The 72,089-nt window shown below is 38.3% G+C and overlaps 1 gene segment (V, D, J or C); it reads left to right on the top strand.

The window, feature by feature from the left end:
- Positions 1-46,828: 46,828 nt before the first annotated feature.
- On the top strand, positions 46,829-47,407 carry LOC143661213 (immunoglobulin kappa variable 3-11-like). The segment is given in 2 exon segments: positions 46,829-46,901; positions 47,085-47,407. Coding segments are annotated over 2 exon segments (384 nt in total).
- The last annotated feature ends 24,682 nt before the right edge of the window (positions 47,408-72,089 follow it).

Genomic DNA, 72,089 nt, shown 5'->3' with positions numbered 1-72,089 from the left:
ATGAGCTAGTTTTCAAGTCCCCAGAATGTGATATACCAGAATTGGAACAGCTTTTAAAAGGGGGGAATTAAATAAGCTACAATTTTACAGTTCTAAACCATAAAAAATCCAAGCTAAGGCCTCCAAGGAAAGATACCTTAGTTCAAGGAATGTTGGTGGAACACCTTTGTCCACTTGGCAGTCACATCACTTGCATCTACTGGGCTCCATTGCTTTTACTGTCTCTTACTGTGGTAAAGGGGAGAGTCCTCACTGTGCTTCTCCAGCGCTGGCTGTCATCTCTTGGTTTCCCTTAGCTTTTCCAGGTGCTGGCTTCTCAACATCTCATAATGGCAACTGTAGGTTCAAAGCATCTCCAAACATTTGTGTCTCTGTTCTCCAAGTGTCAACTTCTGTGTCAGCTCTGGGCTCTGTTGGCTCTGAGGGTTCTGTTCTCCAAAATGTTTCCTCTTTTAAAGGATTCCAGTAAAATAATCAAGACCTACATGAAATGGGTGGAGTCACATCACCATCTAATCAAAAGTTTACTCCCACCATTGGGCATGTCACATCTCCATGGAGATAATCTAATCTGCAATATTGGATCAGATTAACTGAAACAGATGTGCCCACAAGATTGGATAAGGATTAAAACATGTTTTTTCTGGGGTCCATAATACTTTCAAACCTGTACACAGCAGAAGCCAGGACAGTTCCCCAATTGCTCATCACCTTGGCATCCACCAGGTACTGGATTCCCTGAAAGTTTCTTGTCAGTTGATAACAACAGACATCCTTCTAAGCATCATTGGGCTCCAGGCTGAAGATGGGCAGTTTACCTCTGTCAGATGTATTGACTCTTTCCTCCCATTGAGATTCACTGTTGAATACAATCTCCTCTTCTGTGCTGTTTGTCAGTGAGTCTCTTATGAGGTAGCTGTTTCCTGGATTTACCTACCTCCTCTATCTTCCTCAGGAATTGCCTATTGATTTCTTTCCAAGAAGGTTTTCAGGGTCTAGGAATATTTAGGGGATCTGGTCTCTTCATTCCCTTTTTGTGATGGTCACTGTGGGAAAAGGCAGTAAAGATCTCCATTTTAGTTTCCTATTGCTCCTGTAACAATTCCAACAAATGATAGAAATGTCTCATTTACAGTTCTGACAATCATTAGAGCAAAATGTATCTCACTCAGCTAAAATCAGTGTGTTGCATTGTCCCCTTGTGGTAACCTCAGGGGAGAAGCTGTTTCTTGTCCTTTCTAGCTTGTAGAGACCTCCCAGTTCCCTGGCTATTGCTCCCCTTCACTGTTCTTCATAGTAATCAACACTTGATCTCCTGACCTTGCTTCAGTTGTCACATGTTTCTGTGACCACAGTCCTGAGAGGTTCTTTCCTTTTAAGGGCTCACATGTTTTCACAGGGTCTCCCCAATTATCCAGGGTAATTCCCCATTTTAGCATCTGTAATCTTCATGATATTTCCAAAATCCTTTTTGCTATATTAAGTAGCAAGATGCAGTCCCCTCTTTGGAGATTATTAATCTGACTCCTTAATCCTTCTTGTTCCTTACATTGTCAGTTCCATTGTAAGTGCATTCTCTCCAGATAGATGTACATGGCTGAAGCAAACAGATCCCATGTGGCACTGACTGTTTAGAGGTGCAGCAAGATTTATACACTGATGAATCAATATTAAACTTTCCTATTCTAATTCATTCTCAATCTCCTACTCTTCCATTGTTCTCTGTCATTTTCTTATGCATCAAAGGCTTTTAAAGGTATTATCCTCACCACTTCAGGTTAAAAATCCCCACCACAGACAGTACAGACTCTGTACTGTCTCTCACCCACCCTCCCTCCTGGACCCTCTTTCTAGCCAGAACTTTCTGCTCATCATTTTCTGACCATAGTTATTTGTAGTCAGATTCAGTTTCTTTTCTCAATTCTGCCTTTTTTTCTAAAAACAAAAGAGAGCAAAACCAAAATGATGGAAAGTCGTTTCTCACATTATACTCCTTCTGAACACCTTTCTCTAATTCTGTAAACCTAAATATCTGCAAGTGCTGTTTTAGAGATATTATGTACCCCAATAAAGGCCATGTTCCTTTAATTCATTCTTGTGGTGTTAGGTCTATTGTGTGTTGGATATTTTGGTTAGGATTTTTCAGTTGAGATGAGACAGAGCCCATTCAAAGTGAGTCTTATTCCTTCATTGTAGTCCTTTATGAGAGGTTAAAAGATAGGTGTGTTGGTTTGAGTCTGTAGCAGACCCCAGAAAGCCATGTGCTTTAACCCTCATTCAGTATTGTTGGGTGGGGGCTGTTGGACTGTTCACAAAGAGATATGTCTCCAATCATTCAATGTGGCTTGCTTACTGAAGCCCTTTAAAAGGAAACTATATTGGAAAACCCTTTAGACCCAATGCAGCCAGAGATCTTTGGCAATGAAGAAGGAAAATGCACCCATGGCAACTTCATGAAACAAGAAGCCTGGAGAGAAAGCTAGAAGATGTGGCCATGTGTGTCTTTTCAGTCGAGAGAGAAACTATGGCTGTCCTTGATCTTCTTAAACCAAGGTACCTTTCCCCGGATGCCTTAGAGTGGATGCTGCTATAGGCCTGCTTCAATTTGGACATCTTTGCAGCCTTAGAATATGTAAACTTGCACCTTAATGATCAATTCCCCTTTGTAAAAGTTGTTCTGTTTATAGTATATCATATTCCAGTAGTTTGCAATCTAGGCAGCATGTAAATATCGAGCCAGAGGGAGAAATGGGCAGGTATATTTTGGAGACAGCCATTGAAACCAGGGCCAGTAGTAAAGAACAAACAGACATCACCGTATATGGTCTCACATGACAGAGTAATGGGTGCCAGCAGTTTTTCCTCAGAGAGGATTTCTTCCTCTTGATGCCTTAATTTGGACATTTTCATGGCCTCAAACTGTAAGTTTGTAACCTTATCATACCTAAAATGAAACTCAGCCCATTTCTGGTATATGACACTCTGAGTCTTTAGAAAACCAAAATACCATAAATGACTATACATTGATCCTTAAAGTATAAAATTTCCTTTGTATTGTTCTGACCCTTGCTTGTTTTGGGTACTTTGTTATTTTACTGCTCTATGTCAAGTTTTCATATATGTATAATGGCTGAAATATTCTTTTTATAGAAAAAAATCAATTTTATAGAATTTTCATGAGGCACAATATGCCACTACATAAAAACGCTCCAAGCAATTCCTTGCACCTGGACCACATGTGGGCACTGCCATCATTTCCATGCTGCACAAGTGCCTCTTTCTTCTCAGTCTATTTTATCTTCTATTCTTTTCAAAATATAAATATATCTTCCAATCTCAGAATCCTCTTGTTTCTGCCTAACATTTTTGTTGCCGTATGTTGCTTGAAGAGTGGACACTGTGGTGTTTTTAGACTCACCACACCTCACAGTGAATTCAGCCATGGATTTTTAATTTCTGTATCGAATAGCCACACTTCAATCATTAGCCAGATTGCCCATACTTTAACATATAGACAATTATGTTAATGACTATTACCTATAATACATTACAAATACCTCCTTTAATAGTCATTTAAATCAGGTAAAATAATGTTTTATTGTTGTCCCTGATGTTGCTGGGAACTGCTTATGTGCTGTAGAGTTCATTATTAAATACCTGTTCACTGACTGGTGAGACAGTCTATAAAAATAAAATCTTCAGCTTTTCCTGAAATGCAGATACACAAATCCCAATTCTAGGAATTTGAAGCTGTTTGTATTGTACCTCAACAGTCATATTTTCAATGCTTCCCATCGGATTCTAATATGCAGCTCATCTGGGAAACAATGACCATCCTTGCAGAAGATGTGTCCTTGTGTCACTTACACTTTGTGGATGACATTTTTCCTAAACAGGGTAACTTTTGTCTTTATGCCTTTCTGAAACAGTGCTGTCTATGCACTTTTACTGAGATTACTGCCCATTTAAGAATGTTTCAGTTTTTAAAAATTTTTCTCTTAAAGTGTCACTCATTGCTGCATTTGAATAAATTGTGGGGGGGTGCTAAAACATGTCATTTATTAATATTCTACTCTCTGCCTCTGACACAATTATTTCGAGAATTCAAGTGCAGTGAAAAGATCACTTTCTAAAATGTACCTCAATCTGAGAGAGGTGTGAAATAATATTTGTTTTGTTCCTCGCCATTTCCCTTTTCATCTTGGGACAGCCAAATCCTCCTGCTTGAGCATCTGTTCCTGCATCCTCTTGGCACACTGTCCACATGTGCTTTGGTTTTTGCTGTGCACTCCTCGGTGCACAAAGTGCCCAGTTGCACTCAGTGGGTGCAGTGTTAGTGTTGGAAATTATCAGTTATGTATTGGAAAAAATAATTTTTGGAAAAAATTCTCAGGAGTTCTGCTGCACATTTTTAGAAGTAATAGAGGACAGTTTGTTTTTTACTACAGTGGTTTATTTTTTTTCCATTTAGTGTAGGTGTATATTGTGACAATATTTTTTTGCAACTGTTTTTAAATTTTATGGCACCTTTTTAGGGTGCAATACAGTAAACCAATAAAAGTGAGTGCTAAACAAGAAATCACCTACTGAATTTTTGTTTCTCAATGAGTACAAGATGATAAATGAGTGACTTACATAAAACACTTGCTGCTATTTATCATATATATGTCTTGGGGTTGAGCACATGAAACCTAGAAGTCATCCATCCATGAAAAGATGTTTGCATGCATTTAAGGAAAGATTTATTTTACCAACGCTGGGTCCAACCGCAATTTGCCATTTTTATCTGTAGAATAGTTAGATATCACTCTGTAGCATGGTTTTTCCTGAGATAAAATCAGGGTTTTTCTGAATTTATTTTCTATATCTTTGATTCCATGTTTCCTTGGGGAAATAAGAAATGTAAAGTGACACATCTTTTGCTTGGGTTCCTAAGCAGAATAACAATTTTCAGAGAGTATAATAATGCATATATTATATGAATAAACCCATATACTTCAAAAATCATATTTTAGCTCCATAATGATTTGAGATATCTTCATCAAATTTTTAGTATCAAAGAAGAGCTTCTCAACTGGATAGTGTTAGTTGGGTGGGAAAAGAAGAAATTAAGCAAGAACTCCTGCAATGACTTAGCCTTCAAATTCCACAATTGCATTCTGGAATATTTGGGCTGAAAATTCAATTAGATCCTCCTTTACTTTTTTTGAGTGGAACACTGGGCACCACAGGACCGTTGCCCATCTCTGGTGTCATTTAATTCCTTATGTCCATTCTGGTGGCAGTGTGAATGTCCCTGCATTTGATGCTGCAGAGGTTCTAATTCCCAAGGAAATGTCTAGGGTGAGGTGAGTGCTGGGATTTTTTTTACTATTAAAGCACAAATCCTGAAAAATTACCTAACTTTCAGGTAGGAAAGGAGTGTCAGCAGCACAACTGGCTGCTTCTTTTCCTTATCTATTTTAGGAAAGTTTTGCACAAGACACAAAATTATAGGAACTGAATTGCTCTAAAACTCTTTATGCACATTAATCTCTGAGAAAATCTTTATGTCACCCAGGGGCACACTTATCCAGGTTTGAGAGGGCTGCTCTAGTGATGTTTGCTTGAACATAAGGGTCTAATGAAGTGAATCAACTATCAAAGAAGCATATTTTGCAAATATTGTCAGGTCTCACTTGCAAGGGGAGATGCTGAGTGTCTAGTATAAGAGCTATAATGTCCCTTCAGAAGAGGGAAGGATGATCTCACATAGTCAATCATGACAGACTCCCTTGGTCACATCCAATATTCATTCAAATATACTGAGGAATCCTTTCATGGGCTTTTAAAAATAAGTTTTAATTTTGGAATAAATTTTGTTTCTTTTCCTGTAAAGATGCAGAAATAGTACAATGTTCTTGTACACACCCAACCAGTTTCCCCAAAAGGTAACATGTTATATGATCATGCCACATTTATCAAACTAAGAAATTTACATGGGAGAGTCATATTAAACAAAACATAGACTTTAATCATACTAATCATTTCTTTTCTCATGTCCTTTTCTTTTTCTAGGATCTAATCCAGGACACCACATTCAATTTGGTTTTCATGAATTGGGTACAGAAAAATTATGTGATCTTTACAAAAGAATGTCATGGTCACTGCTAATGCAGTGCTCCAATCTTACATGAATAGCATAACATTTTATTCTATCCATGAGTATTTTATGAATTTATCCACCAATCTCATTATTTCAATGTTATTGGTGAGCATATGCCTCTATGTTAACAACTATCGGAATCATCACATTCATCATTTATACAGACGAGTTAGTTGGTCACCTTCATGGGGCTTTGGAGCCAAGTGAGGAAAGGAGATCCCAGAGACCATGAATGGGTAGCTGAGAACCCTGATGCATATTAAAGGTGGTTGCATGTGAATGGGCCATTACACCTCACTCAGTCTGATGACATGTCTGCAACAGGGACCCTTGTACTGAGTGTCCCAAGTAAGAGCTTGTGGCAGTGTGAGTTGCCAAATAAATGTATAAGGGGGTGTCAGGAAGAATTTTATCTCTAATTAAGAGATTGTTCCCATGTTAATATTGGATATATCCAGTAATAAACCAAAGTTTAGAATTATGCATTCTAAAAAAATTGAAGAATAATAGTTTTTTTATTTTTTTTAAGATGAAGACAAAAATACAATCAGTTATATGATGCCCCAGGTGGAAGAAAACATCCACATTGAAACATCTGACATTTATGCACAATTAAGCAGTATGTTTCAGGTCTGCTTGTGGTGTCCCCAGCTCACTCCCATCTCTAAAAGAGAGCCCTGCTGAGGTTTGTTTCCTTCCTCAGAAGATATGGCCAAGAGGACAATCAGGGACAGACCATGACATTATTAAAACTTAATCTTGTTTAATTTTTATAGCAAAATATTTCATCCTGATTGTGTGATGTGGAAAGCCATTAGGAAAATCTTTCTGGATGAAATGGGCAGATAGCACATGCCTTCAGGAAACAGAACTGCTGTCAGGATCTTGATCAGGCACAAAATGGGGTGATTATTTCTTCTCTCTGAATACACAATTCTTCTTATAACATGAGGTACATTAATGAACAAATTTTCTATTATGTAATAACCAACTAGCAATATATTAGCTCACAGTGTTACAGGTCAGGAGGCTGCCTGGATACACTGTGGAAGGTTCTCTGCTCAGGGTCTAACAAGCCTAAAATCAAGGAGGCAGTAGAGCTACAATCTTTCTAGACCTGAGAGCACTGAGGCAGCAAAACCCTTCCTGAACACTGAGGAGGAAGGTCCACACTCTGCCTTTGAGGCAAACTCATGTGCATATTTATGATTTATATTTCTTCCTGGTGAATTGTTCTTTTTATTAATACATAGTTTCCTTTTTTATATCTTATAGTACTTTTGCATTTAATGTCAACTTTTTCTGATATTAGTATAGCTTTCCCAGCTTTTATTTCATTACTGCTTTTGTGGAATATCATTTTCTGTACTTACACTTTTAACTTATTTGTATCCTTTTGTCTAAAAAGATTCACTTTTAAAAAGCCTATAGTTTGGTCTTATATTTTATCCATTATGCAAATATGTGTCTTTTTCTTGAGGAGTTTAATCTGTTAACATTCAACATTATTCCAGTGAGTCATACTTAGTTCAACCCTTTAATTGTTTGGCATTTATTTGTCAGATCTATTGCTTACCTCTCTGTTTATCCATATTTAAGATGAAAAAGTGTTCAGGTTTGAATATGTTATGTACCCCCAGACAGCTACAGTCTTCTAACCCATTATTGTTGGTAGGGTGTCTTGATTAGATTGTTTTCATGGGCATAGGCTCCACCCAATTCATCGTTGTGGTTAATGATGTTTTCTGGCATCCTTTAAGAGAGGATTAAAGGTAGAAACATTTTGGAGAGAGCTCAGATGGAGAAATTTTCAAGTAGGTGCAAGCAAGGAAACACAGAAAGTCAGATAGAGAATACCCAGGAGGAATCATCATGTGCCTTCAAATGTCACAGAGAAATACAGAGGCCATTGGCCTTTCTTCAGAGTCAGGGTGTGGTATCTTTGTCTGGATGCTTTCATTTGGACATTGTTTTGAGTTTAGAAATGTAAGTTTCCACCTTAAGAAATCCTCTTGTTAAGAGCCAATCCATTTCTGGTATATGACATTCGGGAAGATTTAGCAAACTTTGATTTGCATATTTTTTCTTTAACATGGATGGAAAATACTTAGCCATCATATTCCCAATATTCTTCCTGGTCCTTTACCATTCTCTCCACCCTCTGGGACACCTATGATGCAAATATTTGCATGCTTTGTATGGTCAATCATTTCCCTGAGACCCAGTTTAAAAATTTCCATATTTTCCTCAGGTTGTTTTTTTGCATGTTTATGCTGCCTCTTCAAATTGGCTTCTAGAATATTTTTAAATTCATCTATAGTATCTTTCATTTCCAATAATCCTGCTACTTTATGTATTTTTTAATCATTCTTTATGGTCTCATAGTGCCTTGTTATTATCCTTTGCCTTTATAACATTATGACAAGTAGGAATTTTGCATGAACATATTTGATTAGATGGTGTAAATTCTTTATTTCTTTTAACTTTTTAATTTGATAATTTGTGTCGACATATCTTCTTGTTTGTTAATGTACAAACAAAGTTTTGGGCATCTGATTACCTTGATAATTTATCTTGAATGTCACTTTCCCTGTCTTGTTGAAGGTATTGTCTTTGATGGGGTTCATGTTGAAGGTTTACTTTTGTTCTATTTCACAGCCTAACCAGAGCCATGGGCCCATGCAGGGAGTGCAGCCCCGTTCCAAAATGCCCTAGAGATTGTATTTCCTTATAGCAAAAATCCCCGGACGTGCCTGGTTCTAGACTGGTGGGCTGCAGTGGTCTGGGAGAGGCATGCAGCCCCCTTCCCTTCAGCAAAAGAGGGAGGGAGGGAGGGAACAGTCCTGACTCAAATATTGGGTGCTAAATAAAATAAGATGGCAGGGACCTGCAGCCTTATTTACTTCTGTATAGGCATGCCCAGCACTGCAGGACAGTTATCCCATATAGAATAAAAAACACGGTGTCAGAGAGCAGAATATATAACGTACCTCTGCAGGACTGTGAGCAATAAGTGACTAAAGAGCACCAACAGCTTAGGAGCCTGGCAAAGTGCAATCTGAGGGGTTGCTTTCCCAAAAAGATGTGGTATACTGGGGCTGGCTGCCAGCATCCCTTGGCTCTTAACACATCCATCCCAGGGCAATGCACACAGCAGCACCTTTTATCTCTTCTGGATTCTGTTGTCTTCCAATGCCTTGCTGCTCTCTAGTTTTTCCTCTAGATCTGAATTTCATTCTGTTTATAAACAACTCCATTTAATCCTGATAAAAATCCAAATTGATCAGTTTCCCATGCCTTAACTAAAAGTCACGTCTTTAAAAAGGCTGTTAACATGGGTTCACATGAAAGTGTTGAGTCAGATCATGAACAAAGGAAAAGGGTTAGCTCTGTATTTTTTTTGGAGGGATGTTCTTTATTGACAGTGCAAAGTTATCATTTACAGTTTCCTTTCTTTATGAAAATTTTCACATGTTTATCATTCCCTTAAATAATTTTTGGAAATTTGAATAGCTGCAATCTAATGGAACTGATCTGCTGTTGTGACTCTGTAATTAATCATGTTTTTCATGTTTAGGATCTCTTACTTTTGGAGATGTTGAAAAGTCTCTGACATCTTGCTAGTATTGGCAGTTCAAAAATTACTTTTAAGAATACATGAGACTTTTGATTGGAGTGATATTCTCAAGAGAAGTTTGAAATTTATTTCTGCTAAGTGCTTGTGGATGCTAGCAAATAGTCTTCAAACCAAATTCAAGGTCAAAAATTCCAGACCCACCCACTTGGGTGGGTCTAATTCCCAGAATCTGACATGGATAAAGGTTTGTTCCAGATCTCATTAGCTGCTCCCCTGAGCATGGAAGCCCAAGGGAATCCCAGGTGAAGGAAGGACTGGTCTACCTGAGAACTTTCCAACCAGGTGGACGTTACAGCCCACTTCTGCCCCTCTGGCCTTTGCCAGAAGCTATAATGCCAGTTCAAGGCTTTGCAACATATTCCTAAAAAAATCTCCTTCAATATTAATACATTCCTTGTCTGTTGGACATCCCAAATTTCATACTATCTTTTTAAGATAACTGTTTTAAGATGGTATAGATATTAATATAGTAGATGGACTAAAAATAGAGGCTCATAATAGACCATCTTTTTGGATATAGTGTGTTTAATAAAAACTATTGACTTTGCAAATCTATTTTATATTTCAACTTCTGAACATTTATTGGAAATTTTAGACACTGATTTCTGTGTCTTTCATTGTTACAGATTTGTATTAACTGTAATGATGATGTCTTTAGCTCTGTTTTTACCTTTTATGCATCTGCAATACATAGTTCATTCAATTTGCTTCTGTAATTGCTCTCTGCATTGTATAGACCCTCTGCATCCTAGGCAGCTGCCAGGGCTTTACAAATGGGCACTTTTGCTGCAATGTGACCTCAGCAGGGACTAATAGGGCAACAGCTGAGTGATGATGCCACAGACCCAGATCCTCACGTGCTGTTGCTTGGATTCCCAGGTGAGAACATGAGCACTTTCATTCGTCCAGATTATTATCTTTGAGGATTAAGAAAATTAATATTAGATAAAGAGTGAAATAATGAATTATAATGATTTTAAAAATGATGTTGTAAAAACTATTTTTAAATATTTTTCAAAATAAAGCATTTATATAAGATACTTGTCCAAACTGATTTCATTTGTCAACTATGGTCTCATCTTCTGGTCTCCTGGATAAAAGTGCTATATACCCAGAGCATTTCATAGAGCTTCATCCAGAAGATCTACTTTGCCTGGTAGCAACAAAACAAAGACAGGCCCCTAAACTGCCAACTCCTGGGTGTCCACCTGGCTGAATGGGGTTCTGCACACATTCAGTGGCACTAGGTCAACTACACATTTCAGTCTCAGCATCATTAGGCTCAAGGCTGAAGGTGTGGTGAAGGACTTCACTCTCAGTTACAATACAGCTGTCCTCTCACATCACTTCAGCCTTGAGCTCAAATATCTCTAGTTATCACTCGATGTGTCCTCCCCATTCAGGCCTGGATTTTCACAATTTGTCAGATTCCCAAAGAAGATGTTTATCCTGAAAATTAAAGACAAAATGACTTTTGGATCTCCTGTTGTTGAAGAGAGTGTAGGAAACTGCAATAAAGATCTCATGTTTGTTTTCTATGGCAGCTGAAACAAAATATCACAAACTTATGGTTCAAACATTAGAAACTCATCATTTACACTCCTGGAAGTAAGAAGCTCATTAAAGGATCTCAGTGATGAAAAATCAAAATGCTGGCATGACTGCATTCCATACTGGAGATTCTTGTAAAGAATATATTTCTTTGACTTTTGGGGCTCCCACACTGAGACTCCTTTATTCCCACCTCAAATAGAGTAAATTTGAATTTCTATGGTGCCCCTTCCACAGTTTCATCTTCTTCTCATCACAGCCTGTGGGATTGCAATTTTTTGGACTCATGCAGATAGATTTAGTTCATGTAGATAATCTAGGATGCTTTCTTCAATTCAAGGTCTATATCTTAATCACATCTCCAAAGTTCCTTTTACCATGTAAAGTAACATATGCACATGTTCCAGGGATTATGATGTTGACACCTTGAGATAGTTTGGACATATCCCTATCACCTCTGTCCATGTAGCCTCTGTTATATTATCAGGAGATTACTGGATCACCAGAAACTGCCTATTCTATAGAGATAGGTGCTCATGACTGAAAAGTCAAAGCTGCAGCTCTGCCCTCTGCTAAGTAAGTTCAGAGATTTTTCTCCCCTGATGTGTCAACTATCAGCTCCCTGTGCCTTCTTGATGTAAACATTCCCGTGTCAACTCCCCTCAGTGTCCCTCATGTCCTCTGTGATCACTGCCCCTCCCGGCTGTCACCCTCCAGGTCAAACCAAGATATAACTCTGGTCTTCTCAGATCAAAATTCCACTGGAGACCTTGTCTTCCTGTCTCCCACCTTCCCTACAGCAACCTCAGTTCCAGTAGGGCCATTCTGCTCAGGGTATTCTAGTTGTGTTTGTACAGTCCTGTCCCAGGTCTTTCAATTTTTATGTTTTCTTTGGAAAACAAAACATTTTTTGAAAGATAGAAATTTATTACTCTCAGTCATTCTCTTCCTATTAAAGGCCATTACACAATTTTCATACCCTAATTAGAAATGTGTGCAAATTCCCCCATGACTTAGTTTCTTCAGGCATCTTTTTTTTTTTTTTTTTTACATCTCTGATTCTTCCTTGCAATATGTTCTTGAGTAAATGACCTAACTTCTAGTGGAAAGTATTTTGAAATATAATGTGCATATAAAAATTGCACCTAATTTGTAGGATATTTTGAGGCAAAATGATTCATGACACACAAAATGATTTGAGCAGCAACTGATATCTAGAAAATACTTGTGCATAACCTTTAATAGCATCATCGTGTCTCATTAAAAAATGCTTTTGATTCTCCATTATTAAGTTTTGATGATTAAGTTATATTTCTGTTGTTGCTTTAATAAATTACAAGAATACCTGATGACTTAAAATAACAAAAATCAGGTCTCTCACAGGTTTGGAAGCTGAAAAATTGAAATCAGTATACTAGTCTGAAATCAAGGTGTCTCTAAGGCTACACACCTTTGGGATGCTCCTGGGAAGAATATATTCCTCACCTCCATCAGCCAATTGTGGCTGCAGAAACCCTTCTTGCTTTATTTTTTTAATACATTTCTCCAATCTTCAAGTTCAGCATCTTCAAATTTCATATGTTCTGCCCTTCCTTTTCCTTCACTTCTGAGATTTTGTAACACCTATGGATACCAGGATATAGGACCAGGTATTTTCAGGTTATTATTCAATCTCCAGTGTGTACCCTACAGCCCCATACTTATTAATATATTACACATGCAAAATACATTCTCCCCATTCCAACATGCTCAAACATCTCAACCCTTTGAAGCCACAGTGCTATTCCAAAATCTCACCTAAATAGCATGAGCTCAAAATCCTCAAATCATAATCTGAATCACTGATATCAAGTAAGGATGACACTCTGAGTAGGATTCATTTTCTAGCAAAATTCATCTCTATCTGTTGAACAAATTAATAGAAAACAAGTTTATTGATTCCATAATACTGGGGTGGGTGTATGCATAGTTGAAAAGTTTAAGATACCCATTCCAAATGTGTTAATAATAGCTGCATTTAAGGAAATCATGATGGTTGCAATTGCTTTTATTTGGTCTTCTAATCCCAGCTTCTGTCCACATCTTAGTTTATGAGAGTCTTGTATGGGAACAGAGCTCTCACTCTAACCATTGGTTACATATAACTAATATGTTTATAGTTACAAGATACCTATAAAATCCCTTCCTCTTTTCCTGTCCCTGCAACTTTATGTGCTGGATCTCTGACTCCATGCTGTTTAAGGAGGTGAAGGGTGAAGTACTGGATGCATCTGTCCCTCCAGTCTGTTGGTTAAGTGATTCATTGTGCTTTTGTTTTGCTGTCTCCTCCTGCATGCACAAAAATGCCAGATTTGCCTTGGCCTGAACAGGAGAGAACATTGGAAATTACAGGTGAATTAAGCCTAAAATATTTGTAGGTTGAGAGAGTCAGAATGTTGCCCTAGGAAAATAAAGGATAATGTAAAATCTCTCCTAAAGTGGATTTGTCATTTATCAAAATGTGGTGGTAAAATAATTTTCTCACAAAGTGAGAATACCAAAAGTGAAGAAATTTCCTTTTAATTGATTTTATCTGACACATGTTCCTGATTGTGTCCAAACATCCTGCACTCTTCTACTAACTCAAAGAAAAACTGCAGTGGCCAAATTTACAATGATTTATATAAATTATTGTGTTTAACCACACATCTTAATATACACACAAGCACAAACACATGCAAACATACAGTAACTGAATTGGAACTTATACAGTGTTGATAGTAAATGGAAAGACAGTAGTTGAGTCCATACCTTGTCACTCTGGTGTCAATTATAGGTTAATTTCCAGAAATTTGAGCCATTATAGAATTGTATACAGCAAATCAGAGGTCCTAATTGCTAATGAACTTTTGGAAAGATATTCTGTAATTTTTTTCAAGTATTATTGAAAATCACTTGGGAATGTAAATTCCAATTGTTCACAGAAGTAGCAAAGTCTCAATTTTGCTGACCTTCGCTAGGTGCAATTATTCAAAGCAAAATTTTCACCAGATAGATACTAAATGCAAGCAGGAAGACATAAAAGTTTAAATGATGAAAACTAGACCAATGCTTTTATTTCAAATTTATAACTGAATTGTGGAATATTTGGACCAACAATTCAATTGGATTCTCCTGTTTTGTGGAATACAAAAGATTGGACACCACAGGAGTGTTTGCTGTCTTCAGTGTCATTCATTCTTTATGTTGCCACTACTGGGAATGTAAGAATTCATTTAATTTGGGACTACAGAGGTTTGGATCCCAAGGAATTGAATATGATGAGTTGAGTAGTAGCTTTTTTAAAATTATTAAATCAGAAAAGGGTGATGTGATCTTGGATGTGGAAAAAAAGAATCAGCAGCAAAACTTGACTGATCTTACACTAACCCATTTAGGAAAGCCTTTGATCAGAAGACAAAGATGTAGAAAGTAATTGCATTAAAGTTTGTCATGCCCATGAACCTCTGGGAAAACCTTTGCATCCATCCATTGTGACACATACTCTGGCTAGAATAGTTCTGTTCTAAGGGATTGTGTTTCTACAAAATGGTCCCAAAATGAAGAAAATCAGGGGTCAGAGAAGGATATTTTCAAGTAGCATCCAGCTCTCACTTGCAAATAAAATGTTGAACATCAGAGCAAGATTTGTAATGTCCCTGCAGATGACGTCTGGCTTTAGAGAATTGTTAACACTTTACATCACCTTCAGCAGACCTTACTCGGTGGCAGTATAGTCTCACTCAGAATTTCCCAAGCAACAGGCCATGTTATTGTTGTTGTTTTAATTTTTTAAATTTATTTTGGAATAATTTCAGACATGTAGAAAAGTTGCAAAGATAGTACAGAGACTTCCTGTGCAGCCTCACCCACTTCCTCTTGGTGCTAACTTCTTACATAATCGTGGTTCATTTTCAAAACTGAATTGTTTATATTGGTAAAATAATAATAACTTAACTCTAGACTTTATTTGGATTTAACCATATTTTTCTAATGTATTTTTCCTGTTAAAATATCCAAAGCAGCACAATATGTTGCATATGCTTTCCATGAATTTGTTAAAAGAATGCTGAGTGGCTGACACAAGAACATATTTGTCACTGCTAATGCCATGCCCCAATTTGAAATGAATAGCAGAGTATTCTAATCTACACATGAATATTTTATCTGTTTTCAAACAATCTCATTATTTTAATATCAACAATTAGCTTTTCCTTCTTTAGTAACAATTAACTAATCTTCACATGCACTCATTCATCCTACAACATAATTGGGCACTTTCATCAGGCACTGCAGCTACAATGGGAATGAACATTACATTGACTGCAATTTTTTGAGAATGCTGATGCATATTAAAGCTGTCTGTGTGTGAATCAACCCTTATAACTCACTTAGCTTGATGTTACATCTGCAACAGGAACACATGTGCCAAGTTCCTCTAGGTAAGGGCATGGGGTACTGTGAGCAAATATATAGGGTGCAGAGTGGCTCAGTTCTTCAAGCAATGTTCCAAGATCACTCCCCTCTATGACAGATTCCTGCCTGGAATCTTATCAATATGAGAGCATGATGATATAGTCAAAGAAGGGACAGATTCTGACCATCTTTACAGCTAATTCTGTTCTTCCTTTTGTTTTCATAGCCCAATATTCAGTCCTTATCCTGTGGATGTGGTCTAATGACAGGATATCATTCATGGGTAACAGAGGTGTAAAACACACTCATTGTACTGGAGGAGAGAAGAATCAATATCACTCAACAATGAAGTAAATGGGATGACAGTTTCTTCTCTCTGGGTTCAGGAATCTTCTTTAACATGAGATCAATTGATAAACACAATTGATCTTTCCTTCAAGCCTTCCTTGTTCTTGTTACTGAAGTAATCATACTCTACCTCCTTTCTAACTGCCCTTTTCCTTCACTTTTCCCTTTCTTTACTCATTTCTTCAAAGGTAATTCTGTAGTTCTACCTACTTGGTTTGGAAAATTTTTGCTTTGTGGTACTGAGTCTTCCTGTGCCTGAAAGGGCAGAGAGACAGGAGGAGGGAGAAAAGGAACTGCCTAGTAGGAGTCTCTCAGGGGGGAAATGTAAGGGAGAATTCCCAGTTATTGGTATTTAGAATAGTTAGGGTCTGAATGTGCCATGTTTTCTCTCTATTCCCTGCAGTTCAAGTTGTTCTCCTCTGCTCTCCCTGGTGTGAAGGTGGTAAGGAGAAGGGAGTCAGTGTGAAAGGGGCATGAAGGGGTGAGGCTGGCATTTTGGTCAAGGATGGAAAACAGTCTTTGTCAACAATGAGACATTGTTTTCATATGTGACAGCACTAGGTGTCCACCAAGTTTCTTACCCTGGATATTTATTTCTTAACAAATATTGTAATGTAAAAGTGTAAATATTGCTAAATATTTACACTTTAATTAAAGCTGGAATGCTTTACACTGTTGCATTAAACAATTGATTATTCTATTGTAGTGTTATATTTGTGAGTGAATTTGTTATAGTTAAAGGTTTTTTCATTGATTTCTCTTCTCATTTTTCATTTATTAAATAAATTCATATTGAGAATCTGTTATATGCCAAATACACTTCTGAGTATTTGCTTCATAATAATGGTCATAAGCAACTAAAAAAATAACTCTGTCTTTCAGAGTTTAGGTTTGAAGGGGTAGCAGATATTGATGAAAGAAAATCAGGACTTGAAAAATTTGATGTAAGATATGCATGTTTGAGGCCAATAAGGAAGTACCTTCTATGTTTGTGTGTGTGTGTGTGTGCATGTGTGTGTGTGTAGCTTAGTGCAGTGGAAAGGTATTTCTGTGTGTGTGTGTGTGTGTATGTGTGCCTGAGTCTGTGTGTTTTTGCATCCTTAAGGCAGGGTCACATTTTATCCTTTTTCCATGTGAGTATCCCTTTATTTCAGTATGCTTAGATGATTTTTTGTTTGCTTTTTTGTGTGTTTTGGAAAGTGCATGGGCTTGGTATCAAATCCAGGCTGCCACACAGCAAGCAAGATTCTACCATTGAACTCCAATTGCACCCCAGGTTTCATAGGTTTTTTTAATTATTTATTTTGATTTTTTAATTTCATTTTTTATTTATGAAAACATGTAATTCACTTAGATCCAATAACAATGGATACTTAGTGTAACCATAGGCAAATTTAAAGAAAGTGTCATGCTTAAAGTAGTCTTTTAAGCAGCCAGATGGCATGACCATATTTGCCTTTTAAAAGATCCCTCTGGTTTTAATGAAGATAAGTTATATTTTTTTAATGTCAAAATAGATGTAAGAAGTCCAGATAGGAAGTTATTTCAGGAATCCAGGAGAGAGATGTTGATGAGTTCGTCTAAAGCCATGACAGTGGAGACAGGAAGAAGTGAATGCATTGGGGAATATGTAGTTGCAAAATTGACAGGAGCTGGCTATGAATTCTGTGGTAAAGAGTATTGTCAAGAATGACTCCACGGATTCTGGTTTAGACAATAGGATGTGTGTTGCTCCTTCCATTGGGTAGCTTTGGGTGGGGTTAGCTTTGTGGAGGTGTAAAGATCATGAACTAGAAGTGCCATAGAGACACACAGGAATGTTGAATTTAGAACTCAGAAGAGAAATTTGAACTGAGAATACAAATACATTAGAACAAGATATAGCACTTCTATCAACTAACATGATTATTGATAGAATTAAAGTTTTCCTAGATTCAGTTTATTTTATTTTTTAATTTATTTAATAAATGTTAACTGACCAAATACTCTGACCAATACAGTGCCATTTGAGGATATTATTTTTCATGTGTCAATAAATATGTGAATTTATATGTAGGATAAATGTATATTGAATATTTAAAATTTTATTTAAAAATATGTCAGGGAGGGCGGGCCGCGGTGGCTCAGCGGGCAAGAGTGCTTGCCTGCCATGCCGGAGGACCCCGGTTCGATTCCCGGCCCCAGCCCATGTAAAAAACAAACAAAAAAAACAAACAAAATATAATAAAATAAGAAAATGTTTAAAGATGTTTCCCTTTCTTCCTCCCTTCCTTCCTTCCATCCTTCCTTCCTTCTCTGTCTGTCTTTCTTTCCTTCCCTTTCTCCCTCTCTCTTTAAAAAAAAAAAAAAAAAAATATGTCAGGGAGAATTGCATAAAACACACACATCTACACACTTTTGATTAACAATAACTTAGCAGTCACCAATATCTCATCACCTGGCACATTTCTGCCCCACATCCTACAAAAATCCACTCCTCCCTTAACAGCCAAAACCCTTTCTTCTTGCTTTCTCTTAATCTCGTAATCATCAATTCCTTGATTCACATTCTGAAATTCCACATACACATCACAAAACCATATAGTTTGGCTTGTTATGGAATTTTGTATAAATCAAATCATCCTACACACATTTTATTGCTAGCATTTTTCATTCAATATTTATAGAACATCTATTCTGTTGTGTGCATCTGCAATTTATTCACTTTCATTGCTGGATAGAATTTCACTGTGTGAATCCAGCAAAATTTATCAAATCAACACTTTTTTAAACACTTTTCTTCACACACCATACATCCCATGGCCTTGAGGGTCCTTCTGATCAGGCCACTGTGGGCTCAGGCCTGTTGCACGAACTTGTATCCCCACTCCCTCTGCACACCTGCACTCTTCCCCTATCTCTGGTTCTCTGAGGCCTATGCATGTCCAGATGGTTCCTTCCTGTTGCCCAGAGATTACAGACCAGCTCTAGCCTCTACAATCTAGAGAAATTCCCTGTCATTCAGAGAATTGAAAAGACACCTTCTCCAAGAAGGTCTAAAAGCCAGTCTTGGGGAAGGATCCCCACTTCTCTGTGTTCTTCTCAGGGATGTATCCTCCGCTCAGATGCCATGTGGAATTCTCTTACATCTCAAAGTTACTTCTCTGTCATAGTTTAAAAATTCTTTATATTAAGCTTCCCTTTTCCAAACGGTTGACTCTCTTCCAGAATTTACCAGGCTTTGTTTAGGATCCAGTATTTCTAGTATTTTGAATTTTGTGGTGCGTTTATTTTATCTGTGGAACATTCTGTCTGGTAGGAGCTTCCTTTTGCTTTTCTGAAGTGGAACATAGACATGAAATTACTATTTTTAAAATACGTGGATATTTTTAAATCATGTTTTATCATTGATCTCTAGCTCAATAGCCTGCAAGTCAGGGAAAATATTTTGAAATGGTTCAGTGTTTTGAAACGTGTACATGATTGTTTGCTGTCTCTGCCCAGATATTTTTTTTATTTTTATGTTTTAGCATGGACAGGCACTGGGAATCAAACCTGCATCTCTGACATGGCAGGTGAGAACTCTGCCTACTGAACCACTGTGGCCAGCCCTTTGATCATTTTTATGTGGTTCCATGTGTGTCATGAAATGAATGTGTAAATCTGTTCATGTTTTCATAATGTTTCTGCTGTTTTTCAGATTTTCTTATTTTTGTTAAATTTTCCTGGTTGTTTTGCTATGCTGAAATTGGTGATCAGTTAAACCACCTTTACTGTTGTGTATTTATGCTTTTTCTCCATACAATTGTTCACTTTTTGCTCTCTGCCTTTTAAAGTCTGGTTATTAGATGGGTAAAATTCAGTGTTGTTTTATCTTCAGGGTGAATTGAAACTTCTATCATCGTGAACTGAAATGTTTTCCCCAGTAACATTTCTTGTTTTAAATCATATGCATTTTGGCTATTATTATCACTACCCTACATTTTTATTTAATGCTGCAATAATATAAATATACAAACATTTTATATAAATAATTTATATTATATATATCATTGTTTATGTATATTATCTGTATAAATATAAATAATCACTGATATTATATCGAATTATATGCAAATAAATAAATATATGCATACAATTTCCAAATGTTTTGCTTTCAAACTTTCTATAGCTTTATACTTCCTTAATGTGTCTCCTTTTAAAGACTAAGATTCTGGTTATGTGTGGCTCAAAATGGGATGAACTTTGCATGGTAGTTGAAAAAGGAATGATATTTTCTTTTTTAGTGCATTATATATAATGCATTTTAATTATTTTAATGGTTATTCAATAAATTCAATCACACATAATATTCATGACTAAAATTAATTAAAATCTTTGTGGTCGTTTGAAACTGATGTGCACCACATAAAAGTGACTCTATAATCCTGATTCATTACTCTTTGGTGGGGTCTTTAGACTAAGTTGTGTCCATGGAGATGTGACCCAGCCAGTGTGGATGGGGCCTTGTGAACAGGTGGTTTCCTTGAGGAGGTGTCTCCACCCATTACAGGTGGGGCTTTTTATTGGAGACTATAAAGAGAGAACCATTGTCAAAAAAGTTTCAGAGCTGATACAGGTGACAGAGTTGTCAGAGTCAACAGGAGACACAGATATTTCTATATTGCAGAAAGAAAATGCCTCCAGGGAGGCTGTTTGAAATGAGACACTAAAGGATCAGCAGATTCCAGCCACATCTGACAGAGGTGTGCTGGACCCATCCACCTTTCTTTAGTCAATATATCTTTCTCTGGATGCCTTTGTCTGCATATATTTATAGCTATAGAATGTAAATTTACAACATAATGAACTACGTTTTTAAGAGCCATTCCATTTCTGGCATATTGTTTTCTGGCATTATTTAACAATTGAATACAATCTTCAACTGTCCTCATGGCTAAAGCAATAGGATTAGATATTCAGAATTTTACTGAAATTCTGTTTATTTCCCACCAGCCAGTAATGAAGCCTCTCCAATGGTGTTAGCCAATGGGACATCTGATAATTAAGCCAAGGGCCCCTGAATTCATTCCCACCTGGGTTTACAAATCAGTATCAAATCACCCTGCTTCCCAGGCCAATTGATTTGGATGATATATGGAAGTTCTTTGGCTGAGGATGAAGATGCACAAATAACCAGCCAGACTCAAGTGCAGAAAAGAACAGCTGTATTGACTAAAAGAACATGGAGCAGGAAAGCAAAGAATAGAGATGGTTGAGGAAGCCAAGCTTACCTAAACTTGGCCCCTATAAGGGTGGGGGTAGCAGTCATGGAAGGGTCATGGGTTCTCACTTTTATCGTGGCTCAGAGAAGGAAGTGAGGCTTTAACCACAGACACTGGGGATTACAAGTTTCAAACGACACAGAGCAAAAGCAGAAATGTCAGGGCCAGGCCTTTTGGAGAAACTGAATGCAGATTCTGATCATCGAAAGCCTGGGCAGTTACAGGCCTTCTAATACTTATGAGGCTTCAGATGGCAAAGGGCTGTGTAGAAGAGAAGCAGCAGGGGCCATTTAGAGAAGCTGAGGGCAGCTCTTACCACCCAGTCCATATGGAGCTGCAGCCTGAGAACCAGGTTGCAAGGAAGGCAGGACTAGCTGGGATGGTCACTGATAAAGAGTGCTTGTCCCTAGGTAAAGATATGGGCTACCAAATTTAACTTATTTATGCCACTTTAAAGGATCACTGCAATGAAGAGGATCTTTGATTTTGTGTATCATGTGTGTTTTCCTCTTTGTTTTTGAAATTCTGCAGTTTTCTGAGATGTTTCTCACTATGGACTACAATTGACTATTGACTACTTTGGTTTTGGTTTGATGGCACTTGAGCTTGTGAATTGGTTTCTTCCACTAGTTCTGGGTAATTCTCAATCATTATTCATTCAAATATACATCTGCCCATTATCTACCTTCCTCAGATATATATTAGTTCTTCTCTTTGTGCCTCTCCCTGTGTCCTCTATGTGTGTGAGGGTTTTTTTTTTCCATACTTTCCTTTCCACATATTGTATTTTTGGAAAGTTTCTTCTGCTCTGGCTTAAAGTTCTATAAATTTTCTACTTCTCTAAATTGCCTACATTCAGTTCTCATTTTTTTTTCTTTATGCAGGATCTAGAAACTTTGATTTGGTTGTTTCAGAGTATAAGGTCATCATTAAAATTTAGCTTTCTCTCTATATATATATTATCATATTTGTTATTCATTCCTTTAAATAAACTCTGTGATAGTTTCAAAATCTGAAGTATAAAAAGAAACACTGTTATCAATTCACTTCTGATTCATGCTGTACATGTGCCTTCACAATTTCCCACCTGGATGAGTTCTGGGGTCTCAATGCATGGATTGCATGGATCTGGAATGCAGACACATATTTTCAGTGTTCTTAAGGTGTTTTCAGGACAATGCTCCTTTGGTATTAAAATATCTCCAGTGGGCCAAGATGGTAGCTTAGCAATGTGCACATTTTAGTTTGTCCCCCAGAACAACTACTAAATAACTAGAAACAGTACAGAACAGCTTCTGGGACCACATCACTGACCAGACACAGAGCATATCCCAGTTTGGACTAGCTGGACTGGCGGCTGTGAGCCCCCTAGAACTGAGAGTTCCCCAAGCTTCAGTGGCCATAACCTCTCCCCCACAGGCTGCATCCCAGAGGGAAAAGGAAAGAGACTTTACCTGCAGCAGGGTCTGAGCCAAACCAAATGCCAATTATGGAATTAATTCACAAGTTCTGCCTACTAAAAGTAGGCCCCCTGGTCAGGTGAACATGGTCAAATTGGAGGTCACTCATTTTTGCCACTGCACCAAGGGAGCAGGGCTGATGGAAAAAGAAAAAAAGGAAACCGAGGTTTTTGTGGCTGCGTTTCTACAAAGGCTTGACTGCTTTGGGTACAGCAGCAGTGATTCTCTGGCTGCAATTTCCCCAGACATGGGAAGAAATAAGCTCATTTGAGCAATTGTCTGGAGCCTGAGCTTTCCCCATGGGAGGGGTGAAGCCCGACCCTGGTGAAATTCTGCCCTCAAGGAATTCAGACACCAGGGCCTGGTAATTTGAATGCCATTAAAACCAGTCTACAACCTCTCCTCTGTCACCACCACATTCCTAGTAGGGAGATTCTGCCAAAGTTAAAGGTGCTACATAGTCTTATGCTGGTGGGATTTGCAAGCAGATAAGCACCACATACTGGGAAGGATAAGAAAAACAGAGCCCAGAGACTTCACAGGAAAGTCTTTCAAACTTCTGGGTATCACCCTCAGGAAAAACCAATGCAGCTGACACTTTCCTCCTGATAGGAGGCCAATTTGGTCTGGGAAAATCTGGCTGGGGTCTATAATACCTAAGCAGACCCTCCTAAGGGTAGGGGGAAGGCATCATACAAGCAGGGCAAGAAACAAGAACAAAAAAATTGAAAAATTCTCCTGTGTTAAACAAACCCTAAGCTAGAAGTCCAGAAAAAGTTGAACTGAAAGTCAAAGAACAGATAGAAAAAAATTCATCCAGCAAGAAAACCCTAGGTAAAATAAGTGAAAGCAATCTTCAGAATAAATTAATTAAGGTAATAAAATGTCTAGACACAGCAAAAATAACAAATCATACTAGGAAAATGGAAGATATGGCCCAGTCAAAGGAACAAGCCAACAATTCAAATGAGATACAGGAGCTGAAACAATTAATTCAGAATATACGAATAGACATGGAAAACCTCATCAAAAACCAAATCAATGAATTGAGGGAGGATATAGAGAAGGCAAGGAATGAACAAAAAGAAGAAATTGAAAGTCTGAAAAAACAAATCACAGAGCTTAAGGGAATGAAAGAATGGTAGAAGAGATGAAAAAAGGAATGGAAAACTGCAATGGCAGATTTCGAGAGGCAGAACATAGAATTAGTGAACTGGAGGATGGAACATCTGAAATCTGACAAGGAAAAAAAATATATAGGGAAAAAATGGAAAAATATGAGCAGGGACTCCGGGACTTGAAAGACAATATGAAGCGCATGAATATACATGTTGTGGGTATCCCAGAAGGAGAAAAGAAGGAAAAAGGAGGATAAAAGCTAATGGAGGAAATTATCACTGAAAATTTTCCAACTCTAATGAAAGAATTAAAATTACAAATCCAAGAAATGCAGTGTACCCCAAAGAAAATAGATCCAAATAGCTGTATTCGAAGACATTTACTAATCAAAATGACAGAGGTCAAAGAGAAAGAGACAATCTTGAAAGCAGCAAGAGAAAAGCAATCCATCACATACAAAGGAAGCCCAATAAGACTATACATAGATTTCTCACCAGAAACCATGGAGGCAAGAAGACAGTGGGATGATATATTTAAATTATTAAAAGAGAAAAACTGCCAACCAAGAATTCTATAACCAGCAAAATTGTCCTTCAAAAATGAGGGAAATTTTTTTCAGTCAAAAAATCACTGAGAGAATTTGTGGCCAAGAGACCAGCTCTGCAAGAAATACTAAGGGGAGCACTAGAGACAGATACAAAAAGACAGAAGAGAGAGGTGTGGAGAAGAGTGTAGAAAGGAAGACTATGAGTAAAGATAAAAAGAAGGAAAATTAAATATGACATATAAAGTCCAAAAGGCAAAGTGGTAGAAGAATGTACTACCCATGCAGTAATAACACTTAATGTTAATGTATTAAACTCCCCAATCAAAAGACATAGACTGGCAGAATGGATTAAAAAACAGCACCCATTTATATGCTGTCTCTACTCAAAGGACATGAGAGCAAGGACACAAACGGACATTTGCACACCAATGTTTATAGCAACATTATTTACAATTACCAAGAGATGGAAACAGCCAAAATGTCCATCAGCAGATGGGTGGCTAAACAAACTGTGGCATATACATACGCTGGACTATTATGTAGCTGTAAGAAAGAATAAAGTTATGAAGTATTTAACAACATGGATGGACCTAAAGACATTATGCTGAGTGAGATTAGCCAGAAACAAAAGGACAAATATTGTATGGTCTCACTGATATGAACTGACATTAGTGAATAAACTTGGAATATTTCATTGGTAACAGACATTATCAGGAGATATAAATGGGGTAAAATATTGGATAATTGGAGCTGAAGGGATACAGATTGTGCAACAGGACTGAATATAAAAACTCAAAAACGGACAGCACAATGCTGCCTAACTGTAACTCAATTGTATTGGAACATTGGGTGAAGCTGAGTGTGAGAGTGGTGGAGGGAGGAGGGCTGGGGGCATAGATAGGAGGAGAAGGAGGGATGGACAATGGGGATTGAGATGGTGTAGTCTGGGAATGCCTAGAGTGTATAGTGATGGTGACTAAATGTACAAATTTGAAGACTGTTTTTGCATGAGGAGGAACAGGGGAATGTCATTACTGCAGGGTGCTGAAAATAGATAGTAGTTAATATTTTAAAATTTCAACTTGTGTATGAGACTAAAGCAAAGGGTGCTTATTTTGTGCAGAATTTATGTTTTGACTGGTGCATTTCCTGGTATAACTTATGTAGATAGGTGGTTGAACAACATGGGTCTATTGAACCTTGCGTGGGATGTAAAGTTTTGTTGGTTTGTCCAGAGTGGTGACCCAGTGAATCCCAGCGTGATTTGGTCAGTTTGTGAAAACGTGTTTTCAGGGTCCCCTTTGGAGAATGGTGAGAATGGGGGGGGGGAAGTTCAGCCTCCCCAGGTTGGGTTCTTGATGCTCTTGCAAGCAGCATGGATGGCCAGGGTGTGGGTTGAGCCCCCAGTCTTGGGATTTGTTCATGTGGGACTTAGGCCCATGAAGGATAGGTCAAACCTACTTAAAGTTGGGCCTTGTTGTCACCCCCAGGAGAACCTCTTTTATTTCTCGGGTGTGGCCTCTCTCTGCAGCCAAGAAAATGAGCAGGCTCGCTGCCCTCCCCCTGTCCATGTGGGATGTGGCTCCCAGGGGTGTGGACCTTCCTGGCAGCATGAGACAGAAGTCTGAGAATGAGCTGGGACTCAGCATCAAGGGATTGAGAAAAACCCTAGAATGACCTGAGACCCAGCATCAAGGGATTGAGAAAGCCTTCTGGACCAAGAGGGGGAATAGTGAAATGAGAAAAGTGTCAGTGGCTGGGAGATTCCAGGAAGAGTCAGGAGGTTGTCAGGGAGGTTATTATTGTGCATTGAGTAGATATCACCTTGCTGTCCAAGGTGTGGTGGAGAGGCTGGAGGGAATGCCTGAGGATGTGGAGTTGTGTTCCAGTAGCCATGTTTCTGATGATGACTGTATGGTGATGTAGCTTTCACGATGTGACTGTGTGATTGTGAAGGCCTTGTGTCTAATACTTCTATTGTCTGCCTTGTCAGCAGATGAGCAGAACATATGGAATACAGATAAATCATAGGGGAAACAAATGTTAGAATAAATTTAGCTTGAAATGCTGGTGGTCGGTGAGGGGAGGTGAGGAGTATGGTAAGTATAAGTTTTTTTTCTCTGTTTTCATTTTATTTTTCTGTTGCCTCTTTTTTCTTTTTCTGAGTTGATGCGAGTGTTCTAAGGGGTGATCATGATGATGAATATGCAAATATATGATGATATTGTGAATTGCTGATTGCATGTGTAGAACAGAAAGATCATATGTTAAGAATGTTTGTGTTTTATTCTTGTAATTTTTAAAAAAAATAAAAAATCAATAAAAATGTGAATATTGAAAACAAACAAACAAAAAGCATATCTCCATTTACCAGTAATCCAATATCTTTTCAGATCATGAATTTTAATAAGGAGATACACACATTCAATATGAGGCTCTTATTTAGATAGTCCTGTATTGTTGACTGCACCTTGTGTAACAAGAGAATGCTATCCATTTTGAATACATATTTATTTTTAAATTAATTATTGCAAATTCCATTTTTTTAAATTGATTACTACATGTTTCATGGTCAATAAGTCACATTTTCTCTGATGATATTTCTGGCATTAAACATATCATTCTAAAATCCATTGCAATTTCCTTGTATGAACCCTACCTGCTTTACGCAACCCCCTCTGGCACTGTGCAGCTGCTCATATGTTTACAGTCATGCTCTGTGTGTTGGTGATGTGAAAAGAGCTGTAATTGGAAGGATAAAGGAACTGATAATGTAACATACAACCTCTTTCTGATTTTGCTGCTCTGAGACTGTTCTTGAAGGCATAAAAGGAACTCAATCAAACAAGATTTGAATCTTTCTAGATTAGGAAAAACTACTTTAGATGCACACAGAAACAGCTGCAATTTCCCAAACCATTACAGCAAATATTGAATGTAATAAGCCTCTGAGAAAAGCATAACCACAAGGAAACAAAGAATGGACAAGCTGTTTTGAATTTGTTGGCATAATCCATGCACCTGTGTTAGTGATTCATTCTGATTGCAGGTGACCAGGGGAACTTGTGAAGTCAGAATCTCCAGCCTCCCTGGCTGTGTGGCCAGGTCTGAGGTTAAACACCAGTGCCATGTCCAGCCCTAGTATTTTATCCAGTCTCAACCACAAGAAATTCTTAGCCTGCTTCCAGCATATGTCAGTTTGCAGACACTGACACATTCAAGTTCCCAGAATGTGATATACCAGAATTGGAATGGCTTTTAAAAAAGGGAATTTAATAAGTTACAATTTTACAGTTCTAAACCATAAAAAACTCCAAGCTTAGACCTCCAAGAAAAGATATCTTAGTTCAAAGAAGGCTGATGGATCAGGAACACCTCTGTCCACTTGGCAGTCACATGGCTCGCTACTGCTGGGCTCCATTGCTTTTAGTACCTCTTCCTGTGGTGAAGGGGGAGTCCTCACTTTGCTTCTCCAGGACTGGCTGTCATCGTTTGGCTTCCCTTAGCTTTCTCCAGGTGCTGGCTTCTTAATGTCTCATGGTGACATCTGTAGGCTCTAAGCAACTCCAAATATTCATGTCTCTGTTCTCCAAGTGTCAGCTTCTGTGTCAGCTCTGGGTTTTGTTGGCTCTGAGGGTTCTGTTCTCCAAAAGTTTTCCTCTTTTAAAGGATTCCAGTAAAATAATCACAACCCACCTCTAACGGGTGGAGTCACATCACAATCTAAAGAAAAGTTTAACCCACAATTGGGTATGCCACATCTCCATGGCAATAATCTAATCAAATTCCAATCTGCAATATTGAAACAGGATTAACAAAAACAGCTGCACCCATAAGATTGGATCAGGATTAAAACATGGTTTTCTAGGGTTCATAATACTTTCAAACCTGTATGCAGCAGAAGCCAGGACAGTTCCCTAACTGCTCATCTCCTTGGCATCTACTATTTACCTGGAGTCCCAGACAGTTCTTTGTCAGTTGATAACAACAGACCTCCTTCTCAGCATCAGTGGGCTCCAGGCTGAAGATGGGCTGATTACTTCTGTCAGAAGTATTATGGCTTTTCTCCCATTGCAATTCACTGTTTATTACAGCATTCTTCTCTGTGCTGCTGGTCAGTGAGTCTCTTATGAAGTAGGTATTTCCTGGATTTACTGAACTCCTCTATCTTCCTCTGAGATTGCCTAATGATTTCTTTTCAAGAAGATTTTCAGAGTCTAGGAGATAGTTAAGGAATCCAAACTCTTTATTCCCTTTTTGTGATGGTCACTGTGGGAAAATGCAGTAAAGATCTCTGTTTCAGTTTCCTATTGCTCCTATAACAATTCCCACAAATGTTAGAAATGTCTCATTTACAGTTCTGCAAATCATTAGAGAAAAGTGGATCTCCCTCAGCTAAAATCAGTATGTTGTAGTGCACCCTTGTGACAGCTTCAGGGGAGAAGCTGTTTCTTGTCCTTTCTATCTTGTAGAGACCTCCCAATTCCTGGCTGTTGCTCCCCTTCACTGTTCTTTATAGTTATCAACACTTCATCTCCTGACCCTGCTTCTGTTGTCACATGTTTCTCTCACCACAGTCCTGACAGGTTGTTTCCTTTTAAAAACTCATATGTTTTCACAGGGGTTCCCAGATAATCCAGGGTAATTCCCCATCTCAGCACCTGTGTACTTCATGATATTTTGAAAATATTTTTTGCCACATTAGACAGCAGAATGCAGTCCCCTCTGAAGAGATTATTAATCTGACTCCTTAATCCTTCTTGATCCTTACTTTGACAGTTGTATTGTCAGTATGTTCTCTGCAGATGGATGCACATGACTGAAGCAAGCAGAGCCCATGCAGCACTGACTGGTTAGAGGTGCAGTGAGATTTATACACTGATGAATCAATATTAAACTTTCCTATACTAATTCTTTCTCAATCTCCTACTCTTAACAGTTCTCTGTCATTTTCTTTCACATCAAAGCTTTTTCAAGATATAATCCTGACCACTTCAGATTAAAAATCCCCACCATTGACTCTGTCCTGCCTCTCACCCATCCTCCCTCCTGGACCCTCTTTCTAGCCAGAACTTTTGGCTCATCATTTTCTGGCCATAGTTCTTTGTAGTCAGATTCAGTTTCTTTGCTCAATTCTGCCTTTTCTTCTAAAAGCAAAAGAAAGCAAAACCAAAATGATGGGAAGTCATTTCTCTCATTCATCCTCCTTCTAAAGACCTTTCTCTAATTCTGTAAACCTAAGTATCACAGGTGGTGTTTTAGAGATGTTATGTACCACAATAAAGGCTGTGTTCTTTTCATTCATTCTTGTGCGGTTAGACCTATTGTGCTTTGGAGATTTTGGTTAGGATTTTTCAGTTGAGATGAGACACAGCCCATTCAAAGTGGGTCTTATTCCTTCATTGGAGTCCTTTATGAGAGGTTAAAAGGAAGGTGGGCTGTTTGAGTCAGTCATGAACCCCAGAGAAGCCATGTGCTTTAATTCTCATTCAATATTGTTGGATGGCAGTTGTTGGATTGTTCACATAGGTATGTATCTCCACCCACTTGATGTGCCTTGCTTACTGGGGCCCTTTCAGAGAAAACTAATTGAAAAACCTTTTAGAGCTGATGCAGCCAGAGACCTTTGGAGATGAAAAAGGAAAATGCACCCATGGGAGCTTCATGAAACAAGAAGCCTGGAGAGAAAGCTAGCAGATGTGTCCATGTGTGCCTTTCCAGTTGAGAAAGTAACTCGGGAGATCATTGACCTTCTTAAACCAAGGTACCTTTCCCTGGATACCTTAGATTGGACACTTCTATAGGTTTGCTTTAATTTTAACATTTTAACAGCCTTTGAACATGTAAGTGTGCACCTTAAAGATCCACTCCACTTTGAAAAAGTTGTTCTGTTTCTGGTATGTCATATTCCAGTAGCTTGCAATCTAGACAGTAGGTAAAGAAAGGCAACAGAGGGAGAAATTCCAGAATGCACTTTGGAAACAGTTATTGAAGCCAAGGTCAGCAGCGATGGACAAGCAGTCATCACCATATTTGGTCTGATGTGACAGAGTAACTCTGGATGTCAGCAGCCTTTCCTCAGAGAGGATTTCTTCCTCTTGATGCTTTAATTTGGACATTTTCATGGTCATGAAAGTGCAAGTTTGTCACCTAATCATACCTGAAATGAAACTCAACCCATTTCTGGTATATGGCACTCTGGTGTCTTTAGAAAACCAAAATACCATAAATGAGTATACACTGATCCTTAAAGTATGAAATTTATTTTTTACTCTTCTGACCCATGTTTGTTCTGGGAACTTAGTTATTTTACTACTCTATGACTGATTTTCACATATGTATCATGGCTGAAATAATTGCATCTATTTTATAAATATGCCATGAGGCACAATAAGCCAATAAATGTAAATATTTCAAGCAGTTCCTTGCACCTGGACCACACTTGGTCACTGCCATCATTTCCATGCTGCACAAGTGCATCTTTCTTCTCACTCTATCATATTTTCAATTTTTATCAAAATATAAATATATCCTCCAACCTCAGAGTCCTCTGGTTACTGCCTAACATTTTTGTTGCCATATGTTGCTTGAACAGTGGACATGGTAATGTTTTTCCACTCACCGCACCGACAGTGAATTCAGGCATGAATTTTTAATTTCTGTAAATAATAATCAGGCTTCAATAATAAGCTATGTTGTCAATACTTTAATATTTAGATAATTATGATAATGACTAATACCTATGATATGTTTCAAATACATAATTTAACAATCGCTTAAATCAGGTGAAATAATGTTTTATTGTTGTCCCCAATGTTGCTGGGAACTGCTTATGTGCTGTAAAGTTGGTTTTTAGATGCCCATTCACTGACTGGTGAGACAGGCTATAAAAACAAAATCTTAGCTTTTACTGAAATGAAGATACACAAACCTCAATTCTGGGAAGGTGGAACTGTTTATATCATTCCTTAACAGTCATATTTTCAATGTTTTCCACCTGGTTCTAATATGCAGCTCATCTGGGAAACAGTGTCCATCCTTGCAGATGTGTTGATACATCATTTACACTTTGTGGATGAATTTTTTTTCAAAATAGGGTCACTGTTGTCTTTTTGTCATTCTGAAACAGTGCTGTCTATGTGCTTTTACTGAGTTGACTGTCCAGTTGAGCATGTTTCATTTTTTTTTTAATTTTCTTTTAAAACTTTCACAAATCACTGGATTTGAAGAAAGCATGGGGGATTAGAAATATTTTATTTATTAACATTTTACTCTCTGCCTGAGATACAATTAGTTTATGAATCCAAGTGTGGTGAGGAGATCATTCTCTAAAATGCAGCTCAGTCTGAGAGAGACCTGCAAGAAAATTCCTCCACCCTTGTCCCTTTCCCTTTTCATCATGGGACACCCAGATCCTCCTGGTTGGTGGGTCTGTCCCTGCAGCCTCTTGGCACCCTGCCCAGTTGTGCTTTGTTCTGTGCTGTGCACTCCTCAGTGCACAAAGTGGCCAGGTGCACTCAGTGGCTGCAGTGTTAATGTTGGAAGCCAACAGTTATTTAATTGAAAGATATATTTTGGAGAAAATGCTCAGGAGTCCTGCTGTAAAACTTGTTCAAGTAACAGAAGACAGTTTGCTATCTTACCACAGTGGTTTCTTTTCTTCTATTTATTGCAGGTGTTTATTGTGACAATATTATATTTGGTAACAGTGTGTTTTTAAGTTTCATTGCACCATTTTGGGAAGCTATAAGGTAAATAAATAAAACTGAATGCTAAATAAAAAATCACCTACTGAATTTTTATTTCACAGTAAGTACAGGATGATAAGTGTGTAACATGCATAAAACCCTTGCTGCTATTTACCATATATATTTATTAGGACTGAAGACATGAAAACTAAAAGCCATCCATCTGTGCAAGGAGATTTATATCCATTTCTTAAGGAAATATTTATTTTAACAATGCTGAGCCCAACAGTAATTTTCCATTTAAATCTCCTAAAGAGTTAAATATTATTCTGAAGCATGATTTTGCTTTAGATACAATGAGGGTTCTTCTAAATTTGTTTTTCTTATCTTTGATTCCATGTTTTCTTGGGCAAATATGAAATGTAAAGTGAGATCTTTTTTTTACTTCTTTAGCTGATCTGTAATTATGCAAATAGTAAAATAGTGACTATTTTATATGTACAAACTCACATGCTTCAAAAGAACATATTTTATTCCAAAAATAATTTGAATTTTATTCATCAAATTTATATTATCAAAGAAGAACTTCTGAACCAAATAGTGTTAATTGGACAGGAAAAGAAGATACTAATCAAGAACTCCAGCAATAACTTAATTTTCAAATTCCATAACTGCAGCTGAAATGTTTGGGCAGACAATTCAGTTAGATCCTCCTTCATTTTGATTGAATACAAAACATTGGGCACCACAGGAATGTTGCCACCTCTGGATTCATTCATTTTCTTAATGTCCACCCTAGTGGGAGTGAGAATTATCCCTTCCCTTGTTGCTGCAGACATTCTCATTCCCAAAGAAATATCTGTGGTGAGATGAGTGCTGAAATTTGTTTGTATATTAAAGCAGCAAAAGGTAACAGTGAACTTGGAAGTGGAAGGAGTGTCAGCAGCATAACTTGGCTGTTCCTCCCCTTACCCATTTTAGGAAAGAGTTTTGCATGAAACACAAAGATCTGGAATTTAATTGCATTAAAGCTCTTTATGGACATGAACCTCTGAGACAACTTGGTGTCACCCAGAAGGATATTAACTCAGGCTTGAGAGGGCTGCTCCGAGTGAAGTATGCTTGGACAAAAGGGCCTAATGAGGTGAGGAAATCCAAGTGTAAAAGAAGCATATTTTGCAAATACTGTCATGTCTCACTTGCAAGGAGAGAGACTGAATGTCTAGAGCAGTAGCTATAATGTCACTCTAGATGGGGTCTTGCTTTTAGGAAGGGTAACCTGACATTATGTCATTTATGACAGACTCCCTTGGTTCCATCCAGTATGCACTCAGTTATTCTAAGGAACCCTTCCATGTGCTTTTAAAATATAGTTTTAATTTTGGAATAATTTTTGTTTACTTTTCATAAAGATGCAGAAATAGAGCAGTGTTCCTATACATGCTCAACAACTTGCCCCTAAATTTAACAGGTTACATAATCATGGCACATTTATCAAACTAAGAAATTTACATTGCATAGTCATATTAACTAAAATCTGAACTTTATTCAGGCTAACCATTTGTTTTGTAATATTCTTTTCCTTTTCTAGGATTCAATCTAAGATACCACATTGTATGTGCTTTCTGTGAATTTGTTACAGAAAAATTATGTGATCTTTACTGAAGAATGTCATGGGCACTGTTAATGAAGTATTCTGATTTTAATTGAATAGCATGAAATTTTATTGTATACATCAATATTTTATAAGTTTCTCCACCAATCTCATTATTTCACAATTACTGATGAGCTTCTGCCTCTTTGTTAACAATCATCTAACACATCACATTCACTCATTCATACAAAAGAAGTAGTTGGGAATCTTCCTGGGAACCCTGGAACTACAGTGAGGAAAGGGAATCCCACAGACCATGAACAGTTATTTGAGCAACCTGACACATGTTAAAGGTGGCTTCATGTGAATGGACCCTTATAACTAACTCAGACTGATGATATGTCTGCAACATATCAACCCTTGTGTTGAGTGTACCAGGTAAATGTCTGAGGCAGTGTAAGCTGTACAAAGTAAATGCATACAGGGGTGTCAAGTAGAATTTTATCTGTAATTAATAGATTGTTCCCATGTTAACATTAAATGTATCCAGTAATAAACCCAAGCTTAGACTAATACATTCTAAAAGAAAGTGAAAATAATAGATTCTTTTTGAGATGAAGACAAAACTAAAAACAGTTATATGATGCCCCAGGAGGAAGGAAACATCCATGTCTGTGCACCTGTCAGTTTCTAGACAGTTAAGCAGTATGGTTCAGGTCTGCTTGGGATTTCCCCAGCTCAATCCCACCTCTTACAGAAAGCCCTGCTTAGATTTTTACCTTTCTCAGAATATATGGCCATAAAGACAAACAGAGACAGACCATGACCATCTTCAAAGTTAATTCTGCTTTAATTTTTATAGCACAGTATTCAATCCTGATTGACATGGAAACCCATAAGAAAAATATGTGTCAGAGAAATGGCCAGACAACACGTTGCTTCAGGAGATAGAAGTACCATCAGAATCCTTACCATTTCTTCCAAAAAGTAGGAAGATTATCTCTTCTCTCTGGATTTATGATTCTCCTTTTAACATGAGGTATATTGATACACAAATATTCTATCATTAATAACCAACTAGCAACTTATTAGCTCACAGTGTTATACATCAGGAGTCTGGCTAGATACACTGTGGATGGTTCTCTGCTGAGGGTCTTACAACTGCAAAATCAAGAAGTCAGTAGAGCTACATTCTTTCTAAAGCTCAGTGGTTTTAGGCAGCAAGACCCTTCCTGAACACTGCGGAGGAAGGTCCACACTCTATCTTTGGGACAAACTCATCTCTCACATGCATGAAAGGATCCACTCTTCTTGCCAATACTCTGGGAGATGCACACAAGAATCCCTTGTTGTTAAGCAAGGACTCACAGGAATAGCCAGAATCAGGAGAGAACAGAAGGAATCTGAGAGACAAAATCCAGAGTGTTCTCCAGAAAAGCTAAGTGACAGGCTACAGATGCTTGGAGAGAAAGCCACTGGCTTTCCTCTGAGAAGGTATTCTCATGTTGGTTCTTAACTTGGACCTTTCATGGCCTTATGATTCAAACTTGCAACTTAATAAATCCCCTTTATTAAAGTCATTCCATTTCTGGTGTATTGCATTCTGACAGCATTAGCAAGCTGAAACACAAGCCAACATGTTTGGCAGAATCAGTTCCTTAGGTGATAAGAGTGAGATCCTTCTTGACAGTATATCAAAAATTTTCCCAAACTTAAAAGTAAAGTGAGAAAAGAGAATAATGGAAGGATATCTGACAACTAATAGGGAACTAATAATGTGTGACATGAATAATATGAATACCAAATGGACCCAGAAGAAAGTGACAGAAGAAACATTTGTGAAATAATGGCTGAAAATTCTCCAAAATTAGTGAAAAATATGAGACCTCAGATCTATAAGCTCAGAGAACACTAGGAAATATAAATCACCCTCAAATACAGCCATGTCTATTATATTCAAAATGCAAAAAATAAAAGAAACAAAGAGAAATATCTGAAAGAGGCCAGAGGAAAACAAATTCCTACTTCTAGAGAAACAAGGGTAATTATTACATTGGACATCTATTCATAAACCATACAAGCAAGAAGAGGTGAGTGAAATTTTTAATGAAAGAAAACAACACCCTACAAACCTAGGATTCAGCATCCAGAACTACTCTTAAAACTGAAGGGGAAATAAAGACTGTCTCAGACAAACAAACCCTGAGGAGCGGTGTATTATTTAGGGTTCTCTAGAGAAACAGAATCAACAGGGAACACTTGCAAATAGAACATTTATAAAAGTGTCTCACATGACCATAGGAATGCAGAGTCCAAAATCCAGAGGGCAGGCTGTGAAGCTGATGATTCTGATGTAGGGTCAGGGTGAACTACACAGGAGAGGCTCACCAGCTGAAGCAGGAAGAGTCTTCTCAATCCTCCTTCAAAGGCTTCTAGTGATTAGATTGAGCATCACTCATTGCAGAAGACACTCCCCTTTGCTGATTACAAATGGAATCAGCTGTGGATGCAGCTAATGTGATCATGATCTAATTCTATGAAATATCCTCATTGCAACAGTCAGGCCTAGCACATGCCCAACCACACAAACAGGTACCACCACTTGGCCATGTTGACACATGAAGCTGACTATGACAGGGGGTATTTGCAGTCTTGCAAGAGATAGTAAACAAAGTTGCTGAGAGAGAAAGGAAATGATATAAGATGGAAAATCAGATGCATCTAGAGAAAAGAAAAGCATTCGAGGAGGAATCAATGCAGGTAAAGCAGAATCATTTCTGTTTCTTATTCTCAACTGATATAGGAGATAGTTTGTTCTTAATAACAGCAACACTATTTTGGAAAATGTATGATTAAGTGGTAAGACAGAGTGTTACACTATAAAATAATAAAGCAAAACATGAAAACAATGTCATAAGAGATAGAGGGAAAAATTGGGACAACCCTTATGCTACCTGCACTACACATGAGGTTCAAAAGAGTAGGTTGAAAATGCATTTAGATAAGTTGTAAATATATATTGTAAGTCTAGGACAACCAGTGAAGTAATTTTAAAAGTAATATAACTGATATGCATAAGTATAAGGCAAAATCAAATTATATATATATCACCAAAAGAAAACTAAAGAAGTCAAGAGAATAGTAGAAAAATACAACAAAATGAAATAAGAGCAAAAATAGAAACAGGAGCAGTGAATACCAAACAGCAGCTTCTCTTACAGTGTCTTCTTTGATGCATATGGTTTAAGAACATGCTCTTTACCCTCCAAATATTAGTGGAGTTTTCAGTTCTCCAGTTGTTATTGACTTCCTCCTTCATTCCATTATGATTAGGGAAAGCACTTTGTACAGTTTCAATCTTTTCAAATTTATTAAGACCTGTTTGGACCCCAGCATGTGGTCTATCCTGGAGATTTTTCCATGAGAACTTAGAAGGATTATACTGCTGTTTTTGGATTCAATGTTCTATATATGTCCACTAGACCTAATTTATTTGTCATATTATTTAGGTTTTCTTTGTCCTTGTTGATTCTCTGTTTAGACGCTCTAATGCAGAGAGTGGAGTATTGAAGTCTCCCTCTATTATTGTAGAGAAACCTATTTTTCAACTTCATTTTTGCCAGGGTTTGTGTCATGAGTTTGGGCCACGTTGATTAGGTATGTACATATTTAGGATTGTTATTTCTCCCTAGTGAATTTTATCTTTGCTAATATACAGTGTCCTTCTTTATTCCTTTTAGCATTTTTTATTGCATTTAAAGTATATTTTTCTGGTATTAATATTGCTTTCCCAGCTTTTATTTCATTACTAATTGTGTGGAATCCCATTTTCTGTCCTTACACTTCCAACTTATTTGTATCCTTTTATCTAAAGTGAGTCACTTTTATAAAGCCCATAGTCAGATCACATATTTATCCATTATGCCAATATGTGTCTTTTTCTTGATGAGTGTAATCCATTAACATTCAGTGTTATTACTGTGAAAGGCATCTTTATTTCAATCCTTTTATCCTTTCATTTTTGTTTGTCAGATCTATTACTTACCTCTGTTTGTCCTTTTGTAAGATAAAAAAATGCGTGCAGTTTTGAATCAGTTATGTACCAAGGAAAAGACACGTTCTTCTAATCCTTTATTGTTGATGGGACGTTTTGATTAAATTGCTTCCAAGGGCAGAGGACCCACCCAATTCAAGGTCATTGTTAATCATCTTTTCTGGAGTCCTAAAAAGAGAATAAAAAGCAGAGACATTTTGGAGAGAGCTCAGATACAGAAATGTCCAAGGAGGCACAAAAAAGGACAAAAAGAAATTCAGAGAGAAGAGCCAGAAGACATCACCACATGCCTTCTCATGAGGCAGAGAAATACAGATACCATCGACCTTTCTTCAGAATCAGGGTATGGTATCTTTGTCTCCCTGCCTTGATTTGGACATTGTTTTGTGATTAGAACTGTAAGGTTGTAACTGAATAAATCCACTTGGTAAGAGCCAATCCATTTCTGGTATATTGCATTCTGGGAACTTTACCAAATTGAAAGTTAGGCATTTTTGATTTGCATATTTTTGCCTTATATGTGGATTGGTAATACTTAGCCATCATGTTCCTAATATTCTTCCAGGTCCTTTACCCTTCTCTTCTCCCTCTGGGACACATATGATGCAAATATTTGCATGCTTTACTTTGGCAATCATTTCCCTGAGACCTAGCTCAAATTTTTCCATATTTTTCTCCAGTTGTTCTTTTGCATGTTTAAGTTGTTTAAGTGTTCTATAGTTCACTGACCTTTCTTCTCCTCTTCAAAATCTACAGTTGTGCTTCTAGAATATTTTCAAATTCATCTATAGTATCTTCCATTTCCATAAATCTGCTATTTTTATGTATTCTTTCAAATTCTTCTTTAAGCTCTCATATTGACTTCTTGATATTCTTTATCTTTTTTAACATCCTACTGAAATTCTTTAGGAGTTTTGAATGACTATAATTGATTAAATGCTCTAAATACTTTATTTCCTCCAATTTTTAAATTTGATCATTGGTGTGGCCATATCTTCTTGTTTATTAAAGGCCCTTGCAATTTTTCATGGTTTCTGGACATCTGATTATCTTGATAATTTTATCTTGAAAGTCATTTGCCCTGTCTTGTCTAAGATTTTGTTTTTGATTGGGTTCATGTTGAATGTTTACATTTGTGGTATTTGGAAGCCTAACCAGAGCCATGGTCCCATGCAGGGAGCGCAGCCCCCTTCCAAAAGGCCTTAGAGAAAGGGACAGGAAAGCAGCTCCTCAGACTGCACTTCCCCAGCCTTCTAAGCAGATGGTGCTCTTTGGCCACCTGTCCCCTTCTGCCTTGCATCGGAACATTGTGTTTTCTGCTCTCTGACCCTCTGTTTTTTACTGCATGTGGGGATAATTGTCCCACAATACTGAGGTTACCTGTCATGAAAGGACTAAGCCTGTAGGTCCCTGCCATTTTATTTTATTTAGCAGCCAATATGTGTGTCAGGATTGTTCCCTCCCTCCCTCTTTTCCTGAGGGGAGGGGGCTCATGACTTGCCCAGACCACTGCAGTGCACCAGTCTAGAGCGAGCACACCCTGGGATTCTTGCTATAAGGAAATACAGTTCGCCTACGCTTTTGAGATAAACCAGTCCAGAATTAAGGAATCAGGAAGGCACTGCTTTCTCCACAAAGGATGTGGCATCCTGGGGCTGCTTTCCAGCATGCCTTGGCTCTTGACACCCCCCTCACAGGACAATGCACACAGCCATATCTTCTGTCTTTTCTCAGTTCTTTCGCCTTCCAACATCTTGTTGCTCTGTGGCTTTTCTGCAACACCTGAATTTCATTCTGTTTATAAACTCTAGTTATTCCTAATTAAAACCCAAACTGATTCAGTTGCCCATGCCTTAACTAAAAGTCATATCTTTAAAAAGCCTGTTAACATGGGTTTACATGTAAGGGATGATTCAGATAATTAACAAAGGAAAAGGCTTGGCTCTGTTTTTTTGGAACAAGTTTCTTTGTTAAGAGTGCAATATTGTCACTTAGTTTCTTTTCTTTATAAATATTTTCACGTTTTTATCATTTTCTTAAACAAAATGTTGGAAATTTGAAAATCTGAAGTCTAATGGGACGTATCTGCTGTGTGTGATTCTGTAGTTACTTGTGTGTTTCATGTTCAGTTTCCCTTATTTTTTGGAGGTATGAGAAGTCTCTGACATCTCCTCCATTCAAGGTCAATGACATCTTCAGAGTTCATTTTGCCATGTAAGGTAACATGTGCACATATTCCAGGGATTATTACACTGACACCTGTAGATAGGTTGGACTTTTACTTATCATCCCTTCTCAGTGTACCCTTGTTATACTTTCAGGAGATTTGTGGATCACCAGAAACTGCCTGTGCCATAGAGATTGATGCTCATGAGTGAACAAGCAAAAGCTGCAACTCTGCCCTCTGCCATGCAAGGTCAGGGAGTTTTGTACCCTGGTGTATGAACTACCAATTCCTTGTGCCTTCTTGACTTAAACCAACCGATGTTAACTCCCTCTCCATCTCCTTCAATTCCTCTGCTATAATCTCCCCTCCCTGGTAACATCCTCCAAATCCAACATCATGATATGAAGACAGTTCTTCTCAGGTTCAGAATTTCCAGTGATCTTGTCTGCCTGTCTCCTGCCTTACCCACATGAACCTCAGTTTCAGCCAGGCCTTTCACCTGAGTGTTTTCTGATCACAGTTGTGTTGCCTGCAACTGGGAACAATGCTGCAAGCCTCCAGAAACATTATGTGGAAGTAGATTAAACCGAGGCTCTGAAGTTTCAGGAGGGAGGTTATTTGTCTATACCCATAGGGCTCATCCAAGTAACCTCTGAATGTCTCAGCTCCCAGCAGGTGTTGGCAGCACATCAAGCTACATGCTGATGTACAGAAAGGGAGGGGGCTCTACAGGAATTTTTCTTATCCTGCAACGTGCAGTTTCAAACATTCCCTGGGTGAGTGGGATATCTCAAAGAGGAAATGGCATGAGTAGCCAGGGTCTTGCCTGCTGCGAGAGGAAATGGCTTGGGCAAACAGGCAGTGCCTGCTACAGTTGTTCAGTCTTATTCCAATGCATTTTTGCACTTCTGTGTTCATTGAAAAAACTTTGAAAGGTGGAAAGTTATTGCTCTCAGTCATTTTCTTGCTATTAAGGGCCATTACCCAATTATTTAACCTTAATTATTAATGTTTGCAAATTCCCTGAGGACTTTCTTCTGCTCAGTATCTTTTTATTTTTACATATCTGACATCTCCTTTCCATGTGTCATTGAGTAAATCATTTATCATCTCAGTGGAAATGCTTTTCAGATGTATAATAGATATAAAATTTGCCCCTATTTTGTAGGATTTTTTTACTCAAAATGGATCACTACACACAAAATACTTTGAACAACACCTGATACATAGAAAATACTTGGTTACCCATTAATAGTGTTTTTATGTCTCATTCAAAAAATGTCTTTGATTCTCTATTATTCATTAAGTTTTAATGATTAAATTATATTTCTGTGGCTGCTTTAATAAATTACAAGGACTCTGATGATTTAAAATAACAAAAAATGAACTCTCTAATAATACTGGGGGCTGGAAAACTGAGATCAGTATCACTAGTCTTAAATCAAAGTGTCTTTAAGGATACACTCTCTTCAGATGGTCCTGGGAAGAATATATCACTCCCCTCCATCAGTCATGTGGCTGCCAAAACCCCTTGGTTATTTGCTTGCTTTTTTTTCTACATTTATCCAGTATTCAAGTCCACCATCTTCAAATCCCTTTACACTCTGCCCTTCCATTTCCTTCCTCTCTGAGTTTTTGTAACACCCATGGGTACCATGTTTAGGTCCAGATATTTTCAGCCTATTATTCAGTCTCCAGCATTTATATTTCAGCCCCAATTTTATTCATTTATCACATATGTAAAATACGTTCTTCCCATGCCAATATCTCAACACATTGAAGCCTCCATGCAGTTCCAAAACCTCATCTAAATAGCATCAGCTCATAATTATCAAATCATCATCTAAATAATCAATATCAAGTATGGGTGAAACACTTAGTGGGATCTATTTTCTGGCAAAATTCATCTCTATCTGTGAAAAAAATAAGTAGAAAATAAGTTTACTGATTCCATAATACTATTTTGAGTGCATAATAGAAAAGTTTAAGACATTCCCATTTGCAATGTATTAATAATAGCTACATTTGAAGAACTCATGATGGTTACAATTACCTTGTATTTGGTCTTTCACTCCCATCTTCTGCTTTGGTCTTAGTTTATGTGATTCCTATGTGGACACCAGAGCTCTCACTCTAACCATTAATTAAATCTGAGAGAGACCTGTAAAACCCCTTTTTTTGTTTCCTGTCCCTTTACCTTTACATCCTGGGATCACCTACTCCTTGTAACCTGAGGAAGTGATAGGTGAACTATTTGATGCATCTGTCCTTCCTGTCTGTTGGCACAGTGCATTGGTCTGTGCTGTGTCCTCGTGGATGCACAAAGTGACAGATCAACCTTGGTCTGATCAGTAGAAAACATTGGAAATTATAGGTGAGTTAAACATAAAACATTAGTTGAGACATGCTGGAGTTCTGCAGTGAATTAATAGAGGATAATGTAAAGTCTCCTGTTAAAGTGGTTTTGTCATTTAGCTAAGTGTGGTGGTAAAAATAATTTCCTCACCAAATTAGAAAACCAAAGTTGAAGAATTTTTATTTTACTTGATTTGGGTTGACACATGTTCATAATTGTATCTAAGCAACCTGGGATGTTCCACTAATTCAAAGAGAAACTGCAGTGGTCAAAATTTACAATAATTTCTATGTGGGTTATATGTGTTTAACCTCACATTAATATACACACATGCATGAACACACGCACACTCAGAGTAACTGAATAGGGACTCACACAGTGTTGAGACTGAATAAAAACAAAGCAGTCCAGACTACACTTTTTTTAGTTCGTGGTCAATTATAAGTTAATTTTCAGAAATTTTGAACCCTTGAAGAATTATATAAAGCAATGTATGTAATTATTTTCAAATATTATTCAAAATCATTTTTGGTAAAATCATTTGAATAATTCACAATCATTTGTATAGTGCCCTTCATTTAGCACTACAAAGATTTTGGCCCCAAGGAAATGCCTATGATGAGATGAGTGTTAGCCTTTCTTTTTTTTAATTAATGGTCCAGGGGTTTAATGTGATCATGGAAATGAGAGATGAGAGTCAGCAGCACAACCTGACTGATTTTGGGCTGATTCATTTAGGAAGGACTTTGTGCAAAACACAAAGATGTAGAAAGTAATTTCATTAAAGCTTGTCATGCCCATGAACCTCTGGGGAAACCTTTGCATCCCTGCATGGGCACACATACCCTGGTTTAAATGGTTCTGCTCTAAGGGATTTGTGTTTGGACCAAACAGTCCATTGAGATGTGGAAATATAGGGGTCAAAGAAGCATGTTTTTCAAGCAGTGTCCTGCTCTCACTTGCAAGTGAGATGTTGAAGGTCAGGGTAAGATCTCTTATGTCACTCCAGATGGGGTCTGACTTTTGGGAATTGTTAACATGTTACATCGTTTTCAGCATCCCTCACTTGGTAACACTATAGTCTCACTCAGCCCTTCCCAAGCATCATACCATGTTTTTTTAAATGCTTTTCTTTGGAGTCATTTTAGATTTATAGAAAACTGGCAGATGGTACAGAGAAATCCCATACAGCTTAACCCACTTCCTCTTGATGCTAACATCTTCTATAAACCTGGTTCATTTGCAAAACTGAGCTATTTATATTGGTAAAATTATATTAACTGGAGCCCAGAATTTATTTAGGTTTAACTGTTTTTTTCCAATGTATTTTCCTCATTCCATGTTCCAAACCAGCACCACATGTTGTATAAACTTTCATGAATTTGTTACAGTAATTTTGTCTGACTTTTACAAAAGATCATGGTCACTGCTTATGCAATACTCCCATGTGAAATGAACAGCATAGTATTTTATTCTATACATGAATAGTCTATGTGTTTTTCAACCAATCCCCTTATTTTAATGTGAATAATTAGTTTTTGCCCCTTTAGTATCAATTTTGTAAATCATCCCATGCACTCATTCATCCAAAAATGTAACTGGGAGCTTTCATCAGGGCACTGCAGCTACAACGGGGAATGAACATTACATAGAGCATGATGATTGTTTGAGACTCTGATGCATGTTAAAGCTGCTACATGTGAATCAACCCTTATAACTCACTTAGCCTGATGTTATATCTGCAACAGGAACACATGTGCTGAGTGTTCCCAGGTAAGGGCATGAGGCAGTGAGAGCAAATGCACAGGCAGCAGAGAGGTTCAGGTGTTCTAGGGATGCCCCCAGGTCACTCCCTTCTATGACAGATTCTTGTCTAGAATTCCTTCAACTATCTGATAATGTGGACTTATAGCTAAAGAAAGGACTGATTCTGACAGTCTTTGAAGGTAATTCAGTTCTTCCTTGTGTTTTCATAGCACAGTATTCAGCCCTGATCCTGGGGATGTGGTCTAATGACAGGACATCATCTGTGGTTAAAAGGGGCATAAAACACACTTATTGTCCTGGAAGAAAAATGAGTCAACATCACTCAGCAATGAAGTAAATGGGATGAGAGTTCCTTATCTGTGGGTGAATTAATCTCCTTTTAAGATGAGATTGATTGATAAACACATATTAGTTTTTATCAATTAATAAACAGTGAGCAGTTTATTATCTCTCAGTTTTGTAGGTCAGGAGTCTAGTTGAGCACAGTGTGAATGATTCTGTGCTCAGGGTCTTACAATAAAATCAAGGAATCAGTGAGGCTCTGTTTTTTCCAGAGCTTGGAGTTCTCTTTCAAGCTGATGTGGTTGGACAGAATCAGTTCCCTGGGTGGTAGGATTGAGATCCTATTTCCCTGCTGGCTGGGTGTCCTCATCTCCTACGTGCTGTCCTCATTCCTTGCCATGTGGCCCCTCAACCTCCACAGCCAATGTTAGATATTTTCAGCCATGTCAAATCCTAATTTTCTATGAATCTTACTGAGTTCTTAGTCTCTGATCGGTACAGCAATCTTTAAAGGGCTCCTGTGAAATGGTCAGGCCTATTTGAATAATCTTCCCTTCTTAAAATCATCATTACATTTCATATGCAATTAAAGTCCAAGGTTTTCATTAAATATACAAAATCACTTCCCAGCAGAATCCAAATTAGGGTTTGAACAACTGGGATAGGATTTGTATATGCCAGCAGCCATGAAACTTGGGGACACTCTTATAATTCTACTTGCCATGGGGCAGGCACCAGAAAATGAACCCAGGGTTCTGGCATGGCAGGCCAGAATCTCCCTCTGAGCCACTGTGGCACCCCTCTTTTTACCTTTTATCAAGTATTTATTTGCCCCAATTTTATATTTCACAGTGGTGAGTTTGGGAAAATTTAAAATTAAAAAATCATTATATGATTTTAGAGGAGAAGATAGAAGCACTAGCTTCCCAGCTGGCACAGAAAGGATAATGATTTCACACTTCCCAATTTGTAGCAGTGTTAATGCACATAAAATGACCTAGAACATGTCTGCTAATAAAATAATTAATTCTGACTCATGTTTCATGGATTCTCACTGCACTTTTCCAAACCCTCAGCTTTCATCCAGTCTTTAAATTTCCCGAAGGATCAGGCCCTAGTCTGCTTTTTCACTCTTTTATTTGTCTTTCATAATCATTCAACGGCATGTTCTGTGCATTTTTTGGATGTGTCCTTCCCTGAGCTATACAAGCCAACTCCCTACTTCATTCATGCATGAGTACAACTGTCCACTCTCCAAAAAGGTCATTTCCACATGCAACGTTTCATGTGGGCTCCTCTGTCTCAGTCATTCACAGGACACAATCTGTTTCATCATTTTATTTCCATGACTATCTCATGTTTTCTAATATATGTAAGCATAGCAAGGACATTTCATTGTAATGAAGCAGGAAACCTGTCAATTACAAAGTAGAAATTTAAATTAAGAATGTATGTATATTAACTTCATGGAAAAGCAGGAAAGAATACTATGGGGGATGAGGGCAAACCTGAAGAAAGTACTGGCATCTTCAAACCCATGTATGTGGTGGACTAAGAAACTGGTGGGGTTTTGACTGAGTAGAAATGTTTTCCTGGTGGTTTGGGTCTGTGCCACCCCATTCTTGTGCCTGGAAATGGCACCCTCACCAAGAAAGGTATACATTGTTATTTCAATAATTCCATAAATATATATATTTTTAATTTTTGGTAGAAATAAAAGGTAGAACCTGCTCTGAGACATTGGGAGGTGGAGCTAACTCCCCTATTACCACTAGGTGGCACGGTGACCCCGTAAATCTGTGGATACTTCCTTTATGATTTGAGAAACTGTTGGACCTAAAGGGCAGTGCCAAAGATAACTTGTAAGTATCTGGTGACTCATTTTCAGTGACATTATTTAAGTTGGGAGCAATATCAGTGGTCTGGTTCTAAACAAATTGAGGTGACTTTGAGATGTCAAAAAAGAACTTCAAAAATATTTAAATTTCAGTATAGGCTGAGATGAACACACCGTTTGTGAGCTACATTCTCATTCTATTGAATAATATGAATATATTACACATAGTTCCTGGCACCATATTTCTAAAGTTCAATGAAATTCAGAAACTTTACATCACTGACACATATATTCTATTACAAAATTAAGAATACAAGATTATTGTAGGTAGTGTAAATCATAAAATTCATAACAAAATATTTTTAATTTCATAATTTTGCTGAAAGTTTTAGTGTTCATCTGATTTCTGGGACATTTGCAGCACTACACTCACATTTCCTGTGGTAATGTTATTTTGTCCCTTTCCTTTCATTATCTATTTTCACAGCTCACTGCACAGCGCATTTCCCTTTATTATTCCCTGTGCTGATTTGCATAGACTCCTGGGGACTCAGCTGCTGCTCAGACTCTATTAATGGGGATTCCGTGGAGATGGGGCCTGTGTGCACTAGATGGTGAACAAGATGCTGTCACAGTCCCAACTCCTCATCCTCCTGGGGCTCTGGGTCTCAGGTGAGAGCTTCAGAACAGCAATGTCTTTATAAAGCTGGAGAGATGGTTTCCACATGCAGAGTGTGCAGACTATTCCATCTCAAACAGATCTGATTATATATCATAAATGAGGAAACCTATATTTGGATACACAGTTTAAATATTTGTGATTTATAGTGTGATCTTGTTCTTTTCTGACTGCAGGTGCCAGTGGGGACATCGTGATGACCCAGTCTCCAGCCTCTGTGGCTGTGACTCCAGGGGAGACCATCACCATGAGCTGCAAAGCCAGCCAGAGTGTTAGCAACTACTTAGCCTGGTACCAGCAGAAACCAGGGCAGGCTCCCAAACTGCTCATCTATGATGCATCCAACCGGGCATCTGGGGTCCCCGAACGATTCAGTGGCAGTGGGTCTGGGACAGATTTCTCCCTCAAAATCAGTGGAGCCCAGGCTGAAGATGTGGCCACTTATTACTGTCAGCAATATTACAACACTCCTCCCACAGTGCTTCAGCCTCGAACATAAACCTCCTGTCCCAGCTGTGGGGCACTGAGTCCTGCAACAGCAGCTGCTTCCCCTCCTCCTGCCTCTTCATATTGAAATTTTCTGCCTAGAAGTTCATGTTCCTGTCTTACTTGTTCTTTCAACAGGCTCTGTCTTTCCTTCAAACCTTCCTTTTCCTTATTATTGAATTAATTGTATTCTACCTCCTTTCTAATTGTCAATTCCCTTCACTGCTTCTCTTTCATTTATGCTCATTCTTTCAAAGGCAATTCTGTAGTACTTTGACTCTGTCACTCTTGTCCCATTATCTGTGATTGACCAAAATCATGGTTTTTATATGTGTTACAAGTGGAATATTTTGGAAAATATTTAAGTAAAACAATTATTTAAGCTGTATAAACAGAGAAACATTATGTGAAATAGTATTATTTCTGCACACCTTTCAGAAGCACATGGGTTTAGACATTCAGTTTCAGGAACTATCTGAAAAAGCCAGACCAGTGTAAACCAGAGACACCTATATAACTATTCCTTGTTAAAGTTGATATTAAAGAATCCAAGCCTTTTAAAATATTTCTTGTTTGCTTGCTTTGAGTCAGATGCAAAAATCACTCCTTTTATTCTAGTTGTTGAGAGAGAAACTCACACATAAGTATGTTTTCTATGTCATTTTTCTATGAAGAAAAATAAAGGTGACAGGAAATGTTTTGCTGTAGTAAAAATGGGTAGCTATTTAAAAGAGGATGATATATCATCTATTGCAATGTCATAAACTTCCCCAAATCTCAGTGCTTAAAATGAAAAGAATTTTCAAAGTTGGCATGTTGATTGGTTCTGTCAATAGTGACATGGTTGACTCGTCTTGGTTGGGGTTGCCCTTGTCTGTCAAGTTAGCTGACAGGCACTGTTGGACCTCGCAGACCTAGAAGGGTACAGACATGTTTATTGTTTTTCACATGGCTGTTTTTGGCCATCAGCTTGGTTTTGGATTGACTGGGCCATATGGGTCTCATCATCTGTGAGAATAATTCTAGCTGTTTCTGCTGGCTCTTGGAAGGTTTACAGGAGAAACTGTAAAAACTTAAAAGATGAAGGTTAATTGAAACCTGGACTCTATTCTCTTGACCATTGTAATTCACAGGAACAGATTGTATTTAACGAGAGTGTAAGTTGCCCATCTTGTTCAAGGAAGAGGCTGCAGAAAATATCACATTTCAAAAGAAGCAGATGGAGGGGCTGTAAGGGTTGTTCAATGGTATCAAGAATCAGAATTCTTGCCTGCAATGAGGAAGACCTGGGTTTCATTCCCATCCCATACACTTCTCCAAAAAACAGGCAAACAAGTAGCAAGCAAACAAACAAACAAACAAATCTGAGAAATGGTGCTGCAATAATGGGATATTCATATAGAAAAATAATGAACTGTGACCCCTGCCATACAGCATACAAAATAAAGACATGGATCCAGGGAGGCATGAAGGCTTTGGGACATTATTGCAATTGATCAACTGGAAGTGCACTGAGAAGGTATGATTTGTCCAACGTCAGTGTTGCTGAGGAAATGAGAAGGGGACAATGCACAGATGCTGTGCCACTCATGGGCAGAAAGAAAAATTATGCCTTAATAATTTATAGCTGGGATACGTGGGTAGGTTGTGCTGCTTTAGCATTAATTTCATATTTCATCATAATACCATGGATCTATCTGAATAGAAAGATGACTTTGGAGGAAAAACTATATTTCTAAGCTGGTAAATATGTTTTTATCTGGAACACAGTAGAGTTGAACCCAGAGGGTCTGTGCAGGTGAAACCATCTGCAGCTTCTCTTCTGACTGGTGTTCTCCAAACCCAAGGAAAGCTTCATTCATGAGGTTCTGATCATCAAGGTTGACACAAAGTGCTGGCTGAGGGATATTTCTGTAAAGAAAAAGGGAGGTAGAAGTTGAATCTACATGCTTGGGTTAAAAATATTATAAGTCCTCATTCCTTACATAGGTTTTGATGAAGATAGAAGATGGTACCTTTTGCCTGAGATTTTCTAAGAAAACCCAGAGGTTTATATTGATATTTTAGTGCTACTGGTATAGTTGCTAATAACAGAAATATTCTTATGATGAACCTTTTATCAAAAGAATTCATGTGGAAATCATCTTAAAATAGCACGGGCCATGGTGGCTCAGCAGGCAAAGTTCTTGCTTGCCATGTGGAGACCCAGGTTAGAGCCACAGAGCCTGCCCATGCAAAAAAAAAAATAATGACATCTAAATGTTGGCAAATGGAATTCTCTCCCATAAGGGGAAAAGTAGAGACTTCCACTATCCAATTTCCCATGACTGGTGTCCACTGTGAATGAACCATCAGGATTGTCCACTGTCCATACGTGGTAACAGTGCTATCATTTTAACCCATTTCTGTGATTTGTTGGACTCCATCTATGCCACCCACTTCCAAGTACATTTTCTCCACCATGTTTCAAAACTCCTTCTTAAATCTGTAAACTGCATATTCAGTCTGCATTTTCAGTTTTAGTTTTGAGGGGACCCAACTCGTTTCTGCTGTTTGCAGACCAATGTGAAAGAATGAAAACTGGAGTGGACAATGTTAAACAGAACCATTTATAGCAGGTGATGGGGAGTAGAACTCACCACTGTTTAAACAAAAGGCAGTAGGCTTTAAGGATTGTGAATATGGTGAAGGAAAAGCAGTAGGTTCTTACTGGCAGGTCCCTAGAGTGAGAGAGGGATTTTCTGAGGTTGCTCTTTGAATGGTTTGTTTCCACAGATATGGAGGAGGGATTTACTAGGTTTCCTTTAGGACCATGTGGTTTGGATTATTTTCCTTTGAGGTAATGGGGCTGCCTCGACCTTATGAAAGCAGAGAGACAGGAGGAGGGAGAGAATAGGCTGCCTAATTAGGAGTACTTTAGAAGGGGGGAGGGAATATGAGTGGGAATTCCTGGTACATAGGTATTTAGAAGAGTTAGGACTTGGATGTGCTGTTTTTCCCTCCTATTCCCCTGGAGTTCAAATACATCTTCTCCCACACCTGGTTTCAAAGTGGTGAGGAGGAGGGAGTCAGTGGGAAAGGGACATGAAGGAGAAAGCCTGGCAGTTGGTCAAGAGATGGAAAACAGTCTTTGTAAAAATGAAGCCGTGTTTTCATATAAGCCAGCACTCAATCTCCATCAGGTTTCTTTTCCCAGGGTATTAATTTCATATTAATTTCAAAGCACAGCAATACAATTAATTGGAGAACATATTTGAGACTTTGACATGGGTTATGATTTCACAATTTTAGGTTTTTACTTCTAGCTGCTCTAAAATACTGGAGACTATAAGAGATACCAACTTAATGATTGAGCATTCATATTCATTTGTTAAATACTATCTTCTATGTGTAACTCCACCATCACTTTAATCTTTACATACCTCTCTTTAAGGGTGTTATGGCTATGGCAATTCTAAATTTTTTATACTGGAAGGGTCTGCCAATTATATGCAGGAGGGAGATGGAACTATCTGATGTTCTGGAGAGGCTGGACCAGGCACACATCTGGATTTTGTAGTTTCAGAAAAGTTACACTAGTGCATGGAACCCTTGTGGAATCTTGTATACTGCCCTTGGTGTTCTTTAGAATTGGCTGGAATGGTCCTGGTTGGCACTTGGCAGGTTATGATAGGTAACAAGGTCCAGCTGAACATTGCTAAGAGCAACCCCTAGAGTAGCATCTCGACTCTATTTGAACTCTCTCTGCCAATGATACTTTATAATTATCCTTCTTTTCCCCCTTTTGGTCAGGATAGAATTGTTGATCCCATGGTGTCAGGTCTGGAGTCTTCCATGTGAGTCACTGCCCACATTACCAGGGAGACTATCCCTTGATATCTTCTCCTACCTAGGGAAGAGAGCAATGATTTCAGTTGCAGAGTTGGTCTCAGAGAAACTGAGACCACACCTGAGCAGCAAAAGAGGACTTCCAGAAGTAACTCTTAGGCATGCCTATAGGTAGGCTAAGATTCTCTGCTACCTACATAAGCTTCACAAGAGTAAGCTTCATGATCGTGGGCACAGTCTATTGATTTGAGTGTCTTTAAAGTTTGACAACAGTTTCAGGGGATTCCCTGATGGTAAGGTTTAATAGTTCCATATTCTTTTGCCCATCCTTCAGGGGACTTTTCCAATACTTTTTGATTATCTGCTTAATATACCTAGGATGCTTCTAAGCATTACAATAATCTATACAGGATTAAAGGATCTCCTTCTTATTCTGTGCTCTCTGTGTTTCAATTGTTCAAATGAGCTAAACAGATAGGTTGAATTAGATTATACACTACAGAAAATTTAAGTTCCAGATCAAATAAATCTTTCTTCCATTGATCTCAAAGAGTATGTGTGGTTCTAACATACAGACACTGTCTTCCCCTCCCCTATGTCCTGAATTACTTTAACCCCAACCTGTTATGCTTTGTTCTTATCTCTGAATATCACGTTATATATGTAAAGCAGCCTCACAAAATCCACATCATCATTATGATGATGAATAATAATCATCACTCCTGATTTAATGTGTCAGCTTAAAAGCTTACAATCTAGGCCCCTGTTTTCTCATAAGCATTTTCTTAAGTTGACCATACTATTGTTGTTCTTTTGTTTCTTGATTATTTTGTCTCACCAAATGACACACACGTTCATTCACATCGTTGCATGCCTCAAAACTTTGTTCCTTTTTGTAGCAGCACAAACTTTATTCACAATTATACACCATCCTTTGCCAATATATTTCTCCATCAGTGTATCCTTCAGCCATCTGTATTTATCAGGCATCATGTAGAAGGCTCAAAGTCCACAGTCCATCCACATTCTCAATTTTAGATAATTTCATTGTTCCCAAGAGAAAGAAAACCAATAAACACACCCTTGCCAAATAGGAAATCTAAACTTCCTCTTATCTTTTGTCCCTATCCCAATTATTTACCTCTGCTGTTGCTGTGGTGGTACTGGTGGTTTTCTTTTGAACTTAGCCTATAGCATGCATTAGCCGTTTCCCCCCTGTACCCTGCATTGAAACACTATATAAGAATCATATCTTTGAAGAAATTCTTGCAAGAACAAATTCATACTTCTAATCATTGGGACATATTGGTCTATACAAACCTTTCAATCTTGTCATCTTCAATATGGTAATATTGCTTATAGACCCACTAGATAACCACGTTTACTCCTACCTATACCCTTATATTGGAGTTCAACCTCAGTAGGTAATGGGTCACTCACTCTAGCTTCTATGTATCTCTAAGTCCCCTCTATCCTGTATTAGCCTCTGATTATACTTTAATGCTTTTCATGAAAGTGGAATCATATGGTGTCTATACTTTTCTGTTTGGCTAATATTGCTTAGAATTATGTCTTCAAGGCTTATCCATCTTGTCATGTGCTTCTGATGTCATTGTTTTACTGCCCCATAATATTCCATTGAATGCATATATCACATTTTGTTAATCCACTCTTTTGTCGGTGGGCATTTGGTTTGTTTCCATCCTTTGGTGAATGTGAATAATGCTGCTATGAACATCCACATGCAAATGTCTATTTGTGTTGTTGCTTTCAGGTTTTCTGGACTTATACCAGGTAGTGCTATTGCTGGGTAGAAAGGCAACTCAATATTTAGTCTCCTAAGGAGCCACCAAACAGTCTTCCATAGTGGTTGCAACATTATACATTGCCACCAGCAGTGCATAATTGTCCCAGTTTCTCCACATACTCTCCAACATTTAGAGTTCCCTGTTTGTTTAATAGCAGCCATTCTCATTGATGTGAGATGGTATATCATTGTAGTTTGGATCTGCATTTTCCTTATAGCCAATGAGCATCTCTTCATGTCCTTTTGAGCCCTCTGTATTTGTTCTTCAGAAAGATGCCTATGCACGTCTTTAGCTCATGTTATAATTGGATTGTTTGCCTTTCGTTGTTGAGTTGTATGATTTCTCTATGTATACAGATATCAAACTTTATTCAAAGTGTGATTTCCAAATATTTTCTGCCATTGAGTTGGCTCCCTCTTCATCTTTTTGATAAAGTTTTTTGAGGCACAAAGGCATTGATTTTGAGGAGTTCATCTTTTTGATAAAGTTTTTTGAGGCACAAAGGCATTGATTTTGAGGAGTTCATCTTTTTGATAAAGTTTTTTGAGGCACAAAGGCATTGATTTTGAGGAGTTCTCATTTTTCTACTTTTTATTTCGTTGCTTGTGCTTTGGTTGTAAAGTTTAAGAAACTACTTCCTCTTATTATGTCTTCAAGATGTTTTCCTACATTTTCTTCTGGAAGCTTTAAGATGCTAGTTCTTATATTTAGGTGTTTGATCCACTTTGAGTTAATTTTTGTGTAGGGTGTAAGATAGGTTTCCTCTTTCATTCTCTTGGGTGTCAATATCCAGTTCTTCCATGACCAATTATTGAAAAGATTATTTTGTCCCAGCTCAGAGGATTTGGGGACCTTGTCAAAAATCAGTTGACTGTAGATTTGGTGGTCTATTTCTGCACTCCCAATTTTATTCCATTGGTCAATGCTTTTACCTTTGGGCCAGTATCATGCTGTTTTGACCATTGTAGCTTTATAATAGGTTTTAAAGTCAGGGAGTGCAAATCCTCCCACTTTGTTCTTCTTCTTTAAGATGCTTTTAGATATTCGGGGTCTCTTTCCCTTCCAGATGAATTTGGTAGTTACCTTTTCCAAATCTTCAAAGTAGGTCTTTGGAATTTTGATTGGTAGTCAGTTGAATCTGTAGATCAGTTTGGGTAGAGTTGACATCTAACTATATTTATCCTTCCTATTGATGAGCAGGGAATGCCCTTCCACTTATTTAGATTTCCTTTGATTTCTTTTAGCAATGTTATGTATTTTTCTGTGTACATTCCTTTATTCCACTGGTTAAGCTCATTTCTAAGTATTTTATTCTTCTCGTTGCTATTTTGAATGGAATTTTTTCCTTAACTGACTCCTCAGCTAGGTCATTGCTTGTGTGTAGAAATGTTACTGATTTTTGCATGTTAATTTTATATCCCATCATCTTTCTGAATTTGTTGACTAGCTCAAGTAACTTTGCTGTAGATTTCTCAGCATCTTCCAAGTGTAGTAACATATCATCTGTAAATAATGAGAGTTTTAAATCTTCCTTTCTATTTTGGATGACGTTGATTCCTTTGTCCTGCCTGTGTAATCTAGCTAGAACTTTTGGTGCAATGATAAATAATAGCACTGACAGTGGGAATCCTTGTCTTGTACCTCATCTTAGGGGGAAAACTTTTAGTGTCTCTCCAATGAGTATGATGCTGGATGTCAGTTTTTCATATATTCCCTGTATCATGCTGAGGTTATTACCTTTGATTCCTATCTTTTGGAGTGTTTTTATCAGAAAAGGATGCTGAATTTTTCCAATGTTTTTCAGTGTCAATCGAGATGGTCATGTGATTTTTCCTTTTCAATTTGATAATGTGCTGTAGTAAATTAATTGATGGTCTTGCATTGAACCATCCTTGCATTCCTGGTATAAACCCACCTTGGTCATGGTGTATAATTCTTTTAATATGCTCTTGGATTCAATTTGCTAATATTTTATTGAGAATTCTCGTTTCTATGTTCCTTATGGAGACTGAACTGAAGTTTTCCATTTTTATAGCATTTTTACCCAGTTTTTTTTTTAACATGGGCAGGCACCGGGAATCGAACCCAGTTCCTCTGGCATGGCAGGCAAGCATCCTTGCCTGCTGAGCCATGGTGGCCCTCCCACCCAGTTTTGATATTAAAATGATATCAGCTTCATAAAATGAGTTAGGTAGAAGTTCTTTTTACTCAACTTTTTGGAAAAGTATCAGCAGTATTGGTGCTAGTTCCTTATGGAATGTTTGATAAAATTCCCCTGTGAAGCCATCTGACACTGGGCTTTTTTGTAGGAAGATTTTTGATGACTTCTTAAATCTCTTTTCTTGTGATTGGTTTATTGAGATCTATTTCATCCTCTGACAGTGTAGCTTGTTTGTGTGTCTCCAAGAATTTGTCCATTTCATCTAAGTTGTCTAGTTTGTTGGTGTATAGTTCATATTATCCTCTTATGATTTATTTTATTTCTTCATGGTCTGTGATAACTCACCCCTTCTCATTTCTGATTTTGTTTATTTGCATCCTCTCTATCTTTTTCTTTGCTAGTCTTGATAGTGACCCATCAATTTTATTGATTTTCTCAAAGAACTAATTTCTCATTTTATGAATTTTTTCTATTGTTCTCTTATTCTCCCATTAACTTATATCTCCTTTATTTTTTGTTATTTCTCTTCTTCTATTTGCTTTGCAGTTAGTTTGCTGTTCTTTCTCAAGTTCCTCCGGGTGTGCTGTTAAGTCCTCAATTTTTGCTCTTCCTTGTTTTTTAATATAGGCATTTAGGGCAATAACTTTCTTCTCAGCACAACCTTTGCTGCATCCCATAAGTTCTGATAAGTTGTGTTCTCCTTTTCGTTCTTCTCCAGATAGCTACTGATTTTTCTAGCAATTTCTTCTTTGATCCACTGGTTGTTTAAGAGTGTGTTATTTAATCTCCATGTATTTGTGAATGTTCTCAATCTTTGGTGATTATTGAGATCCAGTTTCATTCCACTGGATCAGAGAAAGTGCTTTGAATAATTTCAGTGTTTTTAAATGTATAAAGATGTGTTTTGTGCCCCAGCATGTGATCTATCCTGGAGAATGTTCCATGAGCACTAGAGAAGAATGTATATTATATTTTGGGGTTCAGTGACCCATATATGTCTGTTAGGTCTAATTCATTTATCAAATTATTTAACTTCTCTATTTCCTTGTTGATCTTCTCTCTGCTTCTTCTATCTATAGAGGAGAGTGGTGTATTGAATCTCCTACTGTTATTGTTGAAACATCTATTGCTGTCTTGAGTTTTGCCAGTGTTTGTCTCATGTCCTTTTCAGCTCCTTGATTGGGAGCATAAACATTTATGATCATTATATCTTCTTGGTGAACTGTCCCTTTAATTTGTATAAAATGTGTTTCTTTTTCTCTTATGATATCTTTACATTTAAAGTCTATTTTATCTGATATTACTATGACCATTCCAGATTTCTTTTGGTTACAAGTTACAGGTAAAATCTTTTTCCATGCTTTCACTTTCAGTCTATTTGGATCCTTGTGTCTAAGATGAGTCTCTTGAAAGCAGCATATAGTTGGATTATGCTTCTTAATACATTTTGGCAATCTGTATCTTTTAATTGGTAAATTTATTCCATTAACATTCAGAGTGATTACTGAAAAAGTGTTTGTTGAATCCACCATATTACCATTTTTATTTTATTTTTCAGATCTCTATATTGTTTCACCATTCTCTTTCATTCTTTAGATTACCCTTAGTGGCATTCTTCAATTCTGTGCCCTCCCCCAGACCCCCACTCCTGCTTTTTTTTCAGCCAGCAGAATTCCTGTTAGTATTTCCTGCAAGGCTGGTCTCTTTCTGACATATTCTTTCAGGACTTCTTTGTCTGTGAAAACTTTAATTTCTCCCTTAATTTTGAAGGGCAGTTTGGCTGGGTACAGAATTCTTGGCTGAAAGTCTTTCCCTTTCAGAATTTGGATATATCATAGCACTGTTTTTTGCCCCCAGGGTGCTAGTTGAGTAGTCTGAACTCAGTCTCATCTGATTTCCCTTGTATGTAGTACATTGTTTTCCTCTTGCTGCTATCATAATTTTCTACTGCTCTTCAAAATTTTACAGACTGATTAGTATGAGCCTTGGAGAAGGTCATTTTGGATTTATTTTGTTTGGAATTTGTTGGGCTTTTTTAACTCGTATATTTATGTCCTCATTGAGGGTTGGGAAGAGTTACCCCATATTCTCAACTACTGTGCCTAGTCCTTTACTCCTGTCCTCTCCTTCTGGGATACCAATGATTCTTATATTTGCATGCTTTGTTTTACCTATCATTTCCCTGAGTTCCAATTCAATTTTATTCCATCTTTTTTCCATTTGCTTCTTTGAGTCTTTGAAGTCAATTATCCTGACCTCTATTTTGCTTATTCTTTCTTCTGTCTCTTCAAGTATGATGTTGTGTGCCTCTAGAACGTTTTTTATTTTGTCAACAGAGTCTTTAATCTCCATCATACCTGCTATTTATCTATTTTAAAATTCCTCCTTATGCTCTTCCTCTACTGTCTTCTTGATCTCCTTTATGCCATTTGCTATCCCTCTTATTTTATTAAGTAGAGTTGTATGAATATCATTGATTAGTTGTTCCAACAACTTTGCCTCCTCTGGTGTTTAACTTGGTCTTTAGGCAGGGCTATATCTGTCTGCTTGTGATATGCTTAGTGATATTCTGCTGTCTTCATGGCATGTAAGTATCTTGATTTATTTACTTTAGGAGTTGATTTCCTTCAGTATTCTAAGGCCTTGTTTTTGCAGAATGGTTGTACAGGGAGCAGGGCACAGGGTGGGGCACTAGGGGCTGTGATTTGTTTCAGGGCAGATATCAGTACAGATTGGGGATTTTACACTGATCTTGTGAATGTTGGAACCCAGTGACCATGGAGGATGTAGGTGTGCTGGTGCACTGGTCTGGGGGTTTGTAACCCTGGTGTGTGCTGTTCTAAGGCATCAGGTCCTTTGTGCACAGGCATAGAGCTGTGGCAGAGGTAGGTATTATGACTTCATGGATGGGGGGATGTCACCTGCACATTTGAATGTACATTTACTTTAAAGTTAATTATTGCAAATTCCATTTTTGAAATTGATTACTACATGTTTCATTTTCAATAAATCACATTTTCTGTGATGATATTTTTGGCATTATACATTATATCATTCCACAATCTGCTATGCAACTTCTTGTATGATCCCTACCTGCTTTGCACAGCCCCTTCTGGCATGGTCCAGCTGCTCATAGATTTCCAGCTGGGTTCTGTGTCTTGGTGATGGGAAAAGAGCTGTGATCAGCAAGGCAGAGGAGACTGGTAATGGCACATCCCTACCTCTCTCTGATGTTGCTGCTCTGGGACTCTTGATGAAGTTGTAAAAGAACCTCAATCAAACAAGATTTAAATCTTTGTAGATTAGGAAAAACTACTTTAGATGCACACTGAAATAGTGTGTTATTCCAGAAATATTATAAGGAATGTTGAATGTAATGGGTCTCTGAGTTATGTATAACCACAAGGAAACAAAGTGTTGACAAACTGTTTTTGAATTTGTTGGAATATGTTTTGAATTTGTGTGCATCTGTGTTAATTGTTCATCCTATTGTAGGTGCCCAAGCGGAACTTGTGAAGACTGAGTCTCCTGTTTCCCTGCCTGTCTTGCCAGGTCTGTTGGTTACCATCATCTGCAAGTCTAGACCTAACATTTTATCCAATCTCAACAGGAAGAACTACTTACCCTTGTACCATACTGGGTTAGTTTGCATGCTGCCAGAATGTGGTACCACAACTGGAATACATTTAAAAAATGGAATTGAATAAGTTGCAGTTTTACAGTTCTAAACTATAGAAATGTACAAATTAAGGCCTCCAAGGTAAGGCACTTTAATTTAAGAAAGCCTGATGGCTGAGGAACACCTCTGTCAGCTTGACAATCACATGGCTGGCATCTGGAGGTCTCTGACTCCTGGACTCCATTGCTTTCAGCATCTATTCCTGTGGGGCTTCTTCACTTTGTTTCTCCAGGGCTGGCTTTCATCTGTTGGCTTCCCTTAGCTTTCTACAGATTCTGGTTTGCTTAACATCTCATGGTGACATCTGCTGGACTCCAAGCATCTCCAAACATCCATGTCTCTGTTATCCAAGTTTCAGCATCTGTGTCACCTCTGGGTGTTGTCTCTAAGGGTTCTGTTATTTATGACTCTCTCTAAAATATATTGTCTTTTAAAGGATTCTGGTAAAATAAGCACTAATTGAAATGGATGGAATCACATTACCATCTAATCAAATGTTTGAATGCACAATTGTGCATCCCTCATCTCCATGGAGATAATTGAATGAAAGATTCCAACCTCCAGTATTGAATCAGGTTTAATAGAAATGGCTGCTCCCACAACATTGGATCAGGATTCAAACATGTCTTTTCAGGGGTTCATTATACTTTCATACTGGTACACCACAGAAGCCAGGAAAGTCTCCTAACTGCTCATCTCCTTGGCATCTACTGGGTAACTTGAGTCCCAGACAGGTCCTTGGCAGTTGATCACGACAGACTTCCTTCTTAGCATCAGGAGGCTCCAGGCTGAAGACGGGCTAATTACATCTCTCAGAAGTGTTATGACTTTCCTGTTGTGATTCACCATTGAATACAACCTCTTGCTCTGTGCTGTTTGTTAGTGAATCTCTTATTAGGTAGCTGTTTCCTGTGCACACATCCTTGGACTTACCTTCCCCCTCTTTCTGTTTTGGAGGTTTCCTCCTGATTTCCTTTTGGAAAAGTTTTCAGAATCTAGGAGATAGTTAGGGAATCTATTCTCCTTAATCCTTTTTGTGATGGTCACTGTGGAAAAATGCAGTAAAGATCTCTGTTTGAGTTTCCTATTTCTCTTGAAACAATTTCCACAAACGTTAGAAATGTCTAATTTACAGTTCTGCAAATCAGTAGAGCAAAATGGATCTCATTCAGCTAAAATCACTGTTTGGCAGTGTCCCCATGTGGTAATCTCAGTGGAGAATTTTTTCTTGCCCTTTCCAACTTCTAGAGGCCTCTTAATTCCCTGGTTGGTGTGTCCTTTCATTAGTCTTCATAGTAATCAACACTTCATCTCCTGACCTTGTTTGTGTTGTCACATGTTTCTCTGACCACAGTCCTTAGAGGTTCTTTCTTCTTAAGGGCTCATATGTTTTTACAGAGGCACCCAGATAATCCAGTGTGATTCCCCATCTCAGCATCTGTGTACATCCTGATATTTTCAAAATCCTTTTTGCCATATTTGGTAACAGAATGCAGCCCCCTCTCTGGGGATTCTTAATCTAACTCCCCAAACCTTCTGTGTTCCTTACATTGTCAGTCCCATTGTCAGTATGTTCTGTACAGATGGATGCACATGACTGAGTCAAGCAAAGTTCCTGCAACCCTGACTTGTTAGAGGCCCAGTGAGATTTATACTCTGAGGAATCAATATTAAACTTTCTCATTTTAATTCTTTCTCAACCTCCTGCTTTTCCACTGTTCCCTGTCATTTTCTTCCACATCAAAGTGTTTTGAAGGTATAATCCTGGCCACTCCAGGTTAAAAATCCCCACCACTGGCCCTGGACTGCCTCCTGCCCTCCCTCCCTCCCTACTGGACTCCCTTTCACACCAGGACTTTCTGATCATCATTTCTGAACCATAGTTCTTTGTAGTTGTACTCAGTTTCTTTTCTCAATACTTCCTTTTCTTTTAAAAACAAGAACAAGCATAACCAAAGAGAAGGACAGCCTTTTATCTCATTCACACTGCTTCCAAATACCTTTCTTCAATTCTCTAAACCTAAGTGTCCACACACAGGTGGTGTTTTAGAGCTGTTATGTATCCCCCAAAAGACCATGTTCTCTTAATCCATTTTTGTGGAGATAGATGCACTGTGGATTGGACATGTCATGAGGCACAATAAGTCAATACTTGTAAATGCTTCCAGAAATTTCTTGCACCTGGACCACATGTGGGCACTGCCATCATTTCCATGCTACACAAGTGCCTCTTTCTTCTCAGTCTATTGTAGCTCCAATTTTTATCAAAATATAAATATATCCTTCAACCTCAGAGTCCTCTGGTTACTGCATAACATTCTTATTATCACATTTTGCTTGAACACTCAGCATCTTGGTGATTTTCCACTCACCCCACCTCACAGTGAATTCAGCCATGGATTTTTAATTTCTACATTGAACAGTCATGTTTCTGTCATTAGCCAGGTTGTCAAGACTTGAATATTTGGATAATTATGATGGTGTCTAATACCTATGATATGTTTCAAATACTCCCTTAATCCCCATATAAACCAGGTGAAACAAGTTTTATGGTTGTCCCCGATGTTGCTGGAACTGCTTCATGTTGTAGAGTTGGTTTCAAAATGTCTGTTTACTGACTGTTGAGACAGGCTACAAAAACAAGATCTTTAGATTTTCGACAAAATGCAGATTCCCAAATTCCAATTCTGGGAATTTGGAACTGTTTGACTGTATTTTAGCTTAAGAGTCATATTTTCAGCAAGTTTCCCACCAGATTTTGATATGCAGTCAATTAAGTCACAGTGACAATCCTTGCAGATGATGTGTCCTTGAGCCATTCACACTTTGTGGATGAATTTTTACCTAATTAGGTTAACTTTGTTCTTCTTGCCATTCTGAATCAGGGCTGTTTATATACATTTACTGAGTGGGCTTCCCAGTTTAACATTTGTCTCAGCTTTTTAAGTTTTTTTTATTAAAGTGTCACTAATAGCTGCATTTAGAGAAATCATGGCAGATTTAAGATATTTTATGTATTAGTGTTTTACTCTCACCATCTGATAAAGCTAGTTTATGAGATCCAAGTGTGGTGAAAAGATCATTCTCTCATAAATGCAGTTCAATCTGAGAGAGACCTGAGATAATCCTTTCATTCCTGGCCCTTTCCCTTTTCATCTTAGGATGGCCAAATCTGCTGATGCATCTGTCACTTCAGCCTCACACACTGTCCAATTGTGCTTTGGACTGTTCTGTGTACTCCTAGGTGCATGAAGTGACCAGTTGCCACTCAGTGGCTGCAGTTTTAATGTTTTAAATTACCAGTTATTTATATGAAAAATACGTGGAGAAAGGCTCAGTAGTCCTGCTGTAGAACTGTGCAAGTAATGGAGGACAGTTTGCTATTTTACTACAGTGATTTCATGTGTCAACTTGGCCAGGTAATGATGATCAGTTGTCTGGTTAAGAAGCAGTGCTCCCTCTGTTTCTGTGAGGACATTACATTGTCTTAAATTATGAGCAAGTTTGTTGCATCCATGGTTGATTATGTCTACATTCGGCAGAGGGGAGTGTCTTCTGAAATGAGCAATGCTTACACTAATCACCCAAAGGATTTAAGGATAATTCAGAAGAGAGAATCTCCCTTTCTACTTCAACCAGCCATCCTTTCCTAGGGAGTTCTTTGAGGACCTTCATTGGAGCTGCCAGTTCACAGCCTGCCTGCAGATTTTGGACTCTAACATCCATATAGTTGTGTGAGACACTTTTATAAACCTCATATTTACAGATGTCTTATGTTGGTTCTGTTCTAGAGAACCATGACTAGTACATAAGCATGGCCATGTTTCCCCTTAAGCTTGTAGGGGAGAATATTTTGTATGGCTCGGTCTTCATTTTTGCCATTGGTTCCCAGCAATCTATGATGTTTTCTGGCTCACTTGACCAGGTATTTTCAGGCTATCATTCAATCTCCAGTGTGTACCTTACCGCCCCAATTTTATTTACTTATCCCACAAGCAAAATACATTCTTCCCATCTCAACATCTCTAAAGCCCTTTCTGAGTGGACTAAAAATATGAAGATATTTGTGTCCCATGTGAATGCAAACCAGAGTGTGACTTCAGCAGAGGAAGATTTTAATAATCAAGTGGATAAGATGACCCATTCTGTGCATACCAGTCAGCATCTTTCTCCAGCAACTCCTGTCATTGCACAATGGGTTCATGAACAAAGTGATCATGGTGGTAGGGATGGAGGTTATGCATGGGTTCAGCAACACGGACTTCCACTCACCAAGGCTGACTTGGTTACATCCACTGCTGAGTGCCCAATCTGCCAGCAGCAGAGGCCCACACTCAGCCCCCAATATGATCCCATTCCCCGAGATGACCAGCCAGGTACCTGGTGGCAGGTTGATTACATTGGACCACTCCTTTCATGGAAGGGGCAGCTATTTATTATAGCTGGAATAGACACATACTTTGGATATAGGTTTGCTTTCCCTGCACACAATGCTTCTGCCATCCATGGGTTTGCAGAATGCCTTATCCATCATCATGGTACTCCATGTAGCATTTCTTCTGATCAAGGAACACACTTCACAGCAAATGAAGTGTTGGGATGTGCACATGCTCATGGAATTCTCTGGTCTTGCCATGCTTCCCGTCATCCAGAAGTAGCTGGATTGATAGAATGGTGGAATGGCCTTTTGAAAACTCAATTATGGTGCCAAATAAGTGTCAATACCTTGAAAGGCTAAGGTAATCTTCTCCAGGAAGCTGTATATGCTCTGAATCAGCGTGCAATCTATGATGCTGTTTCTCCCATAGCCAGGACCCATGGGTCCAAGAACCAAGGGGAGGAATTGGGATTGGCACCACTCATTATTACCCCTAGTGATTCACTAAGAAAATATTTGCTTCCTGTCCCTGCGACCCTGAGCTCTGCTGGTCTAGAGCTTTTACTTCCAAAATGGGGAGTGCTTCCTCCAAGGGAAACAACAATAATCTCATTGAACTGGAAGTTGAGACTGAGACCTGGTCACTTTGGGCTACTTATACCACTGGATCAATGAGCCAAGAAGGGGATTACATTACTGTCTGGGGTGATTTATCTGACTATCAGGTGGAAGTAGAACTGAAACTACATAATGGGGGTAAAGAATATTTGTTTTGTAATATGGGAGATCCTCTAGAATGTCCTTTAGTGCTACCATACCCTGTGATTAAAATCTATGGAAAACTGCAACAACCCAATCCAGACAGGACTATCAATGGCTCTGAAAGTTCAGGAATGAAGGTTTGGGTAACCCCACCAAGCAAAGAAACATCACCAGCTGAAGTGCTTGCTGAGGTAAAGGGAACATGGAAAGGGTAGTGGAAGAAGTTAGTGATAAATATGAGCTTCGATCAGTTCAGAAATGAGGACTATAATGTTATTTTGCTCATGTTGTACTATTTAAGTTGTAAGATATCAAGTTTAAGAATCCTTTCCCCAAGGATTTGCACCCTATTCTGGAGAGAATTAATGTGTTTCCAGTTATATGCAGGACAGTTGAGTATTATTAGGTGAAAGAAAACATATGTGTTTTATAGTTTTTTTGTTTATAAATTTGGTATGGTTTAAGGTGGTATGTATAGCTGCCAAGTTGATAAAGTGTGTACTGTCATGGTTAGGTTCATGTGTCAACTTGGCCAAGTGGTGGTACCTGTGCGTCTGCTTGGGCAAGTGCTGCCTGTCTGTTGCAATGAAGATATTTCATAGAATTAAATCATGATCATGTCAGTTATATCCACAGCTGATTACATTTGCAATCAGTCCAAGGGAAGTGTCTTCTGCAATGAGTAATGCTGAATCTGATCACTGGAAGCCTTTTAAGGAGGTTTCAGAAGAGACAGGCTCTTCCTGTCTTGGCTGGTGAGCCTCTCCTGAGGAGTTCATCCAGAACCTCCATTGGAATTGTCGACTTCGCAGCCTGCCCTGCAGATTTTGGACTCTCTGTTTCCATGATCACATGAGACACTTTTATAAATTTTGTATTTGTGAGTGTTCGCTGTTAATTCTGTTTTTCTAGAGAACTTTGGCTATTACACACTCCATCCATCTGTGTCAGGTGTTGAAGAAGCACATTTAGAAAGCTACCTAGCTTTATCTGCTGCTTCTTGCTTCATGAAGCTCCCCCAGAAGCATTTTCCTTGTTTATCTTCAAAGATCTCTGGCTGCACGGGTTCTGTGTCTCTTTCTAAAATGATTCCCCATTAACGGGCTCCCAGTAAGCAATCCCACCTTGAATGGTAGGAGACACACCTCCATGGAAATCAACTAATCAAAAGTTACCACCTGGGTGGGCAATGATGACACCGTGGCAGGGTTATCGCCTGTTATGCTGGAGACCCGGGTTTGATTCTCGGTGCCAGCCTATGCAAAAAAAAAAAAAAAAAAAAATTACCGCCACAATTGGGTGGGTCACATCTCCATGGATAATCAAAAAAAAAAAAAAAACAAAACAAAAAAAACCGGCAACAATATTAAGATTAAAGGACATGCACAGGTTCAAACCAGCACACCTTTCTGCAGAGAACCCTGCACAGAATTCATTCCTTCCCCAGAGAGCATGCCCATGAAGACAAATTGGGGACAGACCATAGCAACTTCAAACCTATTCTGTTTTACTTTGTATAGTATTCAATCCTAATTGTGTGATGTGGACACCCATCAAGGAGCAGAAACCACATTAACTCAGGAGGTAGAGATGCCATTAGAAGCTTGGGCAGGGGCTAAATAAAATGATCATTACTTATCTTTGAATTTATGATTATCCTTTTAACATGTGGGTCTTTGATTTAGAAAATTTCTATCATCTAGTGACCTGTTAGCAGTTTATTAGCTTACAGTGCTATCAGACAGGACTATGGGAAAAATGTGAAAGGTTCTCTGCTCAGGGTCTAATGAGGTTAAAATCAGGTGTCAGTAGTCCTATGTTCTTTATATAGCTCAGAGTTCTCTACCAAGGTGACATGGTTTGGTAGAGCCAGTTTTTTGTGTGATAGGACTGAGATCTTGTTACTTTGCTGGCTGAAGCTTTCATCTCATAGAGGCTGCCATATTAGCCACATATCTGCCTCGAACACCCTCACCAACACCAGATGTTTTCTGCCATGTCAAATTCTAATTTTCTGTGACTCTTACATTGTTCTTACTCTCTGAGCAGTAAAGCAAGATTTGAAAGGTTCCTGGGAAAATGTCAGGCCCACCTTCTCCCTTTTTAAAGTCTACAGATTTCATTCGATGTACAAAATCCCATCACAATAGAACCTGAATTGTGGTTTGAATAGCAGGGAGAAGGTTGTACACACTAGCAGCCAGGAATGTTGAGGACCCTTAGATTTCTGCTTAGAACAATATCTTATTTTTATCATTTATGAAGGATATTTGAATCCCAATTCTATCGGTGTCACTGGGGAGTTTTGGACAATTTCACTTTTTTGAAATCACTATATGATTTTAGAGGAAAGGACAGAAAAGTTGGCACAGAAACAATGTCTCCCGTTCTTCCATCCTTATGCTTCCTTGCAGTGTTAATGTACATAAAATGACCTAGAAATTATTTCCAGAAAAACAAGAATTTATCCTAACTGTGTTCCATATATTCTTAATGGTTTTAATTTAAACCACAAGCTTTCATCCAGATTTCAAATGTCCCCTGGGATCAGGCCTTTTTACACTGTTGCATTTGTTTTTCTTCAACATCTAAGACCATATTCACACAAATCCCGATCAGTCACTGTAGGGCTCTTACCTGAGATCTGCATGCCATCTGCCTCCTGCATTCGTGCATGAGGTACACTTTCTCCTCCTCACAGAGGGCCTCTCCATCCTCCAGATTTCACATGGAGTCCTCTGACTGGGTCACTCTGTGTGACATGTCCTCATACATCCTGATGCCATGTGACTATCCATAATTTTTAAATGTTTCTAGGGATGGAAAGCAAAAGTTTCAACTATTTGCACATTTAAGAATTTTATATATATATACATGGGTATGACATGATAGATGAACAGGAAAACAGAACCAAAAACATGGAAAAGGAAGCCAGTTTGTAACTGTCATGTACCCCAGAAAAACCATGTTGTTTAATTCTCTGTCAATATTGTTGGGTGGGAATTTTTGAATGTTTCTATGGATATGTGACTTGTCCAGGTGTGGATGGTAAATTTTGATTACATTGTTTCCATGGAGATGTGTCTCCACCCATTCAAGTTGAGGCTACTCACCATGGCCTACAGAGCCCACACAGCCAGAGAACTTTGAAGATGCAGAAGGAAAACACCCCTGGGGAAGAACTATGGAATGAGGAAGGAGAGCTGATAGCCATTGCCATGCATCTTCTGAGCTGACTGTTGACCTTTCTTGAATCAAGATACCTCTCCCTGGATGCCTTAACATGGACATTTTCACAGCCTTTGATTTGTATCTTGCAACTTAATAAATTGCCTTTATAAAAAATTCTTGAATTTCAGGTACTTCATTCTAGCAGCTTTAACAAACTAAAAAAAGGCAAGCATGAAGAAAGTACTGATATCTTTAAAATCCAAATATGTGCTGGACCAAGAACATAGTGGACATTTGACAAGTAGGAATGTCTTCCTTACGATGAGGGACCATTACACACCATTCCAGAATGCCTGGTGTATTAGTTAGGGTTCTCTAGAGAAACAGAATCAACAGGGAACACTTGCAAATATAAAATTTATGAAAGCATCTCACGTGACCGTAGGAACGCAGAGTCCAAAATCTACAGGGCAGGCTGCGAAGCCGATGACTCCAATGGATGGCCTGGATGAACTCCACAGGAGAGGCTCACCAGCCAAAGCAGGAATGCAACCTGTCTCCTCTGAGTCCTCCTTAAAAGACTTCCCATGATTTGCATTTAGCATCACTAATTGCATAAGACACTCCCCTTTGGCTGATTACAAATGGAATCAGCTGTGGATGTAGCTGACGTGATCATGACCTAATCCTATGAAATGCCCTCATTGCAACAGACAGGCCAGCACTTGCCCAATCAGATGAACAGGTACCACAACTTGGCCAAGTTGACACCTGTCCCTAACCATGACACCTGGTAAGGAGCACTCCATCTAAATTAATGGGCTCATAAGAAGACAAGCCACTGTTAATTAGAACTGGCACAAAAGGGGAAGTTCTCGGAGCCATTAGATTACTTTGCAGGAAAAATTGAAATCAATAGAGGGAAAAATTGTGTTATATAAAATTGTTAGCACTCCTCTATTCTTTCTCTCTTTGTTACTCTGGTCACGCTGATGAATTCCCATGGAATGGACCTAGTAAGACACTGCTCCACTGTCCTGAATAATGGCTTTGCTAGAGAGGAGGAAATCTCAGAGAGGCAAGATAGTAGAAATGTCCTTTGATTATTGTTTGTCCCTTGCCTTAAATGAAAGCCTTATGAAATTATAGGTTCTGTTTTATTGGTTCATAACTTAATGTCCTATGACTAGAAGAATTCATGATTTTATTATTTGAACAACTCTATTAATGTCCGTGATTTTGGAAAGGGGTGAAGAACTTCCTTATCAGACCACTATTGAAGTATTTTACCTATTATTCCCAGTGGACTTGTTACACATTAGGTCCACTAATTACTTTATCTATAATTAGTGAAACTAGCAGACTGAAAATGTCATGTAAGGGTGATAATTCCCTATCTGGTGACTGAATTTTGGAAATAGATTTTGCCTTAAGGGAAATATCAGTGATCTGGTATTGAACTGACTTTGAGATGTCTAAGAGGAACTTCAAATATGTATATAAAATGGAAAAGAATCTGAGAGAGATGTCTAAATATGTGCACAGTCTATGCAAAGGTAGAATATGCTGGCAACATTTTTATGAGTTCCATCAATTTCTGAAATTATTCATGCATATATATTCAATTACTAAATTAATTTATGTTTTCAAACTAATTATAGCTGATTGAGAAGAATACAGCTGATAATAAAAATATTTTAATTGTTGCAAATTTGCTGAATTTTACTGAAAAATTTTGTGTTTATTCCTGAGCCTGTTGCATTAATGAAATTCCCTTTCCTGTAGAAGTTATATATATTTTTTCCTTTCTTCCATTATTTGTCTTCACAACTCACTACACAGGCACATTTTCCTTTATACCCTCTCATGCTTTGCATAAGCTCCTTGGGGACTCTGCTGCTGCTCAGACTCTATTAATGAGGATTCCCTGGAGCTCAGGCCTGAGTGTAACAGATGGTGAGCAAGACGTTGTCACGGTCCCAACTCCTCCTCTTCCTGGGGCTCTAGGTTTCAGGTGAGAGGTTTAGAAGAGAAATACTGTTATGAAGTTAGAGAATGGTTTAACATGCAATTGAACAGACCATTCTATCTCAAAGAGAACTGATTGTATATGATATGTAAAAAGCCTACTGGGCTGGTTTGATTCAGCCATGTACCCAGAAAAGCTAAGTTCTTTAACTCTCATTCAGTATTGTTGGGTGGAAGCTTTATGATTGTTACCCTGGGGATATTAACTACCCAAATGTGTTTGGTAACTTTTGATTAGATGGTTTCCATGGAGATGTGTCTCTACCCATTCAAGTAGGGGTGTCTTCCTGGAGCCATTTAAGAGGGAACCAATTTGGAAAAAGCTTGAGAGCCAGGAGAGCTCCCAAAACTGACAAAGCCAACAAAATTGACAGAGTGCTGGGGAAGCTGGGGAATGAAAAGCTAGCTGATCTCACCATGTGCCATTCAAGCTGAGAAAGAAAGCTTGATGATAATTGACCTTTGAACCAAGGTATCTTTCTGTGGATTCCTTAGCTTGGTCATTTTCACAGCCTTAAAACTATAAACTTGCAACTTAATAAATTCTCCTTTTTAAAAGCTTTTTTGTTTTAGGTATATCATATTCTGACAGCTAGCAAACTAAAACACCTACATTTAGGTTTTCTTTTCTTTTTTTTAAATTTCTGATTTAATGCATGATTCATGTTATTTCCTGACTGCAGGTACCAGTAGGGACATCATGATGACCCAGTGTCCAGTGTCAATGACTCGGTCTCCAGGAGAGGCTATCACCATCAGTTGAATATCCAGCCAAAGTATTAGCAACTACATAGCATGGTACCAGCAGAAACCATGACAGCCTTCTAAAGAGTGCAACTATGGTGCTTCCAACTGGGCATTGCAATCTCTGACTGATTCAGTGGCAGTGTGTTTGAGACAAATTGCACCCTGACCATCAGCAGTTTCCAGGCTGATGATGTGGCAGATTATTACTGTCAGAAGGTGGCAGCTTTCCTCCTACAGTGCTTCAGACACACACAACTTCTCCAGAACTGTAGGTCAGTGAGTCCTATAGCCTCATCTACTTCCTACTCACACAGGCATGATCTTGTTTGCTTCCTCCATCTGTCTGAGAAGTTAGATCTTTCAGGGGATTCTCTCATTGAACCCACATGTTTTTCATGGATAGATCAAATGACTGGGTATATAAAGTTCTGTGTCTTACATTCTGGGGGAGGGTTCAGTGTTTTTTACATCCAGATGGATTGATTCTTTCTTGCATGTGCCTCCTCCCACAGCTCATTCCTCATTTATATTGCTCCTGTAAATCCCTCTCTGCTTTGTATAGATCCCTCTGGGCCCTGGCCAGCTACTAGGGCTTTACAAATGGGCCCTTTCCCTTGCATTGTGACATGAGTAGTGACTGGCATGGAAATGGCAGAACAAGCATGTCACAGACCTGCTCCTCAAGTCTTCATTGTCGTTCTCAGGGTATAATTTTAGCCATTAAATCTATTGATCTTATAATTATATCAATTATAATTATTGATTAATAACTTTATAGATTAAGAAATAAATGACTTTAGATAAAGATTGAAATAGTTATTTTCAAAGATTTTAAAGAAATACTTTGTATGCAATATATTTATTTTACATTTTTTGACTTAATTTTTATAAGGTAATTGTACTACTGACTTAGTTTTCAGAAGGGACATTTTGATGAAGGCAGTCCCTGGTCTCCATGTCTGTTCCTACTGGTGAGAAGGTCACTATCATCTGAGTCCAGTCAGAGTCTTTCCTAAACCTCCAACCAGAATAACTACTGAGCCAGGGACCAGCAAACTGCAGACACCCCCTACACTGTCATTTCCTGCACATGCACCTGGTTGCATGGAATTCTCAACAATTAAGTGGCCATGGGTCAGACAGCAAGAAGGCTCACTCTCAGCATCAGCAGGCTCTGGGCTGAAGACATGGTGGATCCTTCTCCTCAGTAACATTAGAATTGTCTTTATACAACCCTTCAGCCACAAGCACAACACTTTCTAGATCTTACCTCATAATTCCTTCCCACACAGACCTGGATCATCACACCTGGTCATTTTTCCTGAAGGATGTGCATCCTGACAATTAAGGGGCTCAGTGTCTCTTGGATCCCCTAGAATGGGAGGGCACTGTGGCAAATCCTGTGAAGACCTCTGTATCATTTTTATGTTGTGGATGAAATAAATTACCAAAAACCTCAGAGCTTAAACATTAGAAACTGATCATTAGTCCAAAATGGATCTCACTGGTCAAAACCACCATGCCAGCATGCCGCATTCCTTCTGGAGGCTCCCAGGGACCATCTGTTTCCTTGCCTTTTCCAGCTCCTTAAGACTCCCACAATACTTGCCTGGAGACCCAATTTCCCTGTCTTTGGTTAGAGCAAGATTGCATCTCCCATAGTCAGACCCCCTCCCCCTTAGTCACATCTTCCTCTAATCACTGTCCTTAGAGGTTCTTTGTTTTTATTGGCTCATGAGATTTGATTGGATCTATCCAGATAATTTCCCTGATTCAAGACCTATAGCCATATGCACATCTTCAAAGTTCCTTAACATTCATATATAATTATTTACCATGACTCAGTTTCACCTTTGTAACTGATTATTGGGACTGAAGCCATGTAGCCTCAGGTAAGGTTTGAACCTTTCCACTCACCTGCCTCTATCATCATCTCTCACTTTGCATGGCCTGTTCTAATGTATTTTACTTCCTTAAATAATGAAGTTCTGTCTTACACAAGGGTCCTGATAGTTCCCATTTGTTTCCTACCCAGCTATTAATGCCTCAGGTTTGGATAGCAGATACATATAAGAACAGCCCATGGTGTTCATACTGGGCAGAGCAGCATCTATACCAAATTTGTGTTTACCT

This window comes from Tamandua tetradactyla, chromosome 17 (assembly GCF_023851605.1).
Source record: "Tamandua tetradactyla isolate mTamTet1 chromosome 17, mTamTet1.pri, whole genome shotgun sequence".
NCBI classification, from domain to species: domain Eukaryota; kingdom Metazoa; phylum Chordata; class Mammalia; order Pilosa; family Myrmecophagidae; genus Tamandua; species Tamandua tetradactyla.
Note: the sequence above shows the minus strand (reverse complement) of the source record. Positions and strands in the feature narration are given on the sequence as shown.